The sequence below is a fragment of the Malania oleifera genome, chromosome 13, assembly GCF_029873635.1.
Source record: "Malania oleifera isolate guangnan ecotype guangnan chromosome 13, ASM2987363v1, whole genome shotgun sequence".
NCBI classification, from domain to species: domain Eukaryota; kingdom Viridiplantae; phylum Streptophyta; class Magnoliopsida; order Santalales; family Ximeniaceae; genus Malania; species Malania oleifera.
In genome coordinates, this window is record NC_080429.1 from 73,857,246 (window position 1) to 73,929,334 (window position 72,089).

The window sequence follows — 72,089 nt, forward strand, 5'->3', positions numbered from 1 at the left end:
CTGCGGTGCTCATCCTAACCATGATTCAATAATCTTAGTTCAATTAAATCAACCCTAAATAAAATATTATTTCAACATTTCCTAGGCCCATAAATTTCAAATAAATAATTAAACTCTCAAATATAACCAATTTACTTATTTCCCCAAATCACACTCTCGCTTTAGAGTGATGCCTAGGATACCCATATTGAAAATTTACTCAGCCAAAATGACGATGATCGAGACTAGAACCCCGTGGTGGTGCCTGATCATCGATTTAGTTGAAGATCTAAGAAAAAATTGAGTAAAAAGTGAGGGTTTACCTCTCCCCAGGAGTGGTACCTACGCCGCTCCTATAATAAATCCACTCCTATAGAAATGTTAGTGGCAAAATTAGGAATCCGACGGTACCTTCCATTTTTCGATCGACCGAATATTTGCTGAGAAATTTTAGAGAGAGAGAGAGAGAGAGAGAGAGAGAGGTGACCGTGGAGGAGTGAGAGTTGGAGACAGAGAAATGAGAGGCAATAGTACTGTGAAGTTCCTATAAACAATTGGAAATTGATTTCCAACATCCAACCCACTAACCTATATAACAATATTATATCTACTTTAACCTGTATATATATATATATATATATATATATATATAATATCATAAACTTACACACACACACCCATATATATATAATAACCTTAATTTCAAATGTCATGAAATGCATTTAATGCATTCCACTTATATTTAATTATATTATATTATTACTTTATTGGCTTACATTAACCATTATAACATTATATTAATATTATACATACATACATACATACATACATGTGTGTGTGTACTTATATATTCATCCTATTATTTATTTCATTAATTTAATTTAATAACAATAATTAATTAGTTAATAATAATATTAATTTTTTTTTTCGGGTCTTTACATGACGGTTGTATGCCGAGGATTTGATATGATGGTTGATTGCCGGGTTTTTATATGACAGGTTTTATACTAAATGACGAAATGAGTTTAAATAACAGTTTTTATTACTTAAATTGCATTATATGATTTAAGAACCCTAAGGACCAGATGTGATGAGAGCACGGTATCGTAACTAGTATTTGAGATAGTGCAACCACACTGTTCTAGATAGAAGTGTTGGTAATGAAAATTCGATTTGGCCACGAAAGGGTTGTGTACCCCCTAGAGTCTAAACCAGGTTGGATAGGCAAATTGAACTTGCAGACATATGGTTTGACTTAGCACGGTGGAAGGCTAGTCAGAGCTCAGTCCAGTCTTTGGACTGAACAACCCGATCATGGGGTTTATACATGATGATGTTGTATGTCCAAAAGAGGGTTTCTTCTATGCATATATGCAAATTTATGTAAATTATATTACACAAATGACATATTTTCCACTTAAAGTAAATTAAATGAGGTGTTTGATTTCACTAAAACTCATGTTAGCCACACATTGCCAATAATTTGTTCCGTCTTACTGAGAAGTGTCTCACCCCATTAAATATACAAATTTTTCAGGACCTTCAGGAAACTGAGTCTATGAGCTTCAAGGCAGGACCTAGACGAGCTAGCTGAGAGTGAGTAGTGTTGGGACAATATTTTGTTTATATCTAGTTGTTTTGGTTATTTGGGATTGTAATATGTTTTTGGGGAGATGTTGATATTAAGGTTGAGAGGTAGTACTTTGGTATGCATGGTTGTAAAAGTATATTTTGCTTCCATTGGTTGTATGTTTAAATTTTCTGCGGAATATTAGCACTCTGGGTCCCACTGAGTTCGGGGCGCTATAGTTGTGATTTCATAGCAGACTTATTTTATATGAAAAATATATATATATATATATATATATATATAGCATAATTTTTGGGTCGTTACATGTATTTTGGGTGGTGGCCATGTGGATGAGAGGGAGGAGATGGAGACGGAGTCGCTGGATAGATAGTGGTCTCTCACCACTTGATCTCTAGAGAGAACGATGTAGCCTCACACTACACAATGGGTAGATTGGACAAAGCTAAACAAGCTCAACAATGGAATTATATTTAATACTCAAACTTAGCTGATTGTTGAGTTCTTACAATGAAAGATATAGGGATGGTGTGGGGGACAAGGCATTAACAAGCTTAGCTAGCATGGGGGGACAAGGCATTACTAGCTTACACTTCCCACACAAGCATGAGAGACATAGATAATTAATACTCACTAAATCCTAACAAATTAAATACTCTCACAACTTACTAAGCACACACATGCAAGCTTGGTTGTCTTGCATTATTACAATTAAATATAAAGATATAAGCCAAAAGGAAGGCCAAATCTATGTGGGGCCATGGAGCCGTGTGGGGCCCACAAGACCGTGTGTGGCCCATATGGGTCTTAGACTCGAACTTGCTTCAATATATGGACTCTGGTCTTCACACACCGAAAGTCGTCAAGTAATCTTCAAATAACTCCATGCATACCTACAAACAATTATGAGCCGAAGTGGACATTGGGAGGTCGTCAATGTGTCACCATATTTGCAAATTGGCTTTCATCGCCCTCTTCTTCCTTTTCGAGTCCTTTTTCAGCAAAGGGCATTATGGTTTGATGTGGCCGACTTCATTACAATTATAGCAAATTGAAGGATCAAATTTCTACTTTCTCTTGCTTCACTCTCCTTTTTCAGATCTCGAGCCCCGTAATTTTCTATCAAATTTCTTGTTCTTTTTGAAGAACTAGCTAAACTTCTTGGTTAGCAATGCCAAGCGATCCAATGAGTTTATCCAGCGTCATTGCATTTAAATTTCTCCCTTCAGCTATGGCAATAGCTTTCGGTTCCCAAATTGGAGGTAGACCCCTGAGTATTTTCCTGATCATCTCATATGTAGGATAAGTTTTACCAAGAGCATGTAAAGAATTAGTGATGTGTGTGAACCTAGTGTACATGGCTTGCATAGATTCATTAGCAGTCATTCTAGATGCCTCATATTCACTTGTTAGCATATCTATGCAACTATCCTTTACATATTTAGTACCCTCATATGTGATCTCTAGTTTGTCCCATATTTCCTTAGCAGATGTACATGCCATAACTCTATTAAATTCATTTACATCTAATGCACAACATAAAGCATTCCTGCCAGTAGCATTAACTTGAACCTTTTTCATATCATCATTAGTAATATCATCTTCATCTATAGGAACACTTTTTCCTTCTATAGTTTTAACGAGCACATAATCTCCCTTGGAGACAACCATCCACACTTTCCAAACTAAAATTTGAAGAAATATCCTCGTCTTTTGTTTCCAAAAGGTGTAGTTAACACCACAAAAAATCCGAAGACGTGTGGACGATTGTCCCTCACCAAAAGGGGATACACTAAGATGAGCAATTGCGATCTTTAACAAAAAGGGTTAAGTTATTTTGCAATGAGACTCTAATACCAAGTGTGATTTATGATGTATTCCCAAGAGGGGGGTGAATTGGATATTTTAAAATATTTCTAAGTCAAGTATGTCCTATATAAAACCATAGCCAGTATTACAAAAACCTAGGGTTTTACTAGCAGTCTCAAATCCTACAGATATTCAAGTATGCAAATATTTTAAAAAAATACAATAATCACAATAAATAAAACACAAGCATACGAGTGCGGAAAATAAAAAGTGCAGGGAGAGAGAGTGCAAACATAGTATTTTTACAAGGTTCGGCTGTACCTACCTACGTCCTCGCCTTAAGCCAGCCTACTTGAGGATTTCACTATCCCGCTCCATTACCTGGGTGGAGCAAACCTTTTACATACTCCTTATAGGGTGGAGCCCTCCTTTACAACCACTCCTTACAGGATGGAGCCCTCCTCTTTAGGCGATACCCCACACCTGGCACAGTTCACTACCCGAATTTTAGGGATAAAAAAGATATGAAAAACATTTTGTGTACAACAATGTGCTTCTAAAATAAGCTAATGTGTACAATGAAATTCTATATGCACTCTTAACAAGATAGGATTTATGCTCAATAGAGTTTTAGGGTTTCTCTCTCAAAAATATATATTTGAAATATATGAGAGAAGACAAGAGTATAAGATCTTTGATTTTAAAAACAAAGTATGCACTAAATGCTTTCAAAGATATTAACCCACCAAGTGATTTCTCCAAAAATGATTTTCAAAAGTTAGATGCTGGAGAAGCTAGGGTTTAGCTTAATAAAATATTTTGCAATGAAAAGACAAAATAAGCCTTGATAAGAAAAATTAAATGCCCAAATAAATGCATCTTCAATAATCCTCAAGAGCAATAAATGATTTTTCTAATGAAGGGAGTGAGTGAAAATGAATGCTCTCTTTCAAATAAATATTTTCAAAAGAGTGAGAAGAAAAGAGTAGGATGCTTGCTTGCTTTTGAGAAGATGAGAGAAATAAAGTTCAAGTAATCAAGAGTATAATATGATATGATCAAAAGTTGTTTAATGAGCTTTGGGCATTGCATTTATAGAGTTTTTGAAAATCTACCCATGAAGTGATTGTTGGGGCATTATTATAATATTAAATTTGATTTTTTCGGCCATTTGGGAGCTTTAAACTAGCTCAACCCAAGAGTTCCAGTCAACTGGGGCATGCTCCAATCGAGTAGCCTTAAGCGATTTTCAAATCCTGGAGGTTTGGTCGACTAGGGCTCAAGATCCGGTCTACTGGATCATCAGGTTGGTCGATTGGGCTTTAAAGAGCTTTTAGGGGCCGATTGATTGGGACCTTTGTTAAAATGCAATTCTGGCCAAATGTATTGTCCGGTCGACTGGACTATAAGGGTCAGTCGACTGGGCCTTTGTTAAAATAAAGCTTCTAGGTGAGAGTTCTGGCTGTTCAACTGGGCCTTAACAAAATTTGCATTTTAGCCCTCTTTTGGCTTGAAAACCATTTCAAAACTTTTTGTACAAGTTAGGCATTTTGAGAAAAAGGTTTTCCATGAAATGGTTTAGTTCCTAAGGTCATTCTATGGTCTGTATTGAGCAATAAACCACATCATGCAAGATATGCAATTACAACACAAACTAAAAGCATTACAATTGAAAAATTAAAGTCTTCACTCCTTGCTCTTCAATTTGCCATGCATTAGGACATGTGATGTGAGCTTTATGTGCCTCATGACTTCCATTTTACCTTGACTATTTGTGCTTTCTGAAATATGATTATGTTCATACACTAAATGCACAAATGAGATACTTAGGATTTGTCATTATCAAAACGGGATAGGTCTTACAAAGTCAACATAAGTTTTTGGACTTGTAGTCCAGATACCAAAAGATGTCCAACCTGTTGGATACAAATGGGTATTTGTGCACAAGAGAAATGAAAATAATGAAATTACACGATATAAAGTAAGGCTTGTGGCACAAGGTTTCTCGCAGAGACTCGAAATTGATTATGAGGAAACATATTCTCCCGTAATGGATGAAGTCACTTTCAGATTCTTAATTGGGTTAGCAGTCGCTGAACAACTGAGCATGCGTCGTATGGATGTAGTAACATTATACCTATATGGATCGTCGGATAATGAAATTTATATGAAAATCCCCGAAAGATTCAAACTGCTGAAGCAAAACCCAAAAATTTATATTCAATTAAACTCCAACATTCTTTATATGGATTAAAGCAATCTGGACGCATGTGGTACAATTGATTAAGTGAGTACATTGTGGAAGAAGGATTCATAAATGATCCAATTTGTCCATACGTTTTTATTAAAAGATCAAAATTTGGATTTGCTATAATTGTTATTTATATTGATGATTTGAATTTAGTTGGGACTCTTGAAAAGGTCACTAAAGCTGCTAATTATTTAATGGCGAAATTTGAGATGAAAGATTAAGGAAAGTCAAAATATTGTCTTGACTTACAGATTGAACATGTAAATGGCATAATTCTTGTTTATCTGTCTAAACATACCGAAAAGATATTTAGGCAATTCTATATGGAAAAAGTTCATCCTTTGGGATCTTCAATGATGGTGAGATTACTTGATGTTAAGAATGATCCATTTTGACCTCATGATGAGGGGGAGGAATTACTTGGTCATGAAGTACCATATTTAAGTGCTATCGGCTCTTTGATGTATTTGGCCAATTGTACAAGATTGACATTGCATTTGTTGTAAATCTACTAGCAAGATATAGCTTTGCTCCTATTCGGCGACAGTGGAATGAAATTAAACACATTCTACGCTATTTGAGAGGTACGTCTGATTTCGGTATATTCTACTTATTTGATTCCAAGTCTCAACTAGTAGGATATGCAGATGTTGGGTATCTATCTGATCCTCACAATGCTAAATCTCAAATTGGATATGTATTTCTTACGGAAAAACTACTATATTTTGGAAATCAATAAAGCAGACGGTTACAACAACATCCTCCAATTATTCTAACATACTAGCTATTCATAAATCTAGTAGAGAATGCTTGTGGTTTGGATCAATGATTTCTCATATGCAAGAAAATTGTGGTCTTCAATCAATCAAGAGTATTTCAACAGTTTTATATGAAAAACAAGGCTGCATGTATAACTCAACTAAGAGGGGATACATAAAAGGTGACAGAACAAAGCATATCTCTCCAAATTTTTTCTATACACATGAACTCCAGAAGAATTGTGATATAGATGTTCAGTAGATCCGATCAAGTGATAATCTAGCAGATCAGTTCACCAAAACTTTGCCTAGTGTAACATTCAAGAAATTGGTTTATCTTATCGGAATGAGATATCTTAAAGATCTTAGTAGAAGGAGTTAATATATGAGTGACGTCTAAGGGGGAGTGTTATGAAAAGTATAAAAATTAATGGTTGTCACTCCTTCACTTTCCACCATCATAAATTATGTGTTATCCTTATTGCCCAATAAAAGGGTTCCTCTCTCCCTCTCATTTTTACATACACACATAAAGCTTGATGTGTGCGGACGAATAGAAAGGATGAGATAAGATGAGAGATAGAAAGAAGAGAGATATTTTGTATAAGGTCGGTTCTAAATCATCTTGTAATTCCTCTAAAGAAAGTGAAATTTTTTATCCCATCCGCCCGTGGAGTAGGCATAGCCAAAAATTTATGTCCCGTCTCTATTTATTTATTTTTTTTGCATCTTTTACAACAGATATTATATTGGGTGTATGATATAATTATTTAAAACAAATGGTGAAAAAGGTAATGTTTGGTATATAGATATAACCTAACAGGGATGTGCATGTGTGGTGTACTTCTCACGTGTAGCTTTTTTTTTTGGGCTTTCGCTCTGCTGTTGAGTTGGGAAGGGCTGCAAATGCATGAGAGAGATATGGTAGGCCTACGAAAGCAGGATGCGTCTGGCCTGGGGCTCCATTTGGAGCTGCGTGTGTTACCTAAAACTGGTATATATTAACAGAATTATTTTTTATTTTGGTTGGTTTATATTTTAATTATAGCAATTATTTAATTCAAATATAATGATAGTGCATAATTATTATACCATTTAATCACATATACAAGAGACTAAGAGAGTATATATCCACAAGACTAATATTGTGCCGATTAAATTTCATTGCACTTTCAGTATGTTAAGAACTTAAAGAGAGCTTTAAAAAGACATGTCTTTATCATGGATTATGTTTTGATTCTTACTATAAAAAAAAATATATCATTTGATTTTAAACGGTTGATTCAATGATTGTCTAATTTTTCAGTGTGACTTATTTATTATTGAACTTTTTCCTAAATGAAATTTAAGTAAAAGTGTTACTTTAGAAAATGCAGATGAAAACCAGTTTGTTTTGATGAATTAATTGAGTTGTCCTGTTATCCTCCCCACCTTCGCTCCCTTTCTTTGGTATAAATTCTTTTTCCTCATCTTAGATAACAACATTATGCTAGAGAGGGACAATAATATTATTCGCAAGTTTTTTATGAGGGGGGGAGGAAGAGCAGAGGTGTTCATGGTTGAGATACTTGAATCGAAGTCGTAAAAATCGAATTAAAAATCTCAATTCAATCTTTGTGAGCTGAAAACAATCCGAACTCATTGGCTACCGAAATAATGTTAATTATTTTTAAAAAAAAAAAAGTTTCAATTTTATTCCCTCAAAGAAGTTTTGAAGATTTTATAAACTTCACAAAATGTATGAAAATATATATAAAATTACTAAAGCTGCATGCATATGCAGAAAAAGAAAAGAAAAGAAAAGAAAAGAAAGTTGTGCCTAAGGGGGAAGAGAGCCTAGGAGAGAGAAATTCATTACTAAATTAGCAATACACACACAAAGTGTGCACAAAAATATCACGTGAACCCATGCAGACAAAATATAAAAATAAAAATATAATCAATAAGTAAATAAAAATATAAAAAATAATCAATAAGTAGATAGAAAATTTACTACTTGGAGAGAGAGAGAGAGAGAGAGAGAGAGAGAGAGAGAGAGAGAGAGAGTAATATTTACAACTAATGATAATACACACAAATGTATATATGAAGAGAACACATGGATGACTGTAAAAAGAACAACAAAAGAAAAAACAAACAACAAGAAAAATATATATTTAAAGATGCAAAAGATTTTAAATGCAAAGAGGTTGAGATAGAATGAAAGAGAGATTATTATCATTTTATATTAAACACTATAACTCAATAATTAAATATATATATATATATATATATATATATGCACTTATAGATAATTAAGTGAAATTCAATTATAACTTTATTAATACAAATTTATTTTTACTACTTTTGTGTGTAAATTAATATGGAGACACACATCGCACGTGCTCAATCCCTAATAGTTAAAAATGTCGGAAAACTAAAAATGGTAGTAACTTTGTAATTATTTGCTATCCACAATTAAATAGTCAATATCGGGAAAATTTCTCATTTTTCATTTTTAGTTTTGTTTTTCAAACTTATTTTCTAGTTTTCTAACATTTGCATAGGTAAGTTGGAAAATATCTATTTGTTGGCCTCCAACTTTGCTATAGGAATGTTAAAAAATTAGATAACAAGGATATTTTTGTAACAAGATGAAATTTGTTTGTTATTGTTAGAAATACTGAACAAGTATTATTGTATTTCTTGTATCTAAGAGTATACATGGGTACACATTTATATAGGAGGCACGGAATGTTGTACAAGTAAATAGGAGTGCAGTACAAGTAATAAGAGTGTAGTACAAGCAGTACAAGTGCAGTACATGTTTAAGAGTATAGTTCAAGTAAATAAGGGTTAGGCTTCATCCTAAAGCCTAATACACGTTAATAGCCCCCCTCAAACTCAAGGTGGGTGAGAGACCAGCTTGAGGTTGTCAACCAAAGAACGATAACGTCCCTTAGGATGTGACTTGGTGAGGATATCTGCAAACTGATCTTTAGAAGCTTGAGAGCACCATGGACAAGATGACAACGGATAAAATGACAATCAATCTCAATGTGTTTAGTCTGTTCATGGAAGACATCATTGTGAGCAATGTGAATGACACTTTGATTGTCACAATAAAGAGGATTCGTAGCAGATGATGTGGACACACCTAAGTCCTTGAGAAGCCATCGTAGCCAAAGGAGCTCTGATGTGGTATCAGCAAGGGCACGAAATTCTGCTTCAGTACTAGAGCGGGCCATAAGGGTTTGTTTTTTACTTTTTCAAGAAATTAGAGAAGTGCCAAGAAGAAAACAATAACTAGTGGTGGACCTGTGATCAGTGAGATCCCTTGCCCAATCAGCATCAGAGAATGCACAAAGAACAAGCAGAGACTGAGTAGAGTAGAAAAGGTCATGGAAGAGAATGCCCTTTAGATATTAAAAAATGCACAGAACAGCAGTATAGTGAGTCAAACGTGGAGTAGACAGATACTAGCTCACCTAGTGAACAACATAGGAGATGTCTGGACGAATGACAGTGAGATAAACTAGGCTGTCAACCAAATGTCTATAAAGAGAGGGATTAGACAGTGGTTTCCCCCCCTGAGGGAGTCAGATGCGCATTAAGTTCAATTGGAGTGTCAATATTCTTGGTATCAATGAGTCTAGCTCGAGACAAGAGTTCAAATGCATACTTGGCTTAAGAAATGTAAAGACCATCTATGGAATGAGTGATTTCAAGACCCAAGATGACCAAGATCTTTCATCTCAAACTGTTGACTGAGAAAATCCTTGAGTTCTTGAATGCCACTGAGGTCATCACCAGTTATGATCATATCATCCACATATAGGAGAAACAAATGTGGCGAAGAAATAAGGTAGAATCACAAGGACTAGCAGTGTAACCCTAGCAAAAGATGGTGGAGCTGAACTTGTCAAACCAAGCTCGTGGAGCTTGTTTAAGACCATAAAGTGCACGTCGAAGGTGACAAACCTTGTTTGGTTCAATAGAGAGACCAAGTGGAGGTTGCATATAAACTTCTTCACTTAACTCCCCATTAAGGAAGGAATTCTTGACATCCATCTGAAAAAGGTCCCACCTACTAGCAGCAACAAGAGCTAAGAGGGCACGAACAGATGAGATATGAGCAACTGGAGCAAAGGTATCCTCATAATCAATCTCGTACTCTTGTGTAAAACCTTTTTGCCACAAGACGAGCCTTATAGCGCTCAATCGACCCATCAGAGTGAGTCTTGATCTTGTAGACCCACTTACAACCAACAACAGACTGTCCAGGAAGGAGAGTAACCAAATCCCAAGTATGGTTCTTAGATAATGCATCAAGTTCCTCTTTCATTGCAATTTTCCATAAAGGGTTAGTGGAGGCCTTACGATAGGTGTGAGGCTCATGCAGTGTAGCAAGGGCAGTGTAACAATGATAGTCAAGTAAGTGAGCAGGAATGGATCTAACTCGAGTTGAGTGATGAGGTGGAATTTCTTCTACAAGATCTTCAGGTGGAGCAGGAGTAGTAGACCCAAGCTCAGGGTTGGGTAGCCCGTCGTCGACCTGTTCATGAAAGGGTGAATTGGGAAAGGGATCAAAAGTATCTGATGGTTGGACAGATAAGTCTATATGAGGATTATGAGCATCTATAGAGGAAATAGGTGACTCATCTGGAAATATTTCTGACACAGAGGAGGTAGACAGGGAAGAAAGAAAGTGAGAGAGCTCAACAAAGGATCGGTATTCCCAGAAGATAACATTACGGGAGACATGAAGACGATGAGAGATAGGATCATAACACTGATACCCCTTTTGAGTTTCTCCATAGCCAAGGAAACAACAAAGTCTAGATCGAGGCTCAAGTTTATTGTGCTTATGTGGCTGAAGAAGAACGAAACAAGCAGAACCGAAGGAGCGAAGGTGATGATAGTCTAGAGGTGTCCCCAAAAGACGCTCATATGGAGTTTGATTTTGGATGATAGGACTGGGAATGCGATTGATAGTATGAATAGTATGAAGAGTAGCTTCACCCCAAAAAGGAGCAGGATTTTAGGCAGAGAGAAGGAGAGCACGAATAGTGTCCAGAATATGAAGAAGTTTTCTTTCTGCTCTACCATTTTGCTGAGAAGTAGCTAGACAAGTTAGGTGTTGTATAGTATCTTAGGAATGCAAAATGGCTTGAAAAGCATATTGAGTATATTCAAGAGCATTATCAGATTGAAAAATCTTGATACATTTGGAGAATTGTGTTTCAACCATTTTTGCAAAGTTACTATAGATTGGTAGTAATTCAGAACGAGATTTCATGTGAAAAATCCAACTATAATGAGAATAATCATCAATACATATAACAAAATATCAAGATCCACCAATACTAGTAACAGAGAAGGTCCCCAAATATCAGAATGAATTAACTCAAAAACGCTATTAGTGACAGATTCACTATTATTGAAAGGTAAAGATGGTTTTTTTCCTAACAGGCATGAAGTACAAATCAAATTTGTTTTTGGAGACAGAACCTAACAGACCCCTAGAAGCTAATTTTTGTACCCGAGAAGAGGGCGCATGACCAAGACGAGAATGCCAAAGTGCGATAAAAGGTAAAGAAGAAACCGTAGCACCTACAGCAGCAACAGAAATAGGAGCAACAGGTGGAAGATGAAGGTTGTCCACGGGAAACATACGCCTAACTCTAGGACCGGTCCCAAGCTCCTGCCCCGTCCTTGGATCCTCCACAATACATCCAGAATAGTCAAAGGTAAGGCGATAACTTAGTTCAACTAATTGTCCCACATAGAATAAATTATAGGATAGGTCAAGTACATGGAAGACCCTAAGAACTGAAAGATTGGAGGTCGAAATAGACCCTAGACTATTTCCATGTAAAGTGGAACCATCAGCTATATGAATATTTAGAGGGTGTGGTGCAGGGTCAAGTTCAGAAAAATAAGGACGAGTGAGATGTCATGTGGCTGCAACAAGCAAAATCAAAAAGCCAAGATTGAGACTTACCAAGCAAGACTGAGATAGCAGTGGAAAGAGATGCATTACCAGCCATACGAATAGTCTGAGTTATTATGTCCTGTAGTTCAGTTGAGGAGAGGTGGATAGAGGATCTAGAAGACTGAGACTCAACTGAGACGAAAGGCATTGGCGGAGTAGACTCATAATTGGCAACAACTACAGTAGATTTTTGCGACAGTAACAAGTCTCAATAGTGTGGCCAAGATGCTTGCAATAGTTGCAGAACTTTTTGTTGGACTGTTTGCGACAATTACCAGAGCTAGAGACATCAAACCCTAATTGAGAAGGTTGCTCTGTGGGAGCAGAGGGAGCAATACCCGGAACATTCAACTTATTCTGAGCTTGAAGGGTTGCAAAACGAGCTTCTTCTCCAGCCAACTCATTTATAGTCGTATCAAGAGAGGGAGAAGGACTACGATTAAGAAGCTGACCTTGAATGGGCTTATAGGCTTTGTCAAAGGACATCAAGAACTCATAGAGATGGAATTCATCTCGAACAGCAGCATATTTCTTAGCATCTTTTGAGCATGCCCAAGCTAGATCAAAAAGGTCAATTTGGTCCCAAAGGAGGCAAAGCTGATCATAGTAGTCATTGATAGATTGCCCTAATTCTTGTCGGAGTTGATGCAACTCAACTACTAACTGATATTTCATGGATCTGTAAGAAGTAGAATATCGTTTGGTCAACATATCCCATGCAGATTTTGCATCATCAAAGCTACCCAACAGATTGGAGATGGAAGGAATGGAAGTATTCCAGAGCGAAGTAAGGATCATATGGTTATGACTATCCCATTCAACTATGCGATTAGTGAATGCAGTAGCTTCTTCAGCTGCCCCCTTGACAAGTATAGTAATTGCACCAGCACAATATTGCCAAAGCATGCGATTCTTAAGAAAACTGTGCATAGCTTTAGACCAAGATAAATAATTCCTAGTCCCCTCCAATGTAGTATTGATGGAGCGAGGAAGAAAAATGTCATTTTTATCCATTTAAAGACACAATATGAAAAAAAAAAACTACGAAAATGAAATCTACGTGAAAAACTGGGTAAGGAGAACGTGGCCTGAAAAAGTTAAGACTAGAAAAGTCAACAGTTAGGTCAAAGGTAAACTCCTGGGTCAACGGTCAATAATGTTGCCGTGGCAAGCTGGCGTGGCGTGCTGAAGTGGCACGATGCCGTTAGCTTGGGCTGACATGGCAGGATGAAACAAGCATGTGGGCGCGTGTAGGCAACAGGTGATTGGCGCGTGAGGTGCATGGACTCTGAAGCAAAACATGGCAGCGGCGCGTGCGAGCTCCGACGACGTCCTGGTTTCCACCGATGAGTAGATTGGCGAACAATGATCTTGATCGTACCTGCAGAAGCTTGACTGGAGAGACGAGCACAACGATGACAGAGGATGCAGTGGTTAGTGGTGTAGTTCCTTGATGGTAGCGAAAGCATGATAGGGAAGGAGCAACACCAAGAAAACAAAACTACTAAAAAAAGGTCAAAGCAGTGGTTCTGATATCATGTTAGAAATATTGAACAAGTATTATTGTATTTCTTGTATCTAAGAGTATACATGAGTGCCTATTTATATAGGAGGCACGGAGTGTTGTACAAGTAAATAAGAGTGCAGTATAAGTGTAGTACAAATAATAAGAGTGTAGTACAAACAGTATAAGTGCAGTACAAGTAATAAGAGTGTAGTACAAATAAATAAGGGTTGGACTTCAACCCAAAGCCTGATACACGTTAATAGCCATAATCTAAGAGGCACTGAATTTGTGTTTGGTTCGCGAAATATTTGATTATAAGAATAGAATGAATATAATGGTAACGAACTAAAAATTTTGTGGAAAATAATAATTTTAAAGAAAAAAAGTTATCCATGTAAAAGTTTATATTATTATATTAAATATGGAATAGAATAAGAATAAACACTTGTTGTCAATAGTCCATCCTTATCTATTTGTTATTTACCGTTAATAAATTTTTTTCTATTTTTTCCTTATATATGATAATAACACATTTTATTTTATAAGTTGTCAAATCTTATATTATAATTATGCAATTCTTAGGGATAGTCAACCTACGGTAACTTAGTATCTAAGAGATAAGATATATATAACTAGAATGTACATGTCACTATTTGGCTCAACATTGGAATCTTAATAATTTGCACATGTACATAAAAATAATATATAAAGAATAATAATTTTTTCAATACAAAAACCTAATAAAAATATATATTAATTAAATCCACATCCTAAAACTTTCAAAAATCATAAATTAAAAAACTCAACACTTAATAATCCAATTAGTCAAAATAATTAAAAACAATAGCTTGAGCTTATAGGGCCTGGAAAATTCAAACATTATGTTATATTATTGTAACATAATAATATTATTATTTTATTTTATTTATTATTTTAAATACAATAATAGCATTTAATAGTAGTATATATAAGGACACTAATATCTAAATGGTCAAGCAATGAGCACAGTTTAGTTTTAAAGGTAAACTTTCATAAGAATAGAATTCCCATGAAACTTACCATATGGGAGAAAATGGAAATGGGATTCTCATGTCTTGTGAAAATCCTTTGCTTATAAATGTTAAGGGCATTTTAGTTATAAAAAATATATTTTTTATGTTTATTTTCTAAATAATTACAACAGATCTAGCTTATATTTTTAATTTTGCAATATTTGAATAGAAAAATTTGGGAAAAAAATAATGAAAATATTTTAATTTTTCATTCTAATTTTTCAATTCATTATCAAAATACCACCATCTAATTGTCTAAATTTTCGCAGAAGAAATTGGGGGAATTTTTTGTTTTATTGTTAAATTTATGATTTCTTACATAAGAAATTATTTAGAAATTTAGAAATGAAAAATATAAATTATTTCTGCAACTAGGCAGATCTTCTAATTTTTACTTTTGCTAATACAACGTTTGGAAGATAAAAATTAAATCAGTATATTAATAATTTATTAAATAACTAAAAATAAAAAATGAAAATTATTTTTCCACAGCTAAACAAACTTAAAACTCCGCGATTTTATTGTCTAAACAAATGTAGAAATAAGATGCCGTGTTATAACTAAATTTTCATAAATGAGACAAGATGGAATAGTGGAAAACATTTTTCCATTTTCCAATTTTTCGTTTTTCAAAGAGTTATAAAAATTTTGGCTTATTTTTTAATTTTTCAATATTCATACTAAAAAGGTAAAAAATAAAGAAATTATTTACATGTGCAAAATAAATGTTCATTTTTTGTTTATAGATTTTAAAATAATCACGAGAGGACAACTTGTTTCCCAATTTTTTAAAATTTATATACAGTAATATTTGGAATTATGGATTTAAAATTTATATAAAGTATTTTTTAAAATACATTTTCAGGACTTACCTTCCATGAGTTCACTAGAGAGGCAAATATACACCCCAGAGACCAGACAGCCCAAAACATCAAAAAAAATTATTATTATTATTTTTATTCATTTGAATTTTTTCCAGTTTCTTCTTTACAACGCTGGCCTGGTCGAAAAGATTGATGCTGCGGAAGCTTGTACAGATCTCTTTTGCTCTTGTCCGAGCAAGCCTCAATCTATAAACTTAAAGCTCAAGGGTTATCTTATGGTGCATGAAGAATGTCCTGTCCATTTCCTTCTAATACATATATATATGGAACGAATTTCTTGCTGAAAGGATGGCCACAACTCAAGCTACTCTCCATCTTCTGAATCAAAAAAATCTTCGTCATTGTTGCCATCAGAATCCATGCATGAATCTTCATCCTCACTCTGCATTTGAGAAAAACCATACTCTTGCTTAATCTCATTGTCAGGAAATATCCCCTAGTCTTCCCCCAGCAAGGCATAAAGTTAATTACCAACCCAAACCCTTAAAGAGGGGCAGATTCACTGCCACAACCAAGAAGATCTAGTGAGCAATGTAATATGATCATTTACCTGGGTAAGACCCATGACATGATCCTCTGGGGTTCCAATATTCTTGTCCTCTACATCTTCAGCTTTACCCTAGATAATTAGTAGGAAGAAATTTTGTTTCCAGTTAGCTCAAATTTGACAACTAGGGAGGCAGACAAACAAAAAATGCACTAGTGAGAAATGGTAAGAGATACTAATAACATACATGATGAAGATAAAGCCAACAGTCTCATTATGACATGCAGCACTATCGAAGGCATAATCACATTTAATAGACTAAAAATAAACTGAAATTTTTTTTTTTTTTTTGGGGGGGTGGGGGGGGGGGGGGGGTAACAGGAGCACTAGAATTTTGTTAAAAAAAATAAAAAAGGGAAGAAGAAGAAGAAACTAAGAGGTACAAAAACTGTCAAAATAAAAGAGTCTTCCAAGAAATGGAGAACACCCCTCCAATAACTTCAGGAAACAGAAAAAGAAAAGGAAAACAAAAAAGGCAATATCCACAAAGTTGTACAAGTGAAACAACGAATCCAATTTTGTCGCATGTTGTCTAGATGAACATATCCTTAAAAAGCATTCGCAACAAGGCAATGCAAGAAAAACCACTTTGCTCCAAACCGAAGTATGAGAAGTAACAGTACCCTTAAAAATTATGGCATCCATCTCTAGCCAAATGCACCAAAAAATGGCAAGAACCGTACATCTCCACAAAGCTTTCCCCTTCTTCCCCTTCCCCAAGCCACTAAAATTACCAGTACAAAGGTCATTCAAAGGAAAAATCCAATTCTCACCAATAGTTGCAAAAACATTATTCCACAAGTTCTGTGAAAAAGGTCAAAATAGGTACAAATGTGAACAAGTCACCCTAATCCAAAAACAAAGACACATTGGTGACATTGTTATTTGGCCTTCTCCTCTGAAGCAAGAAATTAGAATTGAGTTTTTTCAGGAATGCTGTCCAAGTAAAGGAATGCTGTCCAAGTAAAAGCCTTTATTTTTTTGGGGAACTTCAGCTGTCCATAAAGGACCCACGAAGAAAGAATGGACAGTAGAAGCAATTCAACAGAAGGAAAAATATAATAATAATAACAAAGTTCCAAAAGGAATCCAAAACACAACTTGTTCCATCCTTCCCCAGATATATCGGCAAAAGAATCAAACACAATTAACAACTAGATAAAAGCATTCATCATATATACGAATTCCTCACAACCCGAAGATTGAATACCTCTCAAATTAAAAAGAAAATCATAATTCAGCATCATGAAGAGTAGATAAACAAAGAAAGACAGAAAAACACTTGAACAGAGTAGCATCCCGAACCCAATGATCTTCCCAAAAGTGAATTCTTCCCCCCATTACCAACCTGATAACAAAAAATAAGGGAAAAAATATGAAATATATGTGAAAACAAACTTCAAAGGACTTGCATAGGTCCAACTTTAGCATTCCGCTCATTATGTTGAAGCACATAATTATGTCAGAGAGTCGAGCTCTAAAAGTAAGTAGCCATAACCATTTCACTACCAAGGAAAAGCAAATGATTTGGACACGAAATTACCTAGACCTAGACCTCCCTCCATCTTCAGATTGACCCATCGTCTCCCAACCGAGATATCTATCCCTCTCCTACACCCAACCATAAAAAACCCTTGTCAGCCTGCTACCCTAACCTAAAAAATAAATAAATAAATATAGTACGTGACTCAAACAATTCCCTTTTCTCAACCCAGGCTTTCTTGAGAAATTGCAAAATGGTTAACACATTAGAAAGAAAAGAATACTATCTTCAGTGCAATATCTATGAGATGAACAAACCCTCATGACCCACCTTAATCCCCTCAAAACTCTCTCTATGCCCCCTTACATCATCCTACTCAATGCATCAACCAGAGTCGTGAATTAAAAAAAGATGGCTCTGTCTAACACCCCTTGAAGCTTTAAAACAATACTTGGGCTCCACTCACAATTACCCAAAAACAAAAACTAGAGGAGAGAGGAAACATCTAATTCACTTCTGCTGCTCATCCCAAAGCCCCTCCTATCCAAAGCCCTATATGAAAACCCCCACCTAACACAATCATAAGCATTTTCCACAATCTATTTTCAATACAAGACTTTCCTCTCTCTTCTAACAGCATCTTCCACAATCTCATTTGCCACCAGAGCTGCATCTAAGATCTGACAACAGTGATAAAGGCACTCAGACAATGAGAAATAGTGTCCGTCAATGCTTCAAGCAACATCTTAGCAAGAACTTCGGTCAAAATTTACACATTTGTCATCAAATTAATGGGCAGAAAACCATAACTCTATTAGATCAATCCTGCTTAGGAACAAGAGTAAAAAAAATTGAACTAATGCTCCTATACACCACATCATTATCAAAAAACTCATTTTTTTTATAGAAAAATAATTCATTAATAAAGATGGGAGAAAATTATAGAGAAAGGAGGATAAGATATCCTATTATAGAGAAAGGAGGATAACATATTTTCCTTAATACAAACATAAACAAAAAAAACAAAAACAAAAAAAAAATAACAATCACATCAAGGCTCCTTTCTAGTCTCTCTGAAGATCCAACTGCAAAATTCCTTAAAAGAAACCCAAAGAGAGTGCCAAATAGAATCCATAAAAGTAACTCTATCCCAAAGAAAATGCACGTTTATTTTGTGATTGGAAATCCTTGCATCCCTTTTCAATCCACATGGTCCAAAAATTGCACTTTTCCATAAAGCTATTCTCCTCCCAAAGCCTGTGTATCACACCAGAAAAACATTGTCGCGCGGGGGGCTGGTGGAGGGGGTGAGCACCAAAGCCTCCTTAAGAACTAAGAAAAGAAAAAACCCAAAGCTGCCTAGCCACTCAACAATGGAAAAACAAATGATTGCTGGTCATGCTTGCCTCCTAAGACATGATAGAAATATCAAGACTCATGACTTTGTAAGGTCTCCTCAATTGCAGCAAATCATTATTGTTAATAGGGGTGCAATCATTTTTATTCGGTTCGGTTATTAAGAAAACTGAACACCGAACCACAATTGTCGGTTTTAAATATCATAAACCGACACCAAATCGTAAACTGTCAGTTTATAAAAAACCAAACTGCCAGTTTTTTCTGGTTCGGTTTGGTTAAACTGTATTTTTTAAATTGTAAATTATAATAATCTTTGAAACAGCCAAATGAGAACCATTGGCCTATGTGGGCCTAGTAACAGCCAACTGAGGACCATTGGCCTACATGGGCCTGCAGCCCAAGCCCAATATTGTAAAGCTGAAGCCTGAAGGGAGAGTGAGGGCGGAGTTGGTATTTATAGGAAGGGAAACTAATTCCCTTCCCATGTGCAACCGATGTGAGACGAGATAGTGTAGGATTCTGGAAGGTGGGGCAGGCACCAGGCAGGCAGCAGGCCAGCAGCAGTGCAAGTATGCAAGTGCAACCCACCTTTCCATTTTGCTTGAAAAATTCAAATTGTCTCACATTGACAATCTTAAAACTGGGGGCTGGGGCAGCCTCACATATAATCCCACATTGCCAACCCATGATCCTTATATTAATTCACTATAAACTGATGGTGCTGAATTATTTCATTATTAAGGGTATTAGCCATTTTGATTTGTAATTAAAATATTAAATAATGATAAATATGAGTAATGAGTGTACAACAACACTAAATGTTAGTATTATATAAAATTATACAATTATAATTTATCAATTCAGTCCCGAAACCGAACAGAAAAAACCAAATATTTTTTCTTTCAAAATCAAAACCGAAACCACAAACTGAAAGACCGAACTGGGATGTGTTTCAGTTTGGTTTTGGTCCAGTTTTCGGTAATTTTTGTACACCCCTAATTGTTAAGGACTATTAAGAGTCAAAGTCCACATAAAGGCCCTGACCTTAAAAGGAATCCTAGCCTTCCAAATAAAACGGTTCAAAAAAGCTAGAAGGGCCCGGCCAAAACTGGGCAAGAAAATATTTAGTGGAAGACAAAGAAAGAGTCCCCAATCTAAATCTTCGAATCGCCGCCCATTTAAGGAACAAAAGAATCCAACACTCACAACAATGTTATCGTATTCTCATTCTCTCTCATTGAATTTCTAAAAAACACGACCCCCCTCCCCCAGCCCCGCCCCAAAAAAAAGAGGACTGAAAAACATTAATCAAGGCATTATGAAAGAGAGGCCTCGGAAAAAGACAAGGCAACAAAAATTCCAATGAAACCTTACCCACCAAAACATCAATATGATTCTCATTCCCAAACAATAATAGGTAAGTGGGAAGAATAAATAAGCTACCTCAGCTTGGTATCGCTTCTGTTCTTTGAATGGTAAAGAAACAAATTATGAAAGCAAGTTTGTTTACATTGCCAGTTTTCTAATTCTATTGTCGATTTTCAGTTGTTCGTAAAAATGCTGAAAAAATCAGATCTTATGATTTTCAATTGTTTAGGAAACCTGTTGTCAAAATATTGTAATATCCAAAATTTCATTTCATACATACTTTTAAATTAAAATTGACGTAAAATGATCATATAATTTAAAATATAACTAAAATAGAAATGTTCATGAAATTTTAAAAAATAATAATAAAATATAAAATCCATTGACAAAATATATATAAATATATTTTTATAACAAAAGAAAATATTTCATTGATAAGAGAAGAATTTACAAAAAGGACAATATGATTTCTCCCGTAAAAAATCTAGAAATATCCAGAAAAAATAAAAAAATAAAAATTGGAAAAAAAAGAGTCTTGGGCAAAAGCTTCCTTAGTGAACCATTTACAAAATATTTTTACTATTTTTTAATTGTCATGTACAATAAGATTGTTCTCATAAAGTGAATTTGAGATATAATCATTAAGTAAATAATTATAATAATTTTTTAGTTTTATTATAATTTTTTTTAATTTATATTCTTTTCCACTATTATTGTTTTAATTAATCCACTCACATGATAGTACCCACAGGGTGACTCTGATACCAAATGTAACGGTCTTGGACCCAACTCTGGTGATGTATTGTCCGCTTTGGCCCATTGGTCTCATAGGTTTGTCCTATAAAAGGCGACTCACATACCAAAAAATTTAATATGAAGACCTCTCAAAGCTTTGGTAAACAAATCAGCAAGCTGCAAATCAAACTTCACATAAGCGATGGTGATGAGCTTCTACACAAGTTTCTATGACACAAAGCGGCAACCAACTTCAATGTGTTCTCTTCAATTATGAAAGATCGGGTAAGAGGCAATATGAAGAGCAGCTTGATTATCACACATAAGCTCTATAGAATGAGAGTGTGGAACACCCAATTCTTTCAAAATCTTTTCCAACCAAATAAGCTCTAATGTAGTGTAAGCCATGGCCCTATACTTTAACTCATCATTTGACCTGGCCAATATAGTTCGTTTCTTACTTTTCTAGGAAAGCAAGTAACCAAAAACAAAGATACAATACTCGATCGTGGATCTTCTATTTGAAGGTGAACCGGCCCAATGAGTGTGATCCTAATCTCAATCAAGAGACCTTTTGCAAGTGCACCTTTGAGATATCTCAAGATGCGAATTATTGCATCCCAATGACTTGTCTTTAGAGAATTCAAAAATTGACTCACAACACTTGTTGTGAAAGATATGCCTAGCCGAGTGACTATGAGATAATTCACCTTTCTAGCAAGTCTTTGATATCGTCCTGTGATAGGCAACAAATCACCCACATCCAACACTAACTTGTTATTAGGATCCACAGGTGTATCAATCAACTTGGATCCCAATAGCCCCATCTCATCCAAAAGATCAAGAATATGCTTCTTTTGCGACAAAACAACTGGAATATGAGATCTGGATACTTCTATACCCAAGACGTATTTCAATGGTCCTAGATCTTTAGTTTTGTCTATAGAAAATGTTTTAGGCTTTGAATACCTTGATCATCACCACTTATAATTACAATATCATCCACATACACAATAAGAAGGATCCTACCTGATGAAGTATGACAATGATAAAACATAGAGTGATCCACTACACGCTACCAAAGGCCAAACTCAAGTATTACAACACTGAATCAACCACACACTGAAGAGGAACGATGCTCTCCTCTTCACATCTAACTGATGCAGAGGCTAGTGACAAGTGGTGGCCAAGGAGATGAATAGACGTACTGAGGTAAGTTTGGCCACTAGGGAAAAGCGTCAAAATTTTCCAAGCCATACACTTGAATATACCCCTTAACAACAAGACATGCCTTTAGACAAACCACAGAACCGGCATGATTGAATTTCAACTCAACGACAACCAACAACAGATTTGTTAGGAGGAAGAGACACCAATTTATAAGTACCATTGTCTTGTAAAGCATTCATCTCTTCAACCATTGCATTCCTCCACCCAGAGCAGGCTAAGGTTGTAGAAACAAATTTAGGAAGGGTAACAAATGATCATAATAGCAAGAAAATAATAGGAGACTGATAAGAAGTCATAGCAAAAAAAGTTTGCAATGGGGCATTGTGTACCTTTCTAAACAGCAATTGGAGGATCAACATTGTGGAAACTCTGATCATCAGACCAGGAAACCAAAGGGATGGAAGTAGAAGCTAGATGGGACTCTCTTCCTTGGAGCTGGCGTTGTGAATACGCCTACAAATTAGGACGATGAGACAATGAGAAGGACTCAAACTACATAGAGACACAGGAGGATGATTGGGCAAGGATAAAAAGCTAGAATCTGGAAGGTTAGGCAGAGGAAGAGATCAGAGGCACTCAGGGATTGAGAGTAGTGTGGTGTAGACCTAAAGAAGATAACAATGGTAGAAACAAAGAAGAGATGCAAAGAAGGACCATAACAACGATACCCCTTTTGAGGGCACGAGTAACCCAAAAAGACACATTTTATAACACGATATCCACTTATACACCTCAGGAATTAGTTGATGAACAAAAGACACGCACCTGAATATATGAGGAGGTAGAGAGAAAAGAAGTGAAATAGGAAAGAGAATAGAAGAGGGGATTTTACCACAAAGAACAAAGAACGACATCCAGTTGATAAGATAGAAAGCAGTAAGTATAGAACCACTCCAAAACACTTCAAGTACATGCATTCATAAAGTTAGGCATAAGTGATTTCAAGGATATGTCTATTTTTCCTCTCTGTAACCCCATTCTGCTGAGGACTATGGGCACAGGCCACAGGATTATTAATGAACAATACCAAGCTAAGTCATACAAGTAGTGAATTGAATACTGAAATACTCTTGCATTATCAATCTAAAAAATTCGAATTGGCAAACCAAATTCAGTCTTTATTTTAGAACAAAAGGCGTAGAATATAAGAAATAACTCAAAACAATCTTTTATTAAATAGTGGCAAGTCATCCTTGAATAATTGTCCACAAAGATTACAAAGTATCTGAAACCCAATTTGGACACAACTCGACTAGGACCTTAAACATCATAATAGACTAAGATGAAAGGGCTTGCTGCCCATTTATTGACTTGGGAAGCAAAAGGGGCACGATGATGCTTTCCCAACTGTCAAGATTCACAATCAAGACAAGACACAAAACTCAAATCAAGAACTTGACATTTCAACTTTTTCAACAAAGGATGACCAAGGCATCAATGAATTTGAAGAGATGTGGCAGCAACACTGTATGCAATAGAAGGATATAGTGTTTCAAAGTGATGCCACCAGCTTCACGCCCTCTGTCAATCGTCTTCCACGTATTCAACCTAAATGACTATAGAATCAAGAAAGAATGTTCTTGAACAATTCATGGATTCGGTGGTCTTGCTAACTAACATAAGATTGAAGGAAACTCAAGAATATAAAAAGTCAAAGGAAGAGGAATAGAGAAAATGGGGTTTGCAGTCTCAATTCCTTTAACAACAGCGCTAGATCCATCAGTATTATTAGAGGTTATTTATGTCGTTTAGTATTATTATTATTAAGTGTTAGTATGTTAATTAGTGAGATTTAGTAAGGGTATAATTGACATTAGAATGAATTTAATTTGTATCACAAATAGAGGGAGAGACCTATCTTCAAGTTAGTTCATTCATTTTAATCAAATCTTAACATGGTATCAAAGCATGATCCAACCTAAATCCTATTCCCCTCAACTGTCTCCGGAAAACACCATTCTCACGGCTGTCCTTCCCAGATCCACCTCCACCCCACATTATTTCCCAAAACCAACCATACACCCACAAGCAGAACCCCCCCAAAGCACAACCCCACAAAACCCCATTGTCGGAGGAGCCCCTACACGCCCCCATGCGCTGGCCAGCAGAGTCCACCCCACACACCAGTGCGTGAGTGAATTTCTAACCACCTCCCCCCCCCCCCCCTCTCTCTACCATGTTATAGTTCCTTCTCTAGACAATATTATCAAGTTGTTACGCCTGTTTTTTGCTCAAACACTCAACCTTTTTCAACCATGCACTCGCGGTATTCCATTAATCTATGTTCAAGGTTTGTGAAGGTTTCTTTGTGAGGTTTTTGGAGCAGTGGCAGCATTCACATGCTCAGTTGTGAGGCTGTGGCAGTGCTATATCTGTCAGTGAGTCATTCACCTCATCCGTGGTTGTCAGTGCTTCACATACTTTGTGATTGTCCCGATTATTTTTGATTGTTCTTCTTGTTTGACATTGGTGTGCTTGCTGATTTGTGAGTGTTGGGATGGAATCCATAAATTCCAAAAAAAATTTCCTACATTGCTGCCACAAATAACGACTGAAAAGTTGGATGGAAAGAACTATGTTCAATGGTCTAAAGTAGTTCGGATTTATTTACCAGAACTAGGAAAATCTGACCACTTTCTCCAATATGATCCTTCTGATGAGACGAGAAAAGACATGTGGGTTCAAGAAGATACCTTGATTGTTTCCCTCTTATGGAATTCAATGGAGCCACAGATTGCATGGATGTTTATGCATCTAGATACGTGCAAGGAGTTTTGGAATTATGTCATACTCTAATAACATTACATGTATGTATGATTTATCCTAGAAGTACTTTCAGTTACAACAAGGAGATAGGAAATTGTAGACTACTTTGGAGAGATGAAGCGTATTCATGACGAGCTAACGTCGTGCAACCTCTAACTTCCAACATTTGTGAGATGCAGAAGCAGAGGGAGCAAATGACAGTTCTTCGTATTCTAGCAGCCTCAAGACCCAAGTTTGAGGCAATCTAGTCCCAGATGCTTAGTAGTGTCGAGCTGCCATCATTTGCCATGTTTATTCTCATGTCCTTCATGCTTCCTTAAGCACGCATTCTCCTGCTCTTGCATCTGGTTCTAAGAGGACAGCCTTTGCGACATAGGGTGATTCTAATTCTCTACCAAACAACTAAAAAATTTATCGAGGTGGTTCAAGTGGTAGTAGTGGTAGAGACAAATGAGGTAGAGGTACTCCTCACAAGTGCACTCATTGTGGATGGAGTAATCATAATATTGAGCAGTGTTGGGATCTTCACGGTAGACCTTCACGGGTTGCCAATGTAGCAACCACTGACTTCACACCTTTGGGGGGCAGCTAATGCAGCCACCACCAACTCCTCACCTTTAGGGCCGAGTGGGGGGCAATGTATTGCATCCATGTCAAAGGAAGAGTATTCCAAGTTCCAGCAGTATCAAGCATCACAAAAGCTTCTCTTCCCATTACATCTCTTGCCCAAACAGGTAATCACACAATATGCTTGACATCCAGTACTTCTTGTCCTAGTTGTTGGGTCATAGACTTCGCAGCCACTGATCATATCACAGGTACACCTTGCTTCTTCTCCACTCTTCAATAACCTGCAAATTTAACTTGTGTTACTCTTGCTGATGGATCCATCACTGCAATCAAGGGAATTGGGACTGTAAATCCCACTTCTATTTCTCTTCCTTCGATTTTCTATATTCCCAAATTTCCATTCAATCTTATGTTTGTTCACAATTAAATCCATGAATTGTTCAGCAACATTTTTCCAGAATTCTGTGGTTATTCAAGATTTGAAGACAAGGAGGACGATTGGCGGAGGGCATGAAGCTGGTGGATTCTATCACTTTGAGCCGCCATCTCCTTCTACTGCCCACACTGTTGCTGCCACACCTTTCCAAATTCGTTGTTGCCTTGGTCATCCTTCATAGGAAAAGTTGAAATGTCTTGTTCCTAGTTTGAGTTTTGTGTCTAGTATCAATTTGTGAGTATTGTTAGTTGGGAAAGCATCATTATGTTCCTTTCCCTTCCCGAGTCAATAAACGGGTTGCAAGCCCTTTTATGTTAGTCCATTCGATGTTTGGGTCCTAGGAGGGTTGTGTCCAAGTTAGGTTTCCAGTACTTTACCTTTGTAGATGATTATTCAAGAATGACTTGGTTATATTTAATAAAAGATCGTTCTAAATTATTTCATATATTTTGCGCCTTTTGTTATGAAATAAAGACTCAATTTGGTTTTCTGGTTCAAATACTTGGAAGAGATAATGCAAAATAGTATTTCAGTGCACAAATCACTACTTATATAACTCAGTTTGGTATTGTTCATCAATCTCAAATACTTGGAAGAGATAATGCAAAATAGTATTTCAGTGCACAAATCACTACTTATATAACTCAGTTTGGTATTGTTCATCAATCATACTGTGCCCACACTCCTCAACAAAATGGGGTTGTAGAGAGGAAAAATAGACATCTTGAAATCACTAGCACCTTACTTTACCAAATGCATGTACCTAAAGTATTTAGGAGTGATGTTCTTCTTACTGCTTGTTTCTGATCAACAGAATGTTATCCTCTGTTCCTAGTGGTAAAATTCCCTACTCCATTATCTTCCCTAATTCATCTTTATTTTCCCTCCCTCCTCGTATATTTGGTTGTGTGTCCTTTGTCCATTAACCAACTCCTAGGGTGGATAAGTTGGATCCTCGTGCTATAAAATGTCTTTCTGGATTACTCAAATACTCAAAAGGGATATTGTTATTATAGTCCTGTGTTGCATCTCTTCTTTGTTTCTACCGACATTACCTTCTTTGAGTCTACAACTTAGTACACCCAGTCACTAAGTGCTTCTGAGCTCAATGAGTGTTCCTCTCTTCTTTGACCTAAACAAGTTTGTTGTACAAGATAATCTAAATTATAAGAGGTTAGAGTATGATTAGGCCAATCATGAATAAATATAGGTCCTCTAATGAATCCCCCAGAGAAGGATAGGGGAATACCTTGACTCTCTTTGCACTAACGTTAAGAGCAAATGAAAGCTTTTTCAGCATTTCATCGGTCAGAGAGATGCCCAAACGATATAGATAGGGTTGAAGCCTTCAGCACTAGGGGTTCTATTCCTTTATCCCTAGTGATTCTCCGGGACCAACTATGTTTGTATGACTCCTTATCACCCTCCTATTATTATTTTGTTACTGCTCTATCATCTACTACCCTTCTAAATCTACTTTGGAAGCCTTAGCCCAATCAAGGTGGAGGAATGCTATGGTTGAAGAGATGAACGCTTCACATGACAATGGTGATAACTCTTCCTCCTGACAAGTCTGGGGTTGGTTATCTCTAGGTTACACTATGAAAGTCAACCCTGATGGTTCTGTGGCTCGTCTAAAGGCCCGTATTGTTTCCAAATGATTCACTTAGGCGTATGGTATAGATTACTTTGATACTTTTTCTCCAGTTTCCAAACTTACTTCAGAACGTCTGTTCATCTCCTTGGCTACTACTTGTCACTAGCCTCTGCATTAGTTAGATGTGAAAATTGCATTCTTACATGGTGACCTTGAGGAGGACGTTTCTATTGGGCAATGACTTGGGTTCATTGCTCAAAGCGAGTAAAGCCTAGTGTGTTGACTCAAGAAGGCTTCATATGGTTTAAAATAGTCTCCCAAAGCATCATTTGGGCGTTTTAGTGCTATAGTACTTGAGTTTGGTCTTCGACGGTGCATTGTGGATCATTCCGTGTTTTATCGTCATACTTCATCGGATAGGATCCTTCTTGTTGTTTATGTGGATGATATTGTTATTACAGATGATGATGACAAAGGTATTCAGAGTCTCAAACTTTTTCTACAAACTAAGTTTCAAACCAAAGATTTGGGACCGTTGAAACACTTCTTGGGTATAGAAGTATCTAGATCTCGTATGGGAACTGTTTTATCATAGAGGAAGTATGTTCTTGATCTGTTGGATGAAAATGGATTCTTGGGATCTAAACCGGTTGATACACCATGGATCCTAATAGCAAGTAAGTGTTGGATATGGGAGACTTGCCACCTAATCCTGGACAATACAAGAGATTTGTTGGAAAGTTGGATTATCTCACAGTCACTCAGCCGGATACATCTTTTGCAACAAGTGTTGTGAGTCAATTTCTAGATTCTTCGAGGACAAGTCATTGGGACGCAATAATTCACATCTTGAGATATCTCAAAGGTGCACCCAGAAGAGGTCTTTTATACTGTGATCAGGGTCACACTTATATCCACGAATATACAGATGCAGATTGCGCTAGATCACCTTCAAACCGGAGATCCACAACCGATTACTATATCTTGGTTGGTGGTAATTTGGTTTCTTAGAAGATTAAGAAACAAATTATGGTGCCAAGGTCAAGTGCTAAATCAAAATATAGAGTTATGACTCACACTGCTTGTGAATTTTCTAGCTGAAAAACATGTTGGAAGAATTGGGTATTTCTCAACCTATGAAGTTGATATGTGAAAATTGAGTTGCTCTTCGTACTGCCTCCAACCCAGTCTTTCATGAGTGGACGAAGCACATTGAAGTTGATTGTTCAGAAGAAACTTGTGCAAAAGCTCATCACTGCCACTTATGTGACATCGGATATGAAGCTTGCTAATTTGTTTACCAAAGCGTTGGGGGCTGCTCATGTTGAATTCATTTGTAACAAGCTAGGGGCATATGACATCTATGCCCCAGCTTGAGGGGGAGTGTTAGGTTATTTATGTCTTTTAGTATTATTGTTGGGGGCTGCTCATGTTGAATTCATTTGTAACAAGCTAGGGGCATATGACATCTATGCCCCAGCTTGAGGGGGAGTGTTAGGTTATTTATGTCTTTTAGTATTATGATTATTAAATGTGTTTGTATGTTAATTAGTGAGAGTTAGTAATGGTATTACTATCATTAGAATATATTTAATTTGTGTTACAAATAGAGGGAGAGACCTATCTTCAAGTTAGGTCATTCATTTTAATCAAATCTTAACAAGTACAAAGAACACAAGGTAAGTTTACAGGATACTAGAGAGTACAAAAGATATTAGGTGTACCAGTGATATGATCAGTGGTTGCAAATTCTATAACCCAAGGACTAGGACAAAAGTACTGGATGATAGGAAAGCTATGGGGTTACCTATTTGGGCAAGGGATGCAATGGGAAGAGAAGCTTGTGTGATGCTTGATATTACTAGAACTTAGAATACTCTTCCTTGGACATAGATATAGTACGTTGCTCCCTACTTAGCCCAAAGGTGTGGAGTCGGCGGTTGCTACGTTGGCAACACGTGAAGTTTTATCATGGAGATCCCAACACTGCTCAATAGTATAACCACCTCATCCACAATGAGCACACTTGTGTGGAGTTCTTCTACAATGTCCATCTCTTTCATCACGGCCGCTCGAACCACCTCAATAACTTTTGTGATTGCTTGGTTGAAAACTAGAATCACCTTGTGTGCCAAAGGCTGTCCTCTCAGAGCCAAATGCAAGAGTAGGAGAACGTGTGTTGGAGGAAGAATGAAGCACACGGGAATAAACATCGAAAATGATGGCAACTCTACACTAACAAGTATTTGGGACCAGACTGCCTCAAACACAGGTTTCAAACCTGCTAGAACCCGAAGAACTATCATTTTCTCCCTCAGCTTCTGCATCTCACAAACATCGGCTTATAGGTTGCATGATGTTAAGCTCCTCATGAATACACTTCATTTCTCCAAAATACTATGTTACACTCTTATCTCTCATACTGTAACTAAAAGTACTCCTAGGATAAATCATATATACGTGTAATGATACTAGAGTACAAAACCTTGGCATAATCCAAAATCTCCTCATAAGTATATAGATGCATGCAAATCCGTGCAATTTGGAGTTTTGTCGAGTTCCACAAGAGGGAAACAAACAAAGCATCTTCTTGAACCCACACTTCTTTCCTATCAGAAGGCCTAGATTGGAATAAGTGGTCAAATTTTCCTAATCTTCTTAAATAAACCCTAACAACCTTAGACGAATGACTTTTCGGTTGTAATTTGTGGTAGCGATGAAGGAAACATGTTTTCAGGATTCATGGACTCCATCCCACCACTCACAAACTAGACCATTGTCAAACAATAAGAACAATCAACCATGAACACGGTGAATAACAACCTAATATAACCCTCACAAAATCAACTTATGAACACTGCCACTGCTCCAAGAGACTCACCAATGGTCTTTACTAACACCAACAACTAACATATTGCCACAAGTGCATGATTGAGAAGGATTGGATCTTTGAACAAAACAAATGCCCAACAACCTGATATTATTGTCTATGGAAGGAATCAGAACATGCTGGAGGAAAAAATTAAAAAAAGTAGCTGAAAACTGTCTCACACATCGCCGTGTGGAGTTGGGACTGCCAGCAGTCGGCCGGCGCATAGAGGCGTGAGGGAGGGTCTTTGGCGATTTCGTGATGGGATTTTATAGAGTTATAGTTTGGAGGGTTCTGTTTTTGGCTATGTGGTTGTTTTTGTGAAATATTGAAGGGTCATTGTAGTTCTAAGAACGGTAGCGATGGGAGGACATTTTCCGGTGATGGCTGAGTTTTAGGTGGTAGGGTTTAGGTTGGATCCTGCTCTAAAACCATGTTGAGATTTTGGGTAAAATGGATGATCTAACACAATGATAGGTCTCTCCCTCTATTCATAATACATATCAAATACATTCAAATGACCATAATACCCTTACTAGCTCTCACTTATTAACATTACACTAACACACTAACGATACTAAAAGACAAAAATAACCATTGACATTAGTACTACCTAACCACAAAATATTCTCTCATAATCCTCTCTAAGACAGCAGCCACCCCCACTGAAACTCTTAAAAAAGGAAAGAAAATAAACGGGAATGCTGGAAAGAACAGTACTAATAAGAGTAGAGCAACCCCCTAAAAAAAATGAGCTCTCTCCCAGCCTTCCAATTTGTTACCCACTCTCTCCACCACCGGCTCCTAAAAAGTAGAAAATTTTGGATTTTTACCAAGAAAGAGACTCAAATAAGTAAGAGGCCATCTTAATGGTACAATGAACTAAAGTAGCAAAAGCCTCTAAATCACCCTCCCCTATATTTATACTCACGACTCCACTTTTGGACATGTTGGACCCTAATCCCAAAATTTTCTCAAAGATTTTAAGTTAAAACACTTAGGATTGAATTACATCAAGACCTTGAGCATGTCTCAACATATTACTCAGCACATCAGCAACAAGAGTGAAGAGAAATAAGGGTAGAGGATCCCCTTGTCTCGACCCTCAAGAAGCCTTAAGTCAATCTCTTGATTGAACATTCACTATGATAGGCATAGTTGCCAAGGAAAAGCATCCTTTAATCCAACTCCAAATTCCTCCGAAATCTTTTTTAGTCATAACATGGTCCAAACAACTCCAACTCACCATGTTTTGTCTTTTGCATTTTTTTTAGGACTTCTTAATCCTTATTGTCATAGTTGTCAAATGGGGATTTGAATCGTGAATCGAAATCCCAATTTCATGAATTGAGAATCAGGAACAATTGAATCACAAAATTAATACTTGGAAAATTGATTCCAAGTGACTTCAATATATGTACAAGTAAAATAGCACATACACATTGAAATTTCAACAAATATAAACCAACGATGTTGATAATTGGAATGGCGCTTGCCCTTGAAGCAAGTTTTGTAGGTCTAAATCCTACCATGATCTATTTAGCTCATACGCATATTGATATAAAAGGAAATCTATCCTTATAAACAAGATATACCATGGTAAAACCATTCCACCTCTATCAAGTATCAAGTTAAGCAAGTTTCTATGAAACTATAACACGTGTTAAGGGACTCAAAACTAAAGCACTGAGCCTAAGAGTTCAAGATACACAAAAAAAATATGTTTAAGGACCCGTGAAAAATTTTAAAAAATTAAAGTTCATGTTTATGGTGTAAGTTTACATGTTTAACAATAAAAAATTCATGTGTATGTTTTCTTTAAAAAAGCAAGGCGAGGAATCAAGAAAATCTTAATGAAAAATTGAACTATATGGTTTTTAAGGGAATGAATCAATAAAAAACAATAATAATTTGAACCTTATGGTGTTCAATAAAAAATAGTCATTTTGAATGCATGTGCTTGCTCTAACAACTAAAACAAGAAGAAAAAGTAAATAAAAAACATAAACACAACTTACTAAAATATAAAAACTAATAAAAATCAGATTTTCAAATCCAGACAGTGGAGAGGGCAACGTGCAACCAAAAGCTCACCCACCTAGTCAACTTTGGTTTTCTTCTCAATACTGGTTTCCTTCTCTAATTCTGGTTTTATGCTAAAATATCTAATTGCAGAGAAGAAAGGCGCAGAATGAGAGGGCCAACAGACTTCATTCTTCTCTCTTGGAGGACAGAACTCATGTAAATAGCAAATAGATAGACATCAAGGAAAAAAAAAAAAAAAAAAAATTTTAAAACCTTTAAGTTGGAATTTAGAGGAGTCGGATCCAAATCTTACAATTTGTACAATTCGATTCAATTCACCAATTCACCAAGTGAATCACACATCAATTCCTGCCTTCTTCAATTCTCCCATGCGATTTGAACTGACTTATGCCTTTTCTCGATGAATTGTAACAATCGAACTGAGAATCATATGATTCTAACAACTATGCTCTTTGTTTATTCCTCCATCCATAAATAAAGTTCTCTTTTCTATCCCCCAAAACCAAAAGATACTAAAAGTAAGCAAAGCTGATCAGAGATACATACAACTCAAGGCAAAATGGAGGTCTTTGAGGCTAAGACAATATGGATTCAAGCAATACTTAGAAACAAGTATATGGCACGTAAGTTACAATAGCCTGTAATCTATAGAATAAATCAATTATAGTTTAAAACAACCAAAGCTAACAAAGTCAACATGTGCGTGTGTTGCGAAATCTATAAGAAAGCTACAACTTAAAGGTTTTATTTTTATTAGATTTGTACTTGCTTGCTTATTTTGAAACTAAATAAAATTAAAAAAATTGAAAAAAAAAAATCCATCACTTACAAGTTCTATTTTCATTTGCTCTATGGTTCTCTCCAGTTCAGATATGTGCTGACTGAGAGCCTGCACAATATATTTGAGATATAGTTTGTCATGTAGGTCGGGAATAACAAGACACGCTAGAAAACAAGGGTATGGCACAGTAAAATAACTTTTAAGAGAGAAGTTAGATTGTAAAATGTGATCAAACCTCATGCCGCTGAATGGCCACTGAACGCTTTAATGCTTTTGCCTTTGTTAGAAGATTTCTTGGCCTAATGCTAATGGGCCGTCGATAGTTCTTCCCCCGATAATAAATAAGTGCAAAACCTTTTGGAACTCTCTCTATGGCCACCAGAATTCCACCACTCTCATATTCCAATAACCTAGCTGTTTCTTCAACAAAAGCAAGGGTCTTCTGCTTAGAGATCAGCTTCACAAGCTCTCTATGCTTCCAATGCAAATGCATATTCTCAATAACACCATCAAAAACACCACGGATGCCTGGCACATTATCATCCACATTTTTTTTGGTTTGTAAGTCTTATACAGGGGGAAAAAATCTACGATCTATTATCTGCACAAAAAACAAAGACAACTCACCAAGAGGCAAATATGGCGTCATTCTTAAACCAACTCTTCGAAACATAAATCGTTCCTCTTCAGTAATTGTTTCCTGGTCATCAGAAGGACCAATGGGAACCATGGATGTTTCTATCTTGGCTAACAATCTCTCTGCTCTAAGCTTTTTGCTTTGGGCCTGTCCATGCATTCAAACTCCAGTAGTTAAATATAAATGAATTTAACTAGCAAACTAACCAGTGACCACAGAAAAGAACATCAGTGTCCAACCTAATACAAGACTCTCTACTTTTTCCCAGAAGTTACTGTCTACTGCAAACTAACATCTTAAATAATAAAAGCAACCATGTGTTTAGCATGCATGCACACAAACACACTCCAAACAAAGTCCAAACCTTATCTAGGACTGTCTACTTCTTTGTGCAGGAGTACTCATATAAACTGACAGCTTAAATAATAAAAACAATTGTTTGTCTGTGTATATATGTATGTACGTGCACATGTGTGTGTTTAAATGCATATATGCATATGCAGACACAAATTGCATTTAATAGCAAAAGAAAATGATGAAAATAACCCACTAAAATCTAATTAAAATAAAAGAAAACGACCGCAATTCTAAATGTATAGAGTCTATAGACAAAACCAGGACGTCAAATGTAATTAAATGCCCTTGATGTGGACAACTTATCCAACACCATAATAATCACAGTAATAATCCTTTTAATCTAACCAACAGTTGTATCATTTTCCAATGTTCTCTCTGCCTACACATGTACAAGCAAGAGATAGAGAGAAAGAGGGAGACGTGTTTGTGTAAGAGAGAGGAGGGGAGAGAGCTGCATGGAAATCTGCAAGATGACTAGAAATGGTATCCAGAGAGTGTGTACGTGCGCATGCACGTGTGCGTGTGCACACGTTTGATTCTCTAATAGTTAATGTTTAACTACAGAATAATTCCAATAACTTTTTTCGAACCAATTTGCTTGTGAGGAGTAAGTATTAGTAGAAAAAGATTTATTCTTATTCACTTATTTCTGTATATGCCTTAAAAACTAGGCATGTAGGGGAAAAGCTAGAGAAAATTGAAAAATCAGGATTTAATCTTTCATAGACCGAAAAAGAAAAAACATAAGATAGGGTAGGAACCATTGTATACACAGACCAAAAAGAGCTTAGGCGCAACAGTAAAGTTGTCGCCATGTGACCTGGAGGTCACAGGTTCGAGGCATGGAAACAGCCTCTTGCAAAAATGCAAGGTAAGGTTGTGTACTATAGACCCATTGTGATCCGCCCCTTCCCCGGACCCTGCATTCTCGGGAGCTTTGTGCACTAGGCTGCCCTTTATTTTTTTATTTTTTAGGGTAGGAACCATTGTATACACAAACCAAAAAGATAGTGTTGTAGATGTTAAAAGAATAGGTGATAGAATCATAAAATCAAGATGGTCCAAGGACAAAAGATAATAAATGTCATTAGCGTGCTTATGCTCCTCAAAGAAGCTTGGCAGATAACCTTAAAAAACAATTTTGGCAAGACGTGGATAATATTATACAAGGCATAAGGGATATCAGGAACTAAGAAATCATAGGAGCTTATTTGAATGGACACATTGGAAAGGATAAAAATGTTTATGAACGGATACGTGAAGGACATGGACATGGAGATAAAAATGAGTACGGTGATATGATCTTAGACTACACCATGTCATATGATGTCATTACAATGAAAACATGCTTTAAGAAAAGAGAACACTTAATAACCCTCAAGAGTGGACAAAATAAAAAGTCAAATAGTTGTTTTCTTAACTATGAGGGTACATTGTTTAACATGTAAAGATTGTAAAGTTATTCCAGTTGAAAGTTGAACTACACACATAGAGTTTTAGTGTTAGATACATATGTATGATAAAAAGGAAGAGAAAGGTAACATAAATCAATGCAAGAAAACGAGGTGGCAAAACCTAAAGGGAGAAAATATAATAAATTTAAAAAAATAAAATGATCAAATATGGAAATTGGACAATAGATGGTAGCATACATACAAGCACTCTTTGGAGTAGGATAGCTAGCTCTATAAAAATATAACAAAAGAGATTTAGGTGAATATAGATGAAGATTCTTGGCTAATAAAGAGAGTTGGTGGTGTAATCAAAATGTCCAAAAAACTATGAAGACAAAAATAAGTTGGTTTAAAACATGGAAAACTTAGAAAAGTATAAAGAGGCAAGAAAAAGATGCAAAAAAAAAAAAAGCCGCTAGTGAAGCAACATAAAGCATACGATAAATTACACACTAGACCAGTCACACAATAAGGCATAAGAGACATTTAAACTTGCTAAAGCTAGAGAAAGAAATAGCAAGGACTTAGCTAATATAAAATGAATAAAAAAATTAGGATGATGGTGTCTCGGTTAACGAAGAAGACATAAAAGAAAGAAGAAGTTACTTTAATAAGCTATTTAATGAAAATAAAGTAGAATACTTAAACTTAAAATAAAAGGCTAAATATTTGAGATTTATTCGCAAAATTAGAGTTAATTAAGTTAAACTAGCATTAAAAAAGATGGAAAAAATGGAAAAGGTATAGAAGCAGGTGACATCTCAATTGAAGTTTGGAAATGCCTTAGGTGATAATGGAATTATTTGGTTAACTAATTCATTTTTTAATGGAGAAAAAACAATTTAATACCTACATAAAAAATAAAGAAGATAATCAAAAGTGTAAAAAACTATTGTGGAATTAAACTTATGAGAGATGCAATGAAATTTTGGGAGAGAGTAACTGAACAAAGACTAAGGTTACAAATGAGGATTTCAAAAAATCAGTTTAGTTTTCTACTTAGGAGATCAACTACAAAAGCTATATATACAAGATTAAAGGAAAAATTTAGGAAAAGAAGAAGGCTTGTGCATGGTTTTTATAGATTTAGAGAAAGCCTATGAAAGGGTACCTAGGATGTTTTTTGATGGATTCTAGGAAAAAAAAAACAAAGTAATACAGTAGGTATACCAATGCTATTAAGGTTTTAATATAAATAGAAATAAGACAATATATATTAGTCACCATTGGAGGGTTGGAGGAATGGAGAAATGATTAAACTTGATGATCAAGAAATTAAAAGCACTGTTTCTGTTTGGCTTGTTACAAATTTTATTGGGAGATATATTATTCTCCTTTTTGTTCAATCCTTAATCTCTTAGTGAAATCTCTTTTTCTGCTATCAAATAAATAGCACTAGTAGTTTTTGATGCCTTGGATATATTATGTAAGCTGAAGGAGAAATCGAGATGTAATGCATAAAGTTAAAGCAGGTTGGGTAAAATGAAAAAATGCTTCAGGCATATTGTGTGATTGTAGAATATCCTTAAAATCAAAAGGAAAGTTTTATAGAACAGCTATAAGATCATATGTGCTATATGGATAAGAACGTTAGACAACCAAGAAACGACATATCCAAAATGTGCAAGTTGTTGAAATGAGAATGCCGAGGTAGATGAGTGGTATAATGTTAAAAGAATTAAGGAATAAACATATACACAGTAAGTTAAACAGAGCACCTCCAGAAGATAAGATGAGGGTTGGTGCAACATAGGCCAAATAGTGCACCAATAGAACTGAGGTCGTTATTATTAGTGGCAATACAAGTACTTTTTATGTAAAGGGAGGATTTTATTCTCCCTGTTTTCCTTTTTGTTTTATTCTTCTCATGCATTTTGCCCTCTCTAATAATTTTTCTTTGTTTATCAAAAAACAATTAGTGGCAGTACATGGGGTAGGAGTAGATGTAAAATAACTTGAAACCATTTTAAAAATAGAACCGCAAAGAAGCCATCCAAAATTCCTTGGGAAATTTAAGCTTAACCTTAAGTTTGGAAGCTTGGATTTTGGACAGTAGATTTGGAGTTATATGGATTTGAAGAAAATGTAGTTGAATTGAATTTGTTTCATGCTCATACAAATCCAAATCCAAATCCAAATCCATGCTCCCAAAAACAACCAAAGAATTTCTTAAATAAAACTAAATGATGTATGCCTTGCTCTAATCAATGTAATGACTTCCTATGTATCTTTTCTATTAACATGTGGTAAATGAGGCAATGTTGCCTTCAATTTTTCTTTTTCTTTTTTTTTTTGGTAGTCATCTAGAAGGATGAAGAAATTGTGGGTAAGAAGGGTTTAGAAGTATGATTTAAAATCTTGAAAAAAAAACTGCCATTAAGATATCCTTTTTCCAACGTTTAGGGCATGTACATTAATTATTTAAATTTATTAAAAAAAGACATTTACAAATATAGATGGGAGCTAAGAAGATATTTGTAAACTTCACCATGAAGGGGAAAAACAAACTATTTGCTGTCAGACTTTAGATACATGATCATCAAACATGCAGCCCATTCTCTATTCATCCATTTTTGTTCATTTAGATAAGCAAGTATGTTTACAATGCTACAGCTTGAGGAAATATCTACAACCATCAAATTATCGAGAAAAAACATACTTACAATAGCTAGCTTATGTTCAATTCGCTTGACTACCCTTTCAGTCTTAGCTCTAGAAGCATTTTCTATCATCTTCTTATGCTCTTCAGCAGGAATTTCTCTTCCCCACCGCGCTTGAGCCTCATAAAACTCAGTCAAAGTACCTGCAAGAGCCTGTCCATCTTCACTTGATGAAGCCACCTTTGCTGCTCCACTTCTCGCTCTCTCTTCAACATCTTGAATCTGCTTCGTCAATTCCTGTCTTTCTGCCAAAGCAGCAGCAACGCTTGTAGGGAGGAAATCCTTTCCACGGTACATGATAATGTAATACTTATTTCTAAGCAGTAAAATTCCTCCTGTTAAGTTCTGTAAGATACTGGAGGAGTCAGAAGCAGGATGTGGTTAATCATTCAATTGCAGGAGTAACAAATTCTTTTAGTTTCTCTTGTACCTACAGTGTACCAACTAGACATCTTATAAAAATAACAGATACTCCTTTTTCCCAACTACCAGGGACGGCTATATGGATCCTTTATCTTTGTTGTTTTGTCTTAAGGGAATACCTTATGTTAAACATAATAAATTTTAAATGGACAGAACCCAGACCAACCTTTGCTACCAAAGTAGCCACCATCATGAGTTTTGGACAACTGCACAAGCTTAGATCTTAATAAAAACCTTTAAAAAAAAAAAAAGATCTGTTATTGTTAACTTGGGCCATGAAAATTTTAAATCATGAGATTCTTAACATGGTAAAGAAGTGTTTGAAGATGTTAAGACATGATTCATTGATTTCCTTTCCTCTTTCCTTTTTATTACATTTTTTAGTTCCAATTCCCAATGAAATTATCATAAAAATTAAATACATTTACGTTTTTTTTTTTTTGGAAGTTTTTTCATTAAATGTACTTAGAAAGCTTCTAGCCATTTAGATCAACTCCATAGTTTTCAAATGCTCATAAGATTATCCTGAAACATTTTATTAACTGCTAATTTTAGGAATAACAATTTAAAAGAGAAAAAACACTCGGAACGTTCAAATAGCTTTTAAGTTGTTCATTTTGAGTACGAGATTTTCAACTATAGATAGGAATTTCTAGTGTTTATACTGGGAGTATACATATTAAACTAACTAGGAAATTGTTAAGTTTATACAAGACTTTACATATTAGAATTCCATAGTTTTCAAAATGCTCCCAAGATTATCTGAAACGTTTTAAACATCTTAACTCTTAAATTAACAAGTCAAACCAAAACCAATTTTTACTAGTATTGAAAGTAAACAGTTGCCTAAGAGGCTAAGACCTTTTCAAGCATGTATAAAAAACATTACATTTAATATATGACTTTACATATTGCTGATAATATATATATACACGACTTTGACTAGTGTTTCCAAATAAAAGGATTAAATTTGGAATCAGATTGTTGAGCTAAGAACAAGTCATACAGGTAGACAAGAAAACATAGCAGAAGGAATTTTTAAAAAATAATAAAATATTAAAGTGTCACCTTTAGCTCCTCAGCCATTAACTTGTTGTTTGTATTCTGGATTCCTCGTTTGATAGCAATCTTCACAACAAGGCTTTTCTCCCAAAGCTTTATTATAGCAGCTGCCAACCCTTGATGATGTCTATTTCTCCCTTTATGGAGCACGGGAAAAGTCAATGTCAGTAACAGAGATGGTAAATGAGAGATAAAAAGTTCATGGTCGGTGCACAATACCGAGGGAAAAATGACATGGTAGTGATTTGGCAAGCTTTCGTAAATTGGTCATCTCCGCATTGGTTAGTCGAGATCGCATTCCTGTTGGAAGAAGCCTGAAAGGAGTTTTGTAACCAGGAATTGTTTGAGGGAGTAAATCAGCATCAACAGGAATTATCCCTCTACCCCACCATTCAACAAAACGAGGACCCAAACCATCTAGCATGCTGTTGAAGTTGGATTCCTCTTCAGTCATGCCCTCGACACTGTCTTGAATCTTAACATTGGGCTCACTCCTTTTTAGAGTTGAACTATCATCTTTTACATTCCTCACTACCAGATTATCAACAGAAGAAACATCCGGAACAAACATTTCACCTTCTGTACCAAGAGACTGGGGTCTAGATGAAGGCCCTTCATAGTTACTTCCCCGGAAGACAACCATAACACTTCCAGACTTCCATATAACTAATCCTCCCGTTCGACGCTGGCCATCACACCAGCCAGTTAGTAACATATTACCCAGCTATTTTAACTTTAATAATAAGAATGTATAAAGCAAAATAGCAAGAAAATAATGAAATTACAAGAGCAAATAATGAACTTAGGATACTGTGACAGCATATGATTAAACAGGTTAGCAGAATAACATAAGTCAGAAGCAAAGGATGAAACCATTTCAAAATTCATCAATTAGACTAAACAATTTACTTTTTAAAATTATCAATGACCAAAATAATCTATCATCCATGTAAAAAGATTCTTTTTATTTGTTTACAAACAATTTGTTCATTTGTTTTTTGCTATGTAAAAAAGATCCTTTTTATTTTATTTTTTTATTTTTTTTCCCACCTTGGATATCCTGACCATTCACATAGTTCACTTTTAGGTGCTCATGTCCGACTTCCATCCATAAAAAGTACTGCTCCTAGACAATACGACACTTATTTATTCATTTTTTTTTCTTCTTTTTTTGATAAACAAAGAATTGTATTAGAAGAGAGAAGAATGTAAAGCAGAAAAAGATAAGGAGAAAAAAAAAAAAAAAAAAAAAGGAGAATACGAAATCATCCCTTTACATCAATAGAAACTAGCTACAGAGATCATACCAAAACAGAAAATAACACAACGAAGCAAAGCCAACCAATCCGCTACAAGTCTTCCAAAGACACACAACTAAAAAAGCCATTTACCAACACCCACAGCGACACAAGATAAACCACTCTACTCCAAAAGCAAATTGTTAGTAGTAGCCACACCTTTGCATTCCTCTCCAACCAAAAACACAAAAGACTAGTCATAACAGTGCACTGCCAGAAAGCTTTCCCGTCCTCTCCCATGCCAAAACTCCTAAATGTGTAAGTACAAAAAGGCTTCAATTGGAGGTGTAAACCCAATTTCACCAAATATACTAAATTATTTATTCCAAATAGCAAATAGGAACGGGCAGTGAAGAAACATGTGAACAAGTCTCCCCACTCCTCAAATAAAGGTCACAAACATCAGGTGACAGGGCCTTTAGTAGGCCTTCTCTTCCAAAGCAAATCATTGGTGTTGATTCTTTTCAAGCATGGCAACTCAAATAAAAGCTTTTATTCTTTAGAGAGCCTTAGCTTTCCAAATCAAAGAATACAAGGCAAAAGGTCCACAATAGTCACTAATTAGACGAGAAAAAATATTGAAAAAAAAAAATCCTCAAAATGGACCTAAGCTCCAAACCCGTTACCGCTCCCTAAATGAAAATGAAAAAGTCAAGCAAGCAGGTCAAAAGAGTCAACTCACTAATCTCTCTCTCTCAATAAGATTTCTCTCAAAATGGAAGTTCCAAGAATGCCCATCTCTTTGCAAAAAGCATAAAAGCAGAAATTGGGGTAGTATGAAAATTAGAAACCAAAAGAGACGAGTAAACGCAATAGCCAAAGGCATCTGCCCCACTCAATAGTCCTCCCACAAACAAATTTACTCCCCAATACCCACCATATACGGGACTTTAGGAAGGAAATACTCATAAATCAAAGACATAAACGTTCAAGGACTTGAACAAATAATACTAATGAAATAATCATAAATCAAAGACACAGACTTCCAAGGACTCAAATAAGTGATATTAATTCCCACTTTAGCATCCAACCATTTTGTATTAGACCAAATTTACTATGAATGACTTTATGCCAAAGAAATTAGGTTCTAAAAGAAAACACCACAATCATTTCCCCACCAAAGAAATGTCCTTGGACACCAAATTACCAAGACCCACCCAAGCCTCCCACTCTTTTAGACCTACAAACAGTCTCAATCAATAAGATGATCTCTACCACCCTTGCTCCCACTCAACCACAAGATACCCTCATTAAGAAAACATCTTAAAACATACACAGATCACAAAAAATCCAAATGTAAAACCTCCATCTAATTTTGTCCAATATTTTTTTTATGTTTGGATAAAAGTGCCCTTGCTAATACAGCCCAATTAAAATATTAAAATTCTCTAATATTAAACAACAATTTTACCAAATTGAGGAAGAATTCCTTCTCTTCCCTTTCTCTATATGGGGTTTTATAATCCATGGATATTGCAGAATCACATTATGTGACATTTTAAATTTTTTAGCCTTTCGAAATGGTAGCATAATAATTTGGGCAAAAGACACTCACCTCTCCTAATATCTGGCAAATAGATAAGGACCTCCCTTGAGGTTTCAAAAAGTCCATTGATCTCTCCAAAGATTTAAAAGTGTCACGGACCTCTCCTAAGATTTGCCAAAAAGATAGGGACCTCCCTTGAGGTTTCAAAAATTCCATTAACCTCTCCTAAGGTTTTAAAAATGTCACAGACCTCTCCCAAGGTTTGCTAAAAAGACACAAACTTCTTCTTAAGAAACTCGTATCTTTGCAAAATATAATGAGAGATTTGTATTTTTTTGACAAATCTCTAGGGAAGTATCTGGAATTCTTGAAATATAAGGGGAGATCAATAAGTATCTTTTTGTCAAACCTTGTGAGTGTCTTTTGCCTTAAATTTTTTTAAGATTGGAACATATTAACCAAGTAGCAATGCCATGGCTCCAAACTCGCCACATACATATAAATATGGCATGCTTTATCCCAATATTTAAGCACAACAAGAGAGTTCCTAAATAAATAACAAACCAAAAAAAGACAGCATCAGCAAATTGTTCTAGTTTTTATTCACTTACCTCAACAATCTCGTGCGCCAACTTCATATTGTGTGCAAGTACCTCATGGAACTTAAGCCTCACCAATTCCGATTTCCTCCACTTGTCATGAATCTTCTCTAGAACCGCCTGCGTAACGCCAGCCTTGGGCACGTTAATCCTCTCCCGTAGTGTGATCCCAAGCCTCCTCAACCTCCTTAACTCCTCATCCTCAATCGTCAATTCTGCCAGCGTTGGCGCCTTCACCACCCTCTTCTTCCTCCTTCTCTCGTCGTCCTCCGCAGGCCCATTCAAATCCTCCGTCCGCTCCCACGGCAAAACCATATCATCTTCTTCATTCTCCAGCAACATTTTATCAGGCCGCACCCAGTCCCGCTGCAACAAATCCCCCAACTTCTCGTCCCCACGCAGCTGCATTGCATCACTCTCACCTTCCTCTTCCTTCTCGTCGTCCGATCCCAACCCTAAATTCCGCAACCGAAGCACAATCCTCTCAATTGCACTAGTTCCTCTATCCTTATCGAAATATAGGGTCTCCGCCCGATCGTGCTCTCGCTTATCCACTGTATTCACAGTCTCTCTCCTGCTCGAGGAGATTGGGGGGTTCAGAGCAGGCCATTTGTTGATCCAGGGGGCGGAGGAAATCCTAGAACTGTGAGAAGCAGAGCTAGAGCTTGGGGTTTTGCTAGGGGTATTGGGGAAGTTGTGCTGAGTCAGAGTGGATGTTCGGAGACAAGAGAAAGATTTGAGGAGTGAAAGAGAGGGTTTTGGGGAAGAGAATGAGAGAGGAAGTGAGGTACGGAGTGGAAGTTCTGTGAATTTGACCGTGGCGAGGGACATTCTGATCAGCTTGTTCTTTCAGCTACCATAGCTTGTGCCGGAGAGAATGGGTTGTGGCGGATGGAGACGATAAGGTCAGTTGGAACTAGGATATTTTCTCTTGAGAAGTATACTCACAGCGCCTAAATTATACCAAATTGTGTTTCTATTAACGAACATGATCCACAAATGATTAATAATTTGGGCAAGAAAAACATTGACCTTCCAAACATTTTACCTCATATACTCATATGGTATTTTTGAAACTGTAGGAGATACCTATACAACATTTTTAAAATCTCAAAAAATAACTTGTCTTTTTCTCAAATCTTAAGAGAGGTGAGTGTCTTTTACCTTTAATAATTTTTAAGAAAAAATTATTCTCATGAAATTTAAAAAAAAAAAAGAAAATTTACTATATAAACAGGACAAAAATGCCCATAAAATGCATAATATTTTTATTTTTCTTAGAATAAACAAAATATATTTCTACTATTAGAATAGGAATTCTCCTTTTTTGTTTGATTTTAGTCTTCTGTTAATTTCATATATGGATGTATAAATATATTTATTTATTATTTTAAAAAAAATATTATTTCTTTATTAATTTTATTTTGTTACTTAGTATTTATAGGTAATAAAAAATTATCATTCAAAATAATCTTATGAAATTACATTTCACTATCCAAAAAAATTTTGTTATTTATTAAATTTTATTACATTTTATATATAGTGCATGTAGATGATATTCAAAATTTCATAATACTCTTTTCATTGTTATTAAATTATAGTTTGTTATGAATATTTAAATTATTGATTTTATTTTTAATGTCGTGCAAGTGTTTTTCTAACCATACAGATGTCTTTTTTCAAAACTCATACTCATGAAAAAGGGGAGAGCCCTTAGTAGTAGGGTTCTAGAAATAAGAAAGATTAAGAAAAAGTTGAGACCCTTTTTTACCGCATATGGTGAAGCAATGGGTGAAGATACGAATGTCTTTTTTCAAAACTCATACTCATGAAAAAGGGGAGAGCCCTTAGTATTAGGGTTCTAGAAATAAGAAAGATTAAAAAAAAGTTGAGACCCTTTTTTAGGGCATATGGTGAAGCAATGGGTGAAGAGAAGAAATGTATTGGCAAGCATATGAAGCAAGAAAATTGAAACAATCTTTCCAAAGGACTCGGGCTAAAGTGGTAAATCCAAAACAACATTTCGATGTAAAACAAAAAATGCTAATAAGAAATTAGATTTCAAGATTGCAAAGCAAGCTATTGTAAGTCTAATGACTAGTTGCACCTTCAAAATATGCTATTGGCAAGGAATTGAACTTAGAGATTCTAACTCCATTTTTGTTTAACAAATTTTATTCTAACAGTAAATCTTGGAATAGTGCAAGAAACCACCTGAAAATAGATGAAGTTTGATGTGCAATTCCATGCACGTAACTAAAGAAGGACCATAAAGATTTAGTAGTCCTATAGTTATTTAATTTTTGCCATCAAAAAGTGCTTACCAAGAAGATAGAATGAAATTAAAATGAAAGGGTATTAAAGTAGTTTTATTATTTTAATTGATAGGCATTAACTCTATCACTCCTTTTAATAGTTTAGGGAGATGTAAGTGTTACTTTTAAAAGTTTAAAGGTGATATTCTTACCAATTTCTCGCGAATCCCTACTGGACTCAAATCTGAAACTAGAGTGACAAAGGGGAAAGGAAAATTAATTAATACAAAATATTACCTTTTCCTGATCCTTCTCTTCAACCCTGAACGAAGCTGCAACAGGTAATTTTTCGTATCCCACTAGTATATTTGGTGTCTAAACAGAACCTCTGCGAACACTCCTTCTTTGGGCTTCCTTAAAACTTCAACTGTCACACACTAGTGTTTGGAATAGAAAGAAAGATTCAAAGAGAGAGAGAGAGAGAGAGAGAGAGAGAGAGAGAGAGAGAGAGAGAGAGAGAGAGATCATTGTTTCTGAATAGACTTGTATTAATGTTTCTTAATTTTACCTCTCCAAACACAAGGGTCGGAGCTCCCTTATATAGGCCAGCGACTTCTAAAGGGTAAGCATAACTTGTTTTCTCAAAAGCATGTGCCTTACATAAAGCAAAAGGAAAAGATAAGGGACAACACATGTCTTACTGACTCACCTACTTTAAAAAAGTAAAGAAAGAAGGGACTACACATGCTTGCTGACTCACCTTTAAAATAAAACAAATGATCGACAACTTTAATAAAGTAGCTTTTGACTAAATAACAAAAGATAAGACTCGACGAATCATCCTTTCGGCTAGGCCTAGGATATGACATGATTCTAGACAAATGTCTGATATGACCCTTCTGAGTAGTCCGCTCAGTCTGACCTGGGATATGATGACACCAAAACTATCATCTGAACCATTCGATCTCATCCTTCTTCAGAGATCTTTCAGAGCACTAATGATTTCTTCATTGTGCTGCTTTCTCGCTAACTCTGCAAGTACGATCTGAAGATCACTCTTCATGCCCTGGGTTGAAGGAAGATGATGCTCCCAATTTTTAATTTGATTAATTATCCTTTTTGCACCAATTGCAAATTCTGCTAAATTTGCTTCTTCGAACTTCTGGAGATATTTTCGTACAATTGCAATCAGAATTTCATGATTTGAAAAAATATATACAGTCTAAAGCCATTCTAGCTTCGAGAAGATATATTCCCCATAAAATCTGAACCAAATCATAGAATTTTCTATGTTTCTGAAAATCTTCCCAGTCTGATTCTTCTTCATGAAAATCTGAGACTGCTTCATCTTTCCAATCTTCTAGAAAAAGATTCCAGAACAAAATTTTTCTTGGTTTCAATTCAATTGGTTCAATGTAGCTAGTACACCATAACCGTCCCGGATTAGTGAAGTTTAGCACATGGTTTACCATTGCTGACAAGAAATCAAAAGCTTGTCCTGTCTTGCTGAAACCAAAAAACTAGATTTCTCCTGTCCTTAGGGCCTTTTGTATTGCTATTAGCAACTCAGGGTTAATATTTCTTGGTATGTGTAGTTTTGGGATACACAAACCACTTCTCATCCAAAACTGCTTCAATTCTAGATATTCTAAAATACTTACTATCGCTCTGGTAGTAAAGTTTTATTTTTTCAACTAAATATCCATTTCAACTTTGAGTTTAATCTGTTTATGAATAAGTTCGGATGTACTCTCCCTGTTCACGATCCTAAAGTTTTCTGAAATAATGGATTCAAACTCTTCCAATATTTCTACCACTTCTCTTAGATTAACTGAAAAAGATGTATTTGCTATAGATGCTAGATTATTGATTAATCCTTCTAGCAAATCTCTCTTTTCCTTTGTGATTTTTGGAGTCCTTCCCAGAAAATCTTCAATAACAAAGTCAACTTCGATTGTTTCTCTATCCTTCCTGGATTCTGAAACATTACTATTAATTGTAGCTAAGTCATTTCTCTGCCTGCCTTCTCCTTTTACCTTCTTGGATCTAGGATTCTGGACACACTAGGTGTTGTAATGTCCATACTAATTGCAGACAAAACAATGAATATGACTTCTGTCACTGGGCCTGTCATCCTTTTTGAACGAGCTTCCCTTCTTCATTAGTTCTGTTCTAGGACTGGAACTAGACGTTCTCTTTTCTAAGAAACACTTCCTTTTTCTTTACTACTTTCTTCTCTCTTTCTGGAGTTGAAAGTTATCTGCCTTTGTTTGTCAACAAATCTGGCAACTGGGCAATCAGCCACCTTATGCCTTTCTTGACAAATCAGACATTTGGAATGGCTGCTACTACTGCTGCTGCTACTTGCCATTAGACCTGCAAGAGTTCAAGTATCTGGTTAGAGTATCAACAATAATATTATACTTTCCCTTAATATGTTCTATATTAAAAGAATAATATTGTAATTCATTTCTCCATCTAACCAATCTCACTTGAACACATCGTTTTAACTTAATTCTCATGAATTGCTTTACATAGGAACTATCTGTTTTAACAATGAATGGTTTGCCCAAGAAAAGTTCATTGATCCTAATTCCTTTAAGGACTGCCAATAACTCCTTTTCATAAACCGGGTAGTTAAGCTCTGCTCCATTAAAACACCCACTCCAATATCTACTCAGGTGCTCTATTTTATCAATCTTCTTGACTTTTAAAACACATCCCCATGAAATATCTAAAGCATCAATTTCCAAAATTATATTTAATTATGTGTCATCTGGGTATTCTAATTTTGGTAAATTCCTGGCTTCTTCTTTTAGGGCCTTTACTACTTCAGTATCCTTTGAAGTCCAATTCCAAGGATTCTTTATTAAAACCTTCTTCTGTATTGGTGCTGCCTTTTCTGCCAAATTCTTTATGAATTTTATAATGTAATTCAATACTCCTACAAAGCATTGACAATGCCTTCTATCTTTGAATTCATTAGGAAATTCGCATAGCCTTTTTGCTATATGCGGTTAAAGCTCCTCTTCACTCCCTCAAATTTTTAAACCTAAAAATTCAATCTAATGTTGCATCCAAATGGTTTTTCTTTCTGAAAGAACCATTCCTTCATTTTTGAACACTTGTGCCACCTGCTTTAAGTGTTCTAAATGATCCCTAGTATTTTTACTAAATACCAAAACATCATCAATATAAATTGCAACAAATCCAGTCATTCCTTCAAATGCTTTATCCATCCTTCTTTAAAAGATTCTCAGGGCATTCTTCAATCCAATTGGCATAACTAGTCATTCAAAAAGCCCAATTGGTGTAGTGAAGGTTGTAAGAGTTACTACTCTTTCTTTGACCTTTATCTGCCAGTACCCTGATTTGAGATCAAACTTAGAATATACTAAGGGTTTCTCCCTCCTAATTCTATTTCTAAGAGATTCCTGATTAGGTAAATTATACCCATCATCTCTCGTTTCTCTATTCAATTCTCTATAGTCAATAACTATCCAGGTTTTTCCACGTTTTTGCTCGGCATGATTTGTTACCATGAATGCAGCACTCCTATGCTCACTTGTACTGTGCCTAATTAGTCCCAAATTTAATAATTCTGGAATTTGCTTCTCAAATTCCTTTATCATTTCATTTGGATAACTAATCCCTTTACTTCTGATAATTGTATTCTTAAGCACAATATCAGCTTCTGTCATAGCCTTCTGCCATAATGCCTGTGGATTTTCCACCCAATTTTCTGAAAGCATTTTCTTGACTTCTTCAAGATTACTTTCTTCTTCCTATGACTGATTTATTTTAAGGATCCTTTCTGATACCAATTCCTTCCAATTATCAAGTTTCTCTTGATCATCAAATCTTCTTTCCTCAACTAACATATAATTCCTTATATTAGTACCTGAAGACATTAGGAATGAAGTGGTTATCTAGGATTATTCCTTCTGAAAATATCGTAAATGGTTGATATTTCCTAAGGAATTTAATTCCTAAAAGAAAATCATCTAGTAACTCTGGAACTAAGCAAAGAATCTGTTCCTCATAATCTTTGTCGTTCACCTAAGTCTTCACATTTTTGGTGATCTCTCCAATCCGGAGTAATGCACTGTTACCAATTATGACTTGAAGATTCTCTAATTCCCAAGTTATATCTAGAAACCTGATTCTTGTGCAAGACCACGTACATCCAGTATCAATAAGGGTTGTACATTCTATCTTACTGATAGAAATGCTTACCAGAATTTCCCTTTCTTCGATTTTGGCACTCAAAATGGATGCTCTCATATATGCTATATAGGGGTCTTCTTCCTCTTCTGCATAGATAGGGATCCTTATGGTTCTCTGACCAACTACCCTTATACTACTTGAGGGTCTTAATTCAGATGGTCTAGATCCTTCTTACCTAATTTCTGAATTAATCTCCTCTTCTCTTGATATACTCGCTCTATTAGGAATATAATCACTTAGAGGTTCTGTTATAATTAATCTATTTGCCTCCTATCGTACTGACTCTGGCAAAAGATTTTTCAACCTTTCTTCTGTCCTTGAGGTTACCCAAATTTGTGGCCAACTTAATGCTCTCAGATTTACGACCTTTGGTTGTAATCCTCTAATTGAGTCGGTTTGATTTGTCTCGAAGAGTTGAGTGAATCTACTAACTCCCCTTTTGAGGGCTGGTTTCCCCATGTTATAGAACTTTAAATATAACCTGGCAATAAGTCTAATGCACCTACGATATGGGCTACATTTTAACATATTCTGCCAGCCACACGTATTAACTCTTATCTGCAGAGTTTTTTCCACACTTTTATCTTGAAGATCCACATGTAAATCTGGTATAACTTTTATCCAAGCTGCTCCTGAATGTAAGTTAGCCCTTGCTCCTCCTAGTAAGGACCTACCAAAATTACTGATTCTTCCATCCATAATTGTAATAAGGATAGGAAGATATTTCCCTTTTCTTACTAATGGATCTACCTGGATAATTCCATAATGGGCGTATCTTGCCTTCCTGTCCATTGCTTTCTGGACTTCTTGTGTGGTGAGTAATGGAACAACAAACGTTCTTGCGTCCGTGCTGGATACTTTCACTGTTACCTCTTTCTCGATTACCTTTACTGTCTCTTTGTAGGGTATCCATGAGGTTTGGTTTGCTTCAACCCAACTGGCTCGAGGCATCCTCTATTCTTGACAATCCCTACTTTCTGAAGGAATTTCAGTTTCTGCAGTTTGCACTAGGTCTTCTTCTTCTCCTGCTAGAGAAACTAGTTTTGGTGCTTTGTCTACTACTCTCACCATAGGTAGTTTTAAAGAAGTTCTAAAGAGTTCTCTATTAATATACTTTTAAGGCTACCCTTCCTCTTCTCAGCTTCTGGACAATTATTAGCCTTATGGCCTTTCTTGCCACAAAACCAACAATAGTCACAATTCTCTAGAGATTTTCCTTGCGGACATTTAGGATATCATCCACATTTCTTTTTAAACAATTCCTTGACATCTTCCCTAACCCTACTAGGTCTAAGATATCTTTTCTCTAGGTTTTTCTACCCTTTTTTAGAGCTCTTCCTTTATCCAAATTTCTTCCAAGTCTTTCCTTTGACTTTGGATGATTTCTTCTTGTGGAATATTCCTCCTACACAACTAGTTTCTACTCGTTCTAAGTATCTAGTTGGTTTCTGGTTACAACCATATCTCCCTACTACCCCAGTTGTCTTGGGACAACACTTTAGATTCATAAAAGGCATGTTTCTTTCATCCTCAAACATATGCCACTGCATGCAGTAGAGTCTTATCATTTGTCTTACTATTTCAGCCCTGACTTCGAGAGTATCTAATACTTCTGTATCTCTCTCAAGTCTCTACTTAACATCTTGCTTTACCACTTCTGGCCAATTACCAGGTAGTTTATTGATAAAGACTTCTTTTGCCTATGTTTGATCTTATGGTACGAGCTTATAATACCAATATTGGTATTCACAAAGAAACTCTTCAAAGTGGCACATGTCACATATCTGTATCTTTGTGGGAGCCATTCTAGCTTTTTCAACTAGCTCATCACCTCTATCAACTAGCGAATATCCTACAAACTCATGTTTGAGGAAATATGTTATGATAGCAATTACTTCATCTGGAGTTTTTGATGGTGTTTATGATAATGGTACTCACATCTAAGTTCCTTTGAAGTATTTCCCAAAAATCTCCAGCATTTCCTTTTAGTGTGGCTATTGCAAATTTATATGCTTGCTCCACTGACCAAGATTCAATTCCTCTGCTAAGGATATGATATCTAATATCCATATCCCAATCATCAATCGCAACTGCGGGATCCTTTTCGCAATTAAGCCTAAGGATCATTCCATTCTAGGGTACTCCCTCTGGAACACTCTTCTTTGGCATGAATTCCTCTTAAATTCTTCCTGGATAATTCAAAACAGACTTTTGCTATTTTGCTGTATACTGGAGCATTTCTTTGAAAGATAACTTCTTTCGCTCCCATGGACGTGGTTCCATTCTTAGAGGTTGCCATACTAGCTTTGCATCCCAAGATAAAACTTTTGGAAAACTTACTTACACTATTTCCCTAAAGCCTGATGGTTCTGCTCCTACAGATCCATGTCTTGCTGAACCCTTACTGGTTTTTGCAAGAATTTTTCGGCACTAGTTAGTTTCTTAGCCTTGAGATCTTCTACCTCATTTAGCCTTTTATTGATTCAAAAGGTTTTTGCAATAATTTTTCGGCACTAGCTAGTTTCTTAGCCTTGAGATCTTCTACCTCATTTAGCCTTTTATTGATTCTCTTTTGAATCTCTGAGACTTCATTCTCTGTCCATTTTTCACGGTGAAGAAACTTATCCAACGCATCCTCAGCATTATGGATATCTTTAGTTATGTCTATTGACCTGATAGGTCACACCCAGTTTTGATTATGACAAATACTCTTGGTACTAATAATTGTATTAAGAATTGCATGTTGGTTCACCGTGTGCGCGCCTTCGAATTAAAATATGTATTATGATGTCGTGTGGTGTTCGTACCGAAAAATGAAGACTTATGTGTTGTATTTTGTTATTATTATTTTATTTCTTCATTCTGGGATGTAAATTTAATTATGGATTGTGCACTCCTATGGCTTGTAATGATTTGCATCATGCATGGGGGGTAGGTATGCTCAAATCAACCATAGTTGGACTTTAGGTACCTACACTAAGAATACAAGTCCCCAACATGACTTGTCATAATTAGGGGAATCAAATTAAGGATGAAATGACCTTAAATGAAAAAGTTGAGACGGTTTGGGCGACCGAACCTAGGCCGTGTAAAACGGCTCGGGTGACTGAACTAGTCAACATGTTGACTTAAGTGTTCGGGCACCCGAACCTATTTGAACGTGTCTTCCCCGAACACCCGAACTTATGTCATAACACTTTTCAACTACTCGGGCGACCGAATAACTGTGTTCGAATTGGGCTCGGGCGACAGAAATGCCTAGTTCTGTTAACTGAATTGTGAGTCGGGCACCCGAAACTATCGAACAAAATGCTACTGACTTTGTCTCGACCGACCGACTCACCCTTCAGGCACCCAAACCTCTAAAAGTTGAATTTTTGACTGTATTTGTTCAAGCACCCAAACCTTTGGTCGGGCACTTGAACCTTGCGGGTTAAAATATTTTTTATCGAATTTTTAAATGGGGTAAAATGAGTTAATATTCTTAATGGTCTTTTAAACAAATTTAATTATGCCCATTGTGTCCTCAACGGTCAAAAATTCTTCCTTGCCTATATATACCCATTCATTTGTCATAATTAGATAGAATTAGAAAACTTGATTGGACAAAAATTCTCTCAACACCCAAAATCCTTTATTAGTCAAATAATACTTTCAAACACTCACATACTCCTCATTCTTGGTTTCTCCAAGCATTGTGAGTATTTTCTAAGACTATTGTGCTTAATCTCTGCATCTAGAACTCTCAGTTACATTATCGTTTGATTGATTTTCTGTGAGAGTTTAGCATTAAAGTTCCTCCACCGATTTCATTTGATAAATCTAGTGTGGAAAGACTTTGAGGGTTGTGGTTCTTGCATTGTTATTGCAAGATACCTGAACCTAGATTTTGGTGTGCAAAAATCCTTTTCAAAAAGCTAGTGCTTCAAACAACTCTAGTGTGCTTTCAATATTAGAATATATTATTGAGTTTGTTTGTTTGAACTTGCTTAGGATATTTTTGAAACCCTGATCTAATATTGTATTATTCACATAGTGTGTTTCAAATATTGCTGGATATACACTCTAAATCTAAACTGAAAACCTATACGTGATTGAGTGTTTAGCATACATTAGAGCACTGAGTATACTTACATATTATTCGTGCTTACATTATTGATTGAGCTGTATTGGTGCACACATTTGCTTGTCTAGAAGCGTATTTCCATGTACAAACATTTTATACTCATTGGTTGTATTCCAGGCGTGGGCCTGAAGAGGGAGACTAACCCTGTGGAATAGTCCCGGATTGGCTTAGACCCGGTTAGGAAAGCTAGATGTGCCATCCTATTAAGGCATGTTAGTTGAGGTCAGCCCCTTAAGTTGACCTAGTTTGTATAGGTGCCGCTCCACCCGTTTAAGTGAGCATTATAGTGGTAATCCTTGTGCTGGTGTGGCCAAGGTGGGGACATAGGCATAGTTAGCCGAACCCCGATAACATATCATGTGTGTTCTTTATATTTCAGCTCTTTACCTTTACTGCACGTGTATGTTTATCTGTTAATTGCGTAGATGGACCCTAGGTTGTATTGCACTGTTGATAAAATCAGTTAACCTAGGTGACAAATTTTAAATACCTAATTCACCCCCTTTTGGGGTTGCACCAAAACTATCAATTAGTATTAGAGCCTTGTAACTTAGACTTTGACATTATTTAGTTAAAAGATCATGATGGCTCGTGTTAGTGCATCCTCTTCATGTGAGGGAAGATTGGTGACACACCCACTTGTATTCTGTGGTAATGATTATACTATAAGGAAATTTAGAATGACTGTGTATGTGAAAGCCTTAAATTGGAAATTTTGGAAAGTCATTAATTAGTGTGATTGTGTGCCTATGAAATCTATTGGGTGTATTGATATTCCTATATCTAAGTGTGAAATGAATTATCATGATAAGAACTTAGTACAGGTAAATTTTGATGCCATGAATACCTTATTACTTACTTTAGATTCTAATGTGGTAAGTAAGGTTATGGCTTGTAGTAGTGCTAAGCAGATTTAGGATGAACTTAAGAGGATATATGGTGTGTCCACGCTAAAGGAAGTCATCTCTCTATGCGACTCAGGCTCCACTGATCTCAAGGGAGGTAACCATTGTTTTACTACTTTATCTGATGATGAGGTTGTCTCCTTTCCTTCAGCCTTAGTAGAAAAATATGAAAATGATTCATGTGCTGATTTGAATGACATGTCTGATTGTGAATCATATGATAGTAGTGATAGTGAAAGCATGTCATCTTATGAGGAACTGCAAGTTGAATACATTAGGACGCATAAGTTACTTGTAAAATCAAATAGGAAATACTCTGTGCTGAAAAACAAGTATGATGCATGCATTAAAGAATGTGACTCAAAAGTTTTTGTTGAAAGATAAAATAATTTAAAAATTAAAAGACTAGAGAGTAAGAATGAATCATTAGAAAAGGAGTTGACTATTTTGAAATCCAAAGTTTCTAATGATGATAAAAAGAACCACTTGATTGCAGATCTTGAAAGTAAAGCAAGCAATATGTCTAAAAAACTTTTGAAACTTCAAAATGTTTGCAAAGATTTGGAGAACAAAATAGAAGACCAATCTAAGATCATCTACATGTTCACTAGAGGCGAGGAAAACTTTGATAAACTGCTAGGTGCACAAAAGATGGCCTTAGATAAGGAAGGTATAGGTTATAATGAGATTGAAAATAAGAAAAGAAAGAACCTATACATGGGGTACTTTGTAAAAGAATCAAAATATTATGTTATGCTAGTACCTCCTCTAGTCCATACATTCACACCACATGCATCTTATATAAAAAGAAGGGGCACACAAAATTTGATTACTCGTTTAAAAGAAAAAGTGTGAAACCTAAACAGGTATGGAAAATTAAGGAATCACCAACTCCAAACCCATCAAAAATAAAAGGAAGAAAAATGATATGGGTGGTTAAGAAAGAAAACCCCTTGAAATTCAAGGAAGCATTTGTTCAAACAAGAATTACATGATCACATAATTCTTCCTTAGTAAATGGGGTTAGCTATAGGGTGTTGTATCCTCTAAAGGCTTGAGAAGTGGTTTGGGGATGAAAATGTAAATCATTGGAATATGATCTTATACACTAAGCACTTTGAAAAATCAAGCCAATCTGAAAATTCAAGCACATAACCAATCTGGACTTAATGCATATATTCATGGGTTAAAATAGAATGTCATTGGCAGTTTGAATAAAAATCCTCCTCCAAATGGACATGGTTTATTTGCCTTGTATTTAAGTTTCAAAGTGTCTAACTCAAGATCAAAATATCTAAAGTTAAGCACACTTTGTCCACTGCACAAGTCTTAGGTTTAGGAAACAACTAATAATCTTAAACTCATCTTGAAGCCTTTTCAAATGCCCTAAGCCTTGTAGATAAACCATAAGGACCCTGGCTTGAAAAACTGGTTAAAGCAAAACAAGTTGACCAAGCTCGGGCGACCAAACCATACAGTGCATTTGCACTTCGGCCGACCGAACTTGAAGTCTGACTAGACTGTTGACCATACTTCGGGCGGTTGAACATTCATGTTCAAACCAATTCAGGCTGCTGAACTTTTTTGGGTCACTGAACTTATATTCGGGCTACCGAAAGTGGTTTTCAGGCAGCCGGTTCAAACAGTTCATTTTCAATTTAGGCGGCCGACCTTTGATTTCACAAAATGGCGCCTAATATTCAACCAACCAAACCAGTGCTCAGTCTACCGAAAAGATTTAGTGGGGATTATATTTAAAGCTGTTCGGGTGACCAAACTTATGCTCAGGTGCCCGAACTGCACTGATATATATGGTTTTTTGCGAAAATCAGTTCATTTCTTCCCACACCCTTGAGAGCTTCCTCAGTTTTTCCCACATTTTAGCCTAGTTTTCCTTGAGATTTTTTTATGGCTAAAGATTAGAGACGTGCCGCTGCGGGTATTCCACTTGAACAATGGTTTCCCACACCCGACCGCGCGTATCAAATATGAGAGAGTCTTTTGCCTTAAAGATCCTATCCTAGGAAAGATCCTAGACATTGAATTCATGCAAGCCCATTTCAATAATATCCTGGACATGTTTTGCTATCAAGGGTGGTATGAATTCATCGCCTTCCAGCCCAGAGGGTTGTACCCCTTACTCATCCGACTATTCTACGCCAATCTTGCACAAGATGGCCAGGACTACTACTCCAGAGTACTCGAGACTGATCTCCATTTTGACAATGCTTATCTGGCAGAGACATTTGAGATCTAGAGCGACGACTTCATCTACCCTGATTCTTCCTCCACCTAGATTGGCGAGTAGGATTTCATGGTATGCACCTTCGTCAATTTAGTTATGACGAATCCAGTAGCTGATTTGACTCATACTCCCAGCTACAGATCCTTGACCTTAGAGGCAAAGGTGGTTCTCCACCTAATTTCATATAACATCTTTCCTAAGTTAGGATCGAGGGACCACATATCCTATTTGGATTGTTTTGTGATGTGGTGCCTCTTCACTAGAAAGAAGCTAGATCTTCCTAGATTGATCCTACAGTGGAAGTTTGTGAAAACTGTTGGAAATAGGATCATCTTACCTTACGGTGGCATCTTGTCTAGGAAATTCATTAGGGAAATGATTAATAGGTCGCCACTTGCCACCATCAAGAAAGTCAGGCCCTTCGACATCTTTAACTCCACCACACTAAAGTTGATGGGATATAAGCTCACAAGCAACATGTGGTTGCCCACTGCACATGAGAGAGGCCCAGGAGCTTAGGAGATCTCACAGGAGTTGCCCCATGCGCCATCTAGCGCCGAGATCATGGCTACCATTACCGATCTCTCTGCCTCATTTTAGGAGTTCCAAGTCTCCATGACTGAGCAGGCATCTTCATTGCATGCTAGACTTGACTCCCTTTACAACGAGTTCACCGGGTTCTAGTTCGAGATGCGGGCTAACTTTCATATCCTCGGTGAGCGGCTGAGGGAGATGAATGACAAGGACATTGGGGAGGATGACTAGATGGAGTTGAGCGGTGAGGAGGAGGATGATGATCATAACGACGGGGAGACCTAGGAGTGCTTCGTGAGGATCCATTTCATCATACTCCAGCTTTTTATCTGATTCACTTTTGTGTTTTATTTAGATATTCTTTTATTTGGTCTGTAATCTATTTAAAACAGCTTTTACTTTGTTTGTTTTTGACGATCACACTCACCACCTACACATGCAGGTTTTATCCTATGGCGATTGTGCTTTTGCTCACGTTCATATAAATATTTTTATCTGATAGTGCTTAGACTTGCCTGTATTTGTGCTTGGATGACTATACTGTTGAAATGCATGCTTAGTGTAGAAAGCCTTTTGCATGGCGGATGCAGTTGATGAGAATTGCCTGTTGGTAGATTTAGGTTCTCGCATGCCTTAAATCTCTTGAGATACTGCTTGTTTAAGAATCATTTTTGTGCAGGTTAATTTTGGGAAATGTCCTGATTACAGACGACATGCTGCCAAATTTTCTGTAAAAATTTGCCCAAAAGATTGAAACGATTTTTAAAATTGAATACCTTGTGTGCAAATGCAATTTGATCTTAGACTTTAAATATTTACGCTTAGCTCATTTGCTTTGAAATTTTAAATTCCTTGGAGCTGGTTGTGTGTATATATTTGAAGTGCTTAGATATTGGCAGGTTCTTATGGATTGATTATATTTTCAAACAAATGCTGCCGGATTTTTTTTTTGCACACAACTCTATATCATTTTCTAAATGCCAAACTACTTAAAACTTGAGTTGTGTTTCTAAAATTATATTTGAATTTTACTCAAATTGATTTATAAAGAAAATGCATATTCTTAGGGGGAGTCACTTAACTTTAAAATCATTAGGTCCTAGGAAATAAAAATGTATTGTGCCTTCATTTGTATATCTTTTGGAAAATACATTAACTAGGTGATATCAAAGTGCATGTTTTGGCAAAATCTTCATTAGATATCATGCTCCTTTAAAAACAACATGCCTTTACAAAAATCAGTATTTTTATCAATTGGTATGTTAATAGTTGGTAGCCTCACTACCACGTAAGTATAACACCTGGTATCAGGCCGACTTGTTTTCATTATACTATACCTTGTGGCAATTCATGTTTGTTTTGACAAACAAAAGATGATTATGATAATTTACATTAAAATATTTTGAAAGGATGAGTGAAAGCCAAATGAAAATTTAATTTTCATCCTTGCATAATCATCCATTGGGGAAGTGTTTGGGTTCCTTAATTGAAATTTTTTATATATTATTTATGGAAACTCCAGATAGGTCACTTAGGTACAAGGCTATGATTGGGAATGATCTATTTTCCAACAGCGTGCTGCCAAATTTTTTTTCTCCTAATATATCTTCTATATCTAACTGACATACTTTGCCTTCGCGCCTTATTGCTTAACCCTTTTTGTTGTTGCCAAAAGGGGGAGAAGAGGCAAAACTAGGGTAAAACTATGCTTAATTTTGCTTAATTTTTATCACCTATTACTTTAATCATCTTTATGCATAAAGTCAGGGGGAGCCCTTCTTGGTTGGACCCACTTTTGCATAATGTATTTGTCATCATCAAAAAGGGAGAGATTGTTGACCTGATAGGTCACACCTAGTTTTGATTATGACAAATACTCTTGGTACTAATAGTTGTACTGAGAATTACATGCATGTTCACCGTGTGCGCGCCTTTGGACTAAAAGACGTATCATGATGTCGTGTAGTGTTCGTACCGAAGAATGAAGACTTATGTGTTGTATTTTGATATTATTATTTCATTTCTTCATTCTAGGATGTAAATTCAATTATAGACTGTGCACTCCTATGGCTTGTAATGATTTGCATCATGCATGGTGGGTAGGTATGCTCAAATCAACCATAGTTGGACTTTAGGTACCTATACTAAGAACACTAGTCCCTAACATCTCTTATCATAATTAGGGGAATCAAATTAAGGATGAAATGATCTTAAATGAAAAAGTTGAGACGGTTTGGGCGACCGAACCTAGGCCGTGTAAAATAGCTCGGGCGACCGAACTAGTCAACATGTTGACTTAAGTGTTCGAGCACCCGAACCTATTTGAACGTGTCTTCCCCGGGCACCCGAACTTATGTCAGAACACTTTTCAACTACTCGGGTGACCGAATAACTGCGTTCAAATTGGGCTCAGGCGACAGAAATGCCTAGTTTGGTTAACTAAATTGTGAGTCGGGCACCCGAACTATCAAACAAATGCTACTGATTTTGTCTCGGTCGACCGACTCACCCTTCAGGCACCCGAACCTCTAAAAGTTGAATTTTTGACCGTGTTTGTTCAGGCACCCTAACCTCTGGCCGGGCACTTGAACCTCGCGGGTTAAAATATTTTTTACCGAATTTTTAAATGGGGTAAAATGAGTTAATATTCTTAATGGTCTTTTAAACAAATTTAATTATGCCCATTGTGTCCTCAACTGTCAAAGATTCTTCCTTGCCTATATATACCCATTCATTTGTCATAATTAGATAGAATTAGAAAACTTGATTGGACAAAAATTCTCTCAACACCCAAAATCCTTTATTAGTCAAATAATACTTTCAAACACTCACATACTCCTCATTCTTGATTTCTCCAAGCATTGTGAGTATTTTCTAAGACTATTGTGCTTAATCTCTGCATCTAGAACTCTCAGTTACATTATCGTTTAATTGATTTTCTGTGAGAGTTTAGCATTAAAGTTCCTCCACTGATTTCATTTGATAAATCTAATGTGGAAAGACTTTGAGGGTTGTGATTCTTGCATTGTTATTGCAAGATACCTGAACCTAGATTTTGGTGTGCAAAAATCCTTTTCAAAAAGCTAGTGCTTCAAACAACTCTAGTGTGTTTTGAATATTAGAATATATTATTGAGTTTGTTTGTTTGAACTTGCTTAGGATATTTTTGAAACCCTGATCTAATATTGTATTATTCACATAGTGTGTTTCAAATATTGCTGGATATACACTCTAAATCTAAACTGAAAACCTATACGTGATTGAGTGTTTAGCACACATTAAAGAACCGAGCATATTTACATATCATTTGTGCTTGCATTATTGATTGAGATGTATTGGTGCACATATCTGCTTGTCTAGAAGCATATTTCCATGAACAAACATTTTATACACATTGGTTGTATTCTAGGCGCGAGCCTGAAGAGGGAGACTAACCCTGTGGAATAGTCCTGGATTGGCTTAGACCTGGTTAGGAAAGCTAGGTATGTCATCCTGTTAAGGAGTGTTGGTTGAGGTCAGCCCCTTGAATTGACCAGGTTTTTATAGGTGCCGCTTCACCCATTTAAGTGAGCATTATAGTGGTAATCCTTGTGCTGGTGTGGCCAAGGTGGGGACGTAGGCACAATTGGCCGAACCCCGATAACATATCATGTGTGTTCTTTATATTTCAGCTCTTTACCTTTATTGCACATGTATGTTTATCTATTGATTGCATAGACGGATCCTAGGCTGTATTGCACTGTTGATAAAACTAGTTAACTTAGGCGACAAATTTTAAATACCCAATTCACCCCCCTCTTGGGGTTGCACTAAAACTATCAATGTTTGACAAAACTTTTGTTTTATCAAAATCTCTGAGAGCACTCTGAACCTCCTGTTCCTGTGCATCTTCATAGTCTTTAGCAACATATCTTCTTGCTATATTGCTTTTAACTAGAGACGATTGGGGTTCTTCTCCCCTACTGAGAGATTGTATTTTTTCCTTATAACTTCTCATTATTTCTTTGATTTTATTCGTGATGGATTCATTTTCTTTCATCTTTGAAGATTAGTGAGATCTTGGTCGTCTGATTCCGATCCTAGAGTTTTGTGGAGTTCTTCTAAATGCTACTCACTCTGCCTAATCCTAGATTCATACATGCTAATCTATCTTTCAATCTCTATTAGTTGTGATTCTAGACCTTTTTTAACTCTTTTTAGATCTATCACAATAGGATCTGATTCAAAATTGGCTTTAGAAGAGGATGGTTTGAAATATTTTTCTCTCCAAACTTCTTTTATTAAGTTCTCATAAAATTTTATATTTGAGCTGTGTCCTAATATCTTACTTCTCAGAATGAGAAATATGATATTATGATCAGCAGAAGAAACAGAGAACGAGGGTCACTTTTTTATCAAAAGGCTTCAATAAAATCAAATATAAGATTTTATGAGAACTTAATAGAAGAAGTTTGGAGAGAAAAATATTTCAAACTATCTTCTTCTAAAGCCAATTTCGAATCAGATCCTATTGTGATAAGTCTAAAAAAAGTTTAAAAAGGTCTAGAATCACAACTAATAGAGATTAAAAGACTGATTAGCCTGTATCAATCTAGGATTAGGTAGAGTGAGTGGCAGTTAGAACAACTCCACAGAACTCTAGGATTGAAATTAGAGAGCCAAAATCTCATTAATCTTCAAAGATGAAAGAAAATCAGTCCGTCACGAATAAAATCAAAGAAATAATGAGAAGTTATGAGGACAAAATACAATCTCTCAGTAGGGGAGAAGAACCCCAATCGTCTCAAGTCAAAAGCAGTATATCAAGAAGATATGTTGCTAAAGACTATGAAGATGCACAGGAATAGGAGGTTCAGAGTGCTCTCAGAGACATTGATGAAACAAAAGTTTTGTCAGACATAACCGAAGATATCCAAAATGCTCAGGATGAGTTGGATAAGCTTCTTCATCATGAAAAATGGACAGAGAATGAAGTCTCAGAGATTCAAAAGAGAATCAATAAAAGGCTAAATGAGTAGAAGATCTCAAGGCTAAGAAGCTAGCCAGTGCCAAAAAAATTCTTGCAAAAACCAGTAAGGATTCAACAAAAGATGGATCTACAAGAGCAGGACCATCAGGTTTTAGGGAAACGATGCAAGTAATTTTTCCAAAAGTTTCATCTTAGGATGCAAATCCAATATGGTAGCCCCTAAGAATGGAACCACGTCCATGGGAGCGAAAGAAGTTATCTTTCAAAGAAATGCTCCAGTCTACGGCAAAACAGCAAGAGTCTGTTTTGAATTATCCAGGCAGAATTCAAGAGGAATTCAAGCCAAAAAAGAGTGTTCCAAAGGGAGTACCCCAGAATGGAATGATCCTTAGGCTTTATTGCGAAAAGGATCCCGCAGTTGTGATTGATGATTGGGCTATGGATATTACATATCATATCCTTAGCAGAGGAATGTAATCTTAGTCAGTGGAGCAAGCATATAAATTTGCAGTAGCCACACTAAGAGGAAATGCTGGAAATTTTTAGGAAATACTTCAAAGTAACTCAGATGTGAGTACCATTATCATAAACACCATCAAAACTCCAGATGAAGTAATCACTATCATAGTAGATTTCCTCAAACAGGAGTTTGTAGGATATTCTCTAGTTGATAGAGGTGACGAACTAGTTGAAAAAGCTAGAATGGCTCTCACAAAGATACAGATATGTGACATGTGCTACTTTGAAGAGTTTCTTTTTGAATATCAATATTGGTATTATAAGCTCGTACCACAAAATCAAGCATATGCAAAAGAAGTCTTTATCAATAAACTACCTGGTAATTGGCGAGAAGGGGTAAAGCAAGCTATTAAGTAGAGACTTGAGAAAGATACAAAAGTATCAGATACTCTCGGAGTCAGGGCTGAAACAGTAAGACAAATGATAAGACTCTACTGCATGTAGCGGCATATGTTTCAGGATGTAAGAAACATGCCTTATATGAATCCAGAGTGTTGTCCCAAGATAACTGGGGTAGCAGGAAGATATGGCTGTAACCGGAAACCAACTAGATACTTAGAACGAGTAGAAACTAATTGTGTAAAAGGAATATGCCATAAGAAGAAATCATCCAAAGTCAAAGGAAAGACTTGGAAGAAATTTGGAAAAAGGAAGAGCTCTAAAAATGGGCAGAAAAACCTAGAGAAAAGATATCTTAGACCCAGTAGGGTTAGGGAAGATGTCAAGGAATCGTTCAAAAAGAAATGTGGATGATATCCTAAATGTCCACAAGGAAAATCTCTAGAGAATTGTGACTGTTGTTGGTTTTGTGGCAAGAAAGGCCATAAGGCTAATAATTGTCTAGAAGCTGAGAAGAGGAAGGGTAGCCTTAAAAGTATTTTAATGGAGAACTCTTCAAAACTTCTTTACAAACCAATTTTGGGAAAGGAGCTAAGTCAGCTAAAACTAGCTATGGTGAGAGCAGTAGACAAAGCACCAAAACTAGTTTCTTTAGCAGGAGAAGAAGAAGACCTAGTGCAAACTGCAGAAATTGAAATTCCTTCAGAAAGTAGGGATTGTCAGGAATAGAGGATGCATCGAGCCAGTTGGGTTGAAGCATACCAAACCTCGTGGATACCCTACAAAGAGACAGTAAAGGTAATCGAGAAAGAGGTAACAGTGAAAGTATCCAGCACGGATGCAGGAACATTTGTTGTTCCATTACTCACCACACAAGAAGTCTAGAAAGCAATAGACAGGAAGGCAAGATACGCCCATTATGGAATTATCCAGGTTGGGATAGATCCATTAGTAAGAAAAGGGAAATATCTTCCTATCCTTATTACAGTTATGGATGGAAGAATCGGTAATTTTGGTAGGTCCTTACAAGGAGGAGCAAGGGCTAACTTACATTCAGGAGCAGCTTGGATAAAAGTTATACCATATTTACTTGTGGATCTTCAAGATAAAAGTGTGGAGAAAGCTCTGCAGATAAGAGTTAATACGCGTGGCTGGCAGAATATGTTCAAATGAAGCCCATATAGGAGGTGCATTTGACTCATTGACAGGTTATATTTAAAGTTCTATAACATGGGGAAACCAGCCCTCAGAAGGGGAGTTAGTAGATTCACTCAACTCTTCGAAACAAATCAAACTGACTCAATTAGAGGATTACAACCAAAGGTCGTAAATCTGAGAGCATTAAGTTGGCCATAAATTTGGGTAACCCCAAGGACAAAAGAAAGGTTGAAAAATATTTTGCCAGAGTCAGTACGACAGGAGGCAAATATATTAATTATAACAGAACCTCTGAGTGATTATATTCCTAATAGAGCGAGTATATCAAGAGAAGAGGAGATTAATTCAGAAACTAGGTCAGAAGGATCGGGACCATATGAATTAAGACCCTAAAGTAGTAGAAGGGTAGTTGGTCAGAGAACCATAAGGATCCCTATCTATGCAGAAGAGGAAGAAGACCCCCATATAGCATATATGAGAGCATCCATTTTGAGTGCCAAAATCGAAGAAAGGGAAATTCTAGTAAGCATTTCTATCAGTAAGATAGAATGTACAACCCTTATTGATACTGGATGTACGTGGTCTTGCACAAGAATCAGGTTTCTAGATATAACTTGGGAATCAGAGAATCTTCAAGTCATAATTGGTAACAGTTCATTACTCGGAATTGGAGAGATCACCAAAAATGTGAAGACTCAGGTGAACGACAAAGATTATGAGGAACATATTCTTTGCTTAGTTCCACAGTTACCAGATGATTTTCTTTTAGGAATTAAATTCCTTAGGAAATATCAACCATTTACGATATTTTCAGAAGGAATAATCCTATATAATCACTTCATTCCTAAGTCTTCAGGTACTAATATAAGGAATTATATGTTAGTTGAGGAAAGAAGATCTGATTATCAATAGAAACTTGATAATTGGAAGGAATTGCTATCAGAAAGGATCCTAAAGATAAATCAGTCAGAGGAAGAAGACAGTAATCTTGAAGAAGTCAAGAAAATGCTTTTAGAAAATTGGGTGGAAAATCCACAGCCATTATGGTAGAAGGCTATGCCAGAAGCTGATATTGTGCTTAAGAATACAATTATCAGAAGTAAAGGGATTAATTATACAAATGAAATGATAAAGGAATTTGAGAAGCAAATTCTATAATTATTAAATTTGGTATTAATTAGGCACAGTACAGGTGAGCACAGGAGTGCTGCATTCATGGTAACAAATCATGCCGAGCAAAAACGTGGAAAAGCCAGGATGGTTATTGACTATAGAGATTTGAATAAAGAAATGAGAGATGATGGGTATAATTTACCTAATTAGGAATCTCTTAGAAATAGAATTAGGAGGGAGAAACCCTTAGTATATTCTAAATTCGATCTCAAATCAAGGTACTGGCAGATAAATGTCAAAGAAAGAGTAGTAGCTCTTACAACCTTCACTATGCCAATTGGGTTTTTTGAATGGCTAGTTATGCCGTTTGGATCAAAGAATTCCCCGAGAATCTTTTAGAGAAGGATGGATAAAGCATTTGAAGGAATGAATGGATTTGTTGCAGTTTATGTTGATGATGTTTTGGTATTTAGTAAAAATACTAGGGATCATTTAGAACATTTAAAGCAGGTAGCACAAGTGTTCAAAAATGAAGGAATGGTTCTTTTAGAAAGAAAAACCATTTGGATGCAACATTAGATTGAATATTTAGGTTTAAAAATTCGAGGGAGTGAAGAGGAGCTTTAACCGCATATAGCAAAAAGGCTATGCGAATTTCCTAATGAATTCAAAATAGAAGGCATTGTCAATGCTTTGTAGGAGTATTGAATTACATTATAAAATTCATAAAGAATTTGGCAGAAAAGGCAGCACCAATTCAGAAGAAGGTTTTAGTAAAGAATCCTTGGAATTGGACTTCAAAGGATACTGAAGTAGTAAAGGCCCTAAAAGAAGAAGCCAGGAATTTACCAAAATTAGAATACCTAGAAAGCACAGAATTAGATATAATTCGTGAAACCGATGCTTTAGATATTGCATGGGGATGTGTTTTAAAAGTCAGGAAGATTTATAAAATAGAGCACCTTAGTAGATATTGGAGTGGGTGTTTTAATGGAGCAGAGCTGAACTACCCGATTTATGAACAGGAGTTATTGGCAGTCCTTAAAGGAATTAGGGCCAATGAACTTTTCTTGGGTAAACCATTCATCGTTAGAACAGATAGTTCCTATGTAAAGCAATTCATGAGAATTAAGTTAAAACGATGTGTTCAAGCGAGATTGGTTAGATGGAGAAACGAATTACAATATTATTCTTTTAATATAGAACATATTAAGGGAAAGGATAATATTATTGTTGATACTCTAACTAGATACTTGAACTCTTGCAGGTCTAATGGCAAGCAGTAGCAGCAGTAGTAGCGACCATTCCAAATGTTCGATTTGTCAAGAAAGGCATAAGGTGGCAGATTTCCTAGTTGCTAAATTTTTTGAAAAATAATGGCAGATAATTTTCAACTCCAGAAGGAGAGAAGAAAGTAGTAAAGAAAAAATAAGTGTTTCTTAGAAGAGAGAACGTCTAGTTCCAGTCCTAGAACACAACCAAATGAAGAAGGGAAGCTCGTCCAGAAAGGATGACAGGCCCAATGACAAAAGTCATATTCAGTGTTTTGTCTGCAATTAGTATGGACATTACCGCACCCAATGTGTCCAGAACCCTAGATCCAAGAAGGTAAAAGGAGAAGGAAGGTAGAGAAATGACTTAGCTGCAATCAACAAAAATGTTTCAAAATCCAAGAAGGATAGAAAAATAATCGAAGTTGATTTTATTATTGAAGATTTTCTGGGAAGGACTCTTGAAATCACAAAGGAAAAGAGAGATTTTCTAGAAGGATTAATCTAATCCAATATCTACAACAAATACATCTTTTTTAGTTAATCTAAGAGAAGTGGTAGAAATATTGGAAGAGTTTCAATCCTTTATTTTAGAAAACTACAGGATCGTAAACAGGGAGAGTACATCCGAACTTATTCATAAACAGATTAAACTCAAAGTTGAAATGGATATTCAGCTGAAAAAATACAACTTTACTACCAGAGCGATGGAAAGTATTTCAAAATATCTATAATTGAAGCAGTTTTGGATGAGAAGTGGTTTGTGTATCCCAAAATGACACATACCAAGAAATATTAACCTTGAGTTGCTAATAGTAGTACAAAAGGCCTCGAGGACAAGAGAAGTCCAATTTTTTGGTTTTAGCAAGACAAAACAAGCTTTTGATTTCTTGCCAGCAATGGTAAAACATGTGCTAAACTTCACTAATCTAGGACGGTTATGGTGCACTAGTTACATTAAACCAATTAAATTGAAATCAGGAAAAGTTTTATTCTAGAATCTTTTTCCAGAAGATTAGAAAGATGGAGCAGTCTCAGATTTTCATGAAGAAGTACCAGACTGAGAATATTTTCAAAAACATAGAAAATTCTATGATTTGGTTCAGAATATATGGGGAATATATCTTCTCGAAGCTAGAATGGCTTTAGTCTGTATATTTTTCTCAAATCGTGAAATTCTGATTGCAATTGAAGGAAAATATCTCCAGAAGTTTGAAGAAGCAAATTTAGCAGAATTTTCAATTGGTGCAAAAAAGATAATTAATCAAATTAAAAATTGGGACCATCATCTTCTTTCAACCCAGGCCATGAAGAGTGATCTTCAGATCGTACTTGCAGAGTTAGCGAGAAAGCAGAACAATGAAGAAATCATCAGTGCTCTAAAATATCTCTAAAGAAGGATGAGATCGAATGGTTCAGATGATAGTCTAGGTGTCATCATATCCCAGGCCAGACTGAGCGGACTACTCAGAAGGGTCATATCAGACATTTGTCTAAAATCATGTCATATCCTAGGCCTAACCGAAAGGACGATTCGTTGAGTCTTATCTTTTGTTATTTAGTCAAAAGCTACTTTATTAAAGTTGTCGGTAATTTGTTTTTTTAATGGTGAGTCAGAAAGCATGTGTTGTCCCCTCTTTCTTTACTTTTTTAAAGTAAGTGAGTCAGCAAGGCATGTGCTGTCCCTTATCTTTTCCTTTTGCTTTATGTCAGGCATTTGCTTTTGAGAAAGCAAGTTATGCTTATCCTTTTGCAGTCACCAACCTATATAAGGGAGCTCCGACCCTTGTGTTCGGGGAGGGAAAATTAAGAAACATTAATACAAGTCTATTCAGAAACACTGATCTCTCTCTCTCTCTTTGAATCTTTCTTTCTAATCCAAACACTAGTGTGTGACGGTTGAAGTTCTAAGGAAGCCCAAGAAAGGAGCATTCACAGAGGTTCCGTTTAGACACCAAACATACTAGTGGGATACGGAAGATTACCTTTTGCAGCTTCGTGCAGGGTTGAAGAGAAGGATCCGGAAAAGGTAATATTTTGTATTGATTAATTTTCCTTTCCGAATTGGGCACACACTAGTTCCATTCTTGGGCACTTAATTAATTGGGTTTAACCCGAACCAAAATGAAAAAAAATTGCAAAGGGTCAAGTTTTTTTTTTTTTTTTCCCAATTAGGTGATAGATTAATTAGTCAATTCAAGTTGGATTGACCCATAACTTGTCACTGATTCTATTGCTAAAAGAGAGACTTCATCCAAATAGAATAGATATGTTTTTTTAAGAAATTTCTATACCAAAGAATACAACCATCTCCTATCTATTTATACACATTGAGCTGTTATTCTAGTGAATGTAAATGGCAGGAATAAAAAATAATTACAACCTAATAACAAACTCTTCCAGCTCATTTCATCACATGAGATTCTCTAGCTCAACAACCTTCCATGTGCTTTTATTTATGAGCCTCTAGAACTTCTAACACTTCCCCTCAAGATGGATGATAGATATCTATCATTCCCATCTTGCATATGAGCTTTCTGAACTGGTTGAAGCCTAGAGGCTTTGTCATGATTTTAGCCACCTGGTTGTGCGATCTAACATGAAGCACACGAATAAAACCTGCTTGTAATTCTCCCTCACTGTGTGACCATCAAGTTCGAAGTGTTTTGTCCTTACGTGAAAAACAAGAATAGAAGATATGTGAATCGTGGCTAGATTATCACAAAACAATACTGCAGTTTGTGGATGATTAATTCTAAAATCGGGTAGTAGATTCCTTAACCATCTTAGTTCACACACAACTGCTGCCATTGCCCTATATTTTGCTTCCTATTGAAGATCTTGAGACGGTTTGCTACTTTTTGGACTTCCAACTAATCAAGTTATCCCCCAAAAATACTATGCAACCCATGATAGATCTCCTAGTGTCGTGACACCCTACCCATTCACTATCGGTGTACACTTTAAGATGGAATTCAGTGGCAATAGAGGAGAAAAATAACCTCAAACCAAGAGTTCCTTTAATATACTGCATCACCTGTGTTGCAGCTCTTATGTGAGGCTCTTTTGTTGTTGCCATAAATTGACTTAACTTATGCACTGCATAAGCCAAATCCGGTCTAGTGATTGTCAAATAAATCAAAAGCCCAATCAACCTTTTATACTGAGATGGATTCGAAAGCTCAACACCTTCATCTTTGGTTAAGACCAAATGTTGCTCCACAATAAAATTAAGTGGTTTAGCACCTAATAAGTCACAATCCTGAACTATATCATGAGCATACTTTCTCTGGCATAAATGAATTCCAGCTTTAGATTTAGTTGCCTCTAAGCCGAGAAAATACTTCAAATCCCCCAAGTGTTTCAACTTGAAATGACTATTGAGGAATGACATCAATTCAGCCATTGCAACTTCATTATTACTTGCTATCAAAATGTCATCCACATAAACAAGTAGCACAATCAAAAGAGTACCTGTTTGCTTGGTAAAAAGAGAGTAATCAGCTTTTGACTATGCAAAACCTTGTGCAAACCATTGTAGGAACGTTTGTTTGAGGCATAAAGAGACTTTTTTAATTGACACACCAATGACTTCCCCTTGCTGTCAAGTCCGAGGGGGTGGGGGAAGATACATGTATACTTGTTCATCTATATCACCATTTAAGAAGGCGTTGTTCACATCCAACTAACATAAACTCCATTGCTTGACTGCAGCAATAGATAAAAGAAGTCTCACAGAAGTCGATTTTGCAACAGGGCTGAATGTCTTTGAAAAATCAAGGCCTTCTTGCTGAGTATACCCCTTAACTACGAGCCTAGCCTTGGACCTCTCAACTGATCTATTTGATTTGATTTTAATTTTGGAAACCCACTTACAAATAATGGCATGTTTGTTGGGAGGAAGGGGTTGCAAAATACAAGTGTCTATTTCCTCTAGTGCTTGAATCTTTGCAGCCATAGCCTTTCGCCAATGCAAAAACTGCACTGCCTGCTCTTAATTATGAGGTTCGAACAGGGAGGAAATAGAAAGAGAAAGAGCTTAGTGTGCTGGAGACAACCTGTAGTAAGTTAGAGATGCAAAGTTGGGGTAGGGAGTGCCTACCTATGAAGAAGATGAAAGAGGAAGAGCCAAAGAAGCCTATGAACATTGATAGTCATCTAGATAATGAGATGCTCTTCGGATTCTAGAGGATCTACGTGGAAGGGAAATAGAAGGAGAAGGTAAAGGACCAGGAGGTAGGGAATAAGTGGTGTTATCTAGAAAAGAGGCGCGTATTATTTGGTCATCTAGAATTGAGGTGTCAGGAATAGGGGCTGGAATTACTAGAGGTTGGAAAGAACTAGGAGAGCTAGAAACGGAAAAGAAATGAAATGGTTCACACTAGGTTGAGGGCTAACCATATGGAAAAATATGCTCGTGAAAGAGAACATCTAGGGATATAAATGTTGAGCGACTATTTAAATCAAACAATTTATATCCTTTGATGTTGGGTGGGTATCCGAGGAAGAGACATTTTCTAGATTTAGGTGCAAATTTGGATCGATTGTGTGAAAGAGTAGTAACATAACAAAGACAACCAAATATTTTTAGATGTGACCATAATGGTTGTGTGTTCATTAAGAGTTGATATGGTGAATAATTGTTTAAAGATGGGACTAGAAGTCTATTTATAAGGTATACGACTATAAGAATGCTGTCTACCCAAAAATGAAGGGGAAGATTTGCTTGAAACATTAAAGCTCGAGCGACATTCAAAATATATTGATGTTTGCACTCCACAATTGCATTTTTTTGTGGAGTTTCAATACAACTTAGTTGATGTTCGATCCTTTTAGTGGTATAAAAATCAAACATAGAAAATT

The 72,089-nt window shown here is 36.1% G+C and overlaps 1 protein-coding gene across 1 annotated transcript; it reads right to left on the reverse strand.

The window, feature by feature from the left end:
- Positions 1-15,852: 15,852 nt before the first annotated feature.
- On the reverse strand, positions 15,853-44,591 carry LOC131146258 (CRM-domain containing factor CFM3, chloroplastic/mitochondrial). Its single transcript, XM_058095729.1, has 9 exons — positions 43,578-44,591; positions 40,402-40,867; positions 40,189-40,319; positions 38,701-39,042; positions 34,217-34,373; positions 33,825-34,117; positions 33,638-33,697; positions 16,353-16,421; positions 15,853-16,184 (listed from the first exon to the last, which is right to left on the reverse strand). Exons 1-9 carry the CDS (start codon positions 44,394-44,396, stop codon positions 16,107-16,109), a joined length of 2,415 nt encoding a protein of 804 aa, XP_057951712.1. The 5' UTR covers positions 44,397-44,591; the 3' UTR covers positions 15,853-16,106.
- Between the last annotated feature and the right edge of the window lie 27,498 nt (positions 44,592-72,089).

Coding starts and splice junctions, on each gene's coding strand:
- LOC131146258 (XM_058095729.1), bottom strand. CDS start 44,396: ATGTCCCTCGCCACGGTCAAATTCACAGAACTTCCACTCCGTACCTCA. Junction 39,043..40,188: donor TAATGGCTGAGGAGCTAAAG/GTGACACTTTAA, acceptor AGTATCTTACAG/AACTTAACAGGAGGAATTTT. Junction 16,422..33,637: donor AGCAAATGAAAATAGAACTT/GTAAGTGATGGA, acceptor CTAATTATCTAG/GGTAAAGCTGAAGATGTAGA.